A 70473-nucleotide genomic window follows, 5' to 3' on the forward strand; every position below is an offset into this window, starting at 1 on the left:
TATTAGTTTTAATTGTGGTATGTAAACAAAAATGACATTGCAGCTATATTGGTTGAAAAAAAATTCGAGTGTTCATTGACCAAATTACAATGGATTTAATTCAAAATTAAGAAAATATATGACAGAAACCATCTTTTAGTGCTTTAAGGCTTAATCTGTCATTGTATTTAGAAAATGACAATAAACAATTCGTATGCTTGTTTTTTCACAATCTTGTTAGTTTTGGTCTGAGGAATAATCTGTTTTACATGAACATCAATTAGTTAAGATGTTGTTTTGTCCAGAAAATTGTGGTGATTCTAACCAACACTCACATCACATGTAAATTATGAAATGGAATACAATTAAAATGAACTTTGTAGGAGTCTTTTGCACCCTCAAATGTAATTCCTCAAAAGCCTATATATGTCGTCCTCTACCATAGCATTAGATATATATTGGTAGGAGTTAGGACAGTCTTAAAAGGAGAGCTCAAACGCTTAAACATAATGAAGCCTTGAAACCTACAGCAATAAAATAAGCATATAATATAACATTTAATTCAAAAGCTTAAGCCAGCAATGAAAGTGAACATAATGGAAGGGGAAGAAGTTTTAGTTTACATTTATAAGTCCCACATCGTGTATTTCATAAAAGAAACTAGTCTTTATAATCTTATGACAAGGCTATCAGCTTGCCGAGTTGGATAACATCAACTTGTAACCCAAGTGGGGGCAACAATGTGGTGGAACATGGCTTAGGATTTGCCAGGTTGGGTTAGTGGCTGCACCATGCTGGCCTGCCCACTCCAAGTTGAGAGTTGGCCAATGGGACCTAGGCGAAGGCTTGAGTCTCCTTGGTCCTAGACTGGCGGGCACTGCGTGAGGCTGGCTTCACAGAGCAGCGAGTACTGCCGCCTCTTGACAGTGGAGGGATAACAGGCTGCTGCACTGCTAGCCCACAAAGCCTGGTGAGCCTAGCTACATGAACCACCACTTTTTGTTTCAAGCGTCACTAATATAGTGCATAGTTCTCTTATCCTGCAAGCTTCTGGTTTTTCAGTCAGGTCTTTTTTGTTGTTTGATAACACACGCGAGATAGAGAAGACTATCATCCATACAAGCTGCAAGCAGGGTATATAATAAGAGTTGCATCAATTAATATTTAGTCACTCCTTTTCACCTTCCCTCTATTTATATCCCTCCTTATTTTCATTTCTCTCCTTTATCTACTGATATTTTTGGTTTGATATTTGTGGATTGTGTAGGATAAACACATGCTGTGTAAGAATTAATTAGTAACCTGTAGGATATTTAGGATTAGAATTTTGTATGACCAAATTTAAATGTTAATCTTCCATTCATTCAGTCTTTTGTAGTTATACTCTTTGTACGACCAAACAATGAATTGTTTTAGTAATTATACTGAATGATTCAAATGTTTTAGTAGTTTTAACAGAGGGATTCATGATTGAAAAAACAATTGGAAATTTGTAAAGTGAGATTTAAGATGTTGAATTTACTACTAAAACCATGACACATATATCTTCTCTCTATTTTTCGAGTAACTAATATAGCTTTCTCTATGGAACTCCTCTAATTGTGTTACTACTCCCATTCTACATAGTGCACACTGCACATCCCTCATTCTGGTGTGTGTAGATCTTCAACAAATAGGACCACAAGATGTGGAGCCAAATATGTCTTTAACTACTCCATCAGTTTTATATCTTTGAATTTGATAGTTTAAGGGATCTGTACACGGATGATCACTTTGGTTATTGCGTGTGTTTGGTTATATGGTGAAAAAAATTGATTTTGGTTAAATTAATTCTATAAAATTGATTTTGATTAAAAATGAGTTGAATGAAAAATGATTTCTGTTTGGATAGCTTTGTGATAGAAGTGATTTGTATGAATGATATTGTTTGGATATTTTATGTCAAAATTGATTTTCGTTGTGTAAATGACCAAAATGGGTTTCTCATATGGTGCATTTAAAACCTATTTCATTTTTTTTAAAGAGATTTTATTTATTTACTTTTGCAAATTTCATATCCATTTTTATTTTTAGTTAGTTATTTTTTTGACACTTTTTTAGTTAGTTATTTAATTTTACGTTTTATTATTAAAATATACAACTGTATAGATTTTTTCTAAAAACTATTGGACCGATAAAAATGGCTTTTTGATGGGCTTCATGGAGCAAGAAAACAAAAGAGTCTGAAAACCATTGTTTCCTCCTACGTTAGCGTCTTCTTCAACCTTTTTCTTTGAGATCTCTGCAACATAAAAATTAAAACTTCACGGCCACAAAAAAATCACGCAGAGAAACTCAAGGGCAAAAGCGACAAATCGGTACCATGTACTTTCACGGCAGAGAAACTCGATTTCTAGAAGCTAGGAATAGCAGCTTCTCTAAAAATCAATTTTGAAAATGGAAACGTACGACGGCGGTGGAGTGTCGGCGGAGAACCAAACATGTTAAAACCACGTTTGATGGACAGAACGCGCTTTTGATTGTTTCCACCGGGTATCCAAACACAGACTATGTGTTTGTATCAAAATATCGTTAAATTTATTTTTACAAAGAGTAGTGATATATGTACATCTATTTCAAGACAACTTTTATGACAACCTTGTTTTTCTTTCTTCTTATTGGTAAAAAACAATAGAGAGAGAGAGAGAGAGAAAAAAAAAGGAAGAGAGATGAAAAGAACATCATATGAGTATGAGAGAGAAAGTTCTCTAAAAAAGTTGTCACAAATGGTTGTACAAATATCATTTCTCCTTTACAAATGATCACTTTTCAATAAATAGAGCATAAATACTTTAAAGGTATAGCTGCAAATAAAATTATTGATATATTATGATTGAGTTTAGGCGATTTTTAAACGATATCAATAATTTTTAAAACACTTATTATTTTTTAACAAAATTAAAATACCAAAACCTTTGAAGATTTGAAATAGATGGAGTGTTTTGTCAAAAAAATAAATTGGATGGAGTAGCCATATTAGAGGTAATTCATCAAAATGGTGATCTTCCTTATTTCCTTCTTGCGGTTGTATAGTCGAGACTCAAGATTAAGATTGTAAATGACTCGAGTTGAACTCATCTGAGCTCGACTCGAGTTCAATATGAACCTTTTCTTTAACTCGAGTTTGACTCGATAACATTTACTTCCAAAATTTACTACATTAATCTCACAGTCTATTTTCTCTAATCTCACAATCTCCAACAAACTACACCATAAAATCGGGTGTCAGAAGATCCCTTTGAAACACATTTTGTGATGAAATTTTGTTTTTGGATTTGACTCCATGCAAAGTATACTATTGATTTAAGGGAAATGTTGAATAGAGAGAAACCATCATAACTACTCCCTCAATCCCAAATTGTTTATCAGTTTGACAATTTCACATAAATTAATAAATATATTTAATTTTGTATTGCGAGGAGAAAATATGAGTGAATTTACAAAAATATCTTTCATTAATGGTATAGAAAACCTAAATCAAAGGAATTGAAAAAAATTAGTACTAAATAGCAAGACGTAACAAGAAAAGAAGCATTTTTTTAAGAGGGAAAAAGAAGCATTATTGTTTCATTAATATTTTAATATGATATATAATTCGTTAACATTTCTTTAAAAATGCTTAAATTAAACTAAATTGAAGGCAGAGATGTGATTAATAGGTCCTTGTCAAAAACCTAACTCAATGAGTCAACTTCCTTACAGAAACATAACTCGGTATAGTCATTGTCAAAAAATTAATTCAGCAGATCAACTTCCATAAAAATAAAAATAAAATAAAAAAACCGCATTGCATTATTCATAGTTAGTGGGTTAAAGGTATAATCAAACATTGAATACATATAATTTGCTAACTCTAACCATGGCTTAATGGTGAATTTGCTATCATGTTCTTGGAAAAAAAAAGGTCTTCTGTCATCTTCAGAATATGAAGCTATTATAAGTTTGGAACAAATTACATGGAAGAATACTTCTATTGGAGAATCGGTTAGGCACGCAGTCCCTTAGCACTTGGACTAACATGTTGGTGCTGATTTTGTAACTTTATCATTATGTTTTCTATCCAATTTTCCCCATAGAATTTTGGGTATTCAACTGATAACGTTTCTTCATAGGTCAATTATATATCCCATCTTCACTGATGCTTGCTATCATTCCTCCTACGCCTCAAGCATATAAAGAGTTACAATATACTATCAAAAGTTAGGACCCAAAAACTTATAAAAATGGATATAATTAACCATGTCATCATCAACTCTCAGGTTTAAACTTAATTTGTGATATCATGGAAAAAATACACACAAAAATAGTCAGGCTGCAATTGCAATTGTGATGCGACTGGAAAGAGATCAAAAACCTTTACATTGATACCGCCTTATTGAATTTGCAGACAGTTAATTACATGGTTTTAGCTTCAAAACAAACAAAAACGAGTAATAAGTGATTCAGTGTAGCATATGAAACCCACATAGGATACATTGAAATGCACTTATCTGGTGAATCCAATGCTGGACTGTTGCCTTTAAACAAAAGGAAGAAAATTATTTGAAATCAACAATCAGTCCGAAAAATTAACTCGAGACAGATAACCCTGGAACAGCTCATCTCAATAACTTGATTACATTAAACAAAAAATCCAGATGATTAGAGATTTACAATAGCAATCAGCCTTTCAGGCTAGAAAGAAAATGAAGATACAAAACGAGGTATGATTTACAATGACAAACTAAATAACCATAATATTCTCTTCTCTCCTCACCAGGTAACCACATCTCTTAATTATATATATTGTTTCACGTAACTTTTTGAACCTTTTTTAAGAAAAATAGGAAAAAGGCATTTTCTGTATGGTATATTGCATCTGTATCTATTTCAGCTTGAACTGATTGGATATAATGTATAAGTGAGGTGGAAGTTTTTGGTAGTTCATTACCTATGATCTCTTCTGCTGATGCTTATCTCGGTACTCTCTCATTAGAAGTTCAGCATAGAGAATTTCATTCCACGCATCAGGAACACCGGGAAGGCACCAATGACTGCAGTCTTGGAATCTCAACGGTGATTTTCTTTCTTCAGGTGATAGATTTTGCTTCCGGTATATCGAGGGGTGACCGTCCTTCCGAAAATCTGTCATCCTAGTGATATTCAGGTAGGATACAGGATTTTTCATATTCTTAAGCACCTTCTCCAGTACCCTCATCTTAGGCGGGTACTCTGTTAGGTACTTCTCGTTATCAATAGGCGCAGTTTCATGGTCACATTGTCCACCCGAATTCCATTGTCCACCACTGCATTAAAATAAAAACGATGATTATCAGTATTTGTATACAAGCCAGTCTAGCTTGATTTGAAACTAAACTTAACTCGACCAGTAAGAGTTGTCATGCATTTATTTCTGGACATGAATTGCAACAGAAATCTCAATTCATTTTGAGGAATTGCACAAATCACAGCATTCCCTTCAACTTGTAGCCAACCACTTTTATTTGTCATTTTGATTTATGACTTCAATCTGGAATTGTTTTGAAATTTGCATATGAGATATCATATCGGCTTATGTTTTTATACTATATCACTGGTTTTTACTTTAGAAATATCATATTTTTATTGATCATGTATCTTAAAGTTCATAAGATTTTGTCTCAAAAAAAAAAAAGTTCATAAGATTTTGTTCACAATTCGGAAGATAGGTCTTCAAATTCATGATTTGAATTTTGATTTGATAACCAAGATAGAAACAAAGAAGATCATACAATCAACGAGTCTTTCTAGTTACATGGTCTAAAAATGAACACTGAAGAAATGCTCCTCATCTTGCGAGTAATGAAAATGAAACCAATAACCAATAGTAATGAATGTGAAACCAAAAGAAGTACGAATTACTGATTCATTTGCACTTTACCTGAAATGGGAAGCAGAATAGCCTCTAAACAAGACTATGGACTTGGTTGGATTTACGTTAGCATCAACCCACCTGCCCCAAGTTGTTATAGCTCTTCGGAACGCCTCAAGAACATTCAATTCATCATAGACATGGCTACCTTCTTGGTAATAGTCCTTCCTGAAAATATTCACACCACAGACTTAATTAACATTCATAACAAGGTTTGCACTATCTTGGAACTTAGAAAAACAATTAGAATACAAAAGACAAGTTAATAACAATAAACAGAAAATAAACCTCAATTGCAAATTTGCAATCACTTGAATAATGCATTTACCCTTTAGAAGTTTTATCATGAGTCCACCAGTGGCCAGTATTGAAGACAATGATATCTGCATCTTTATACTGATCTGAAGATCTACCAACTAAATCAAGACGAAGTGTTTCCTTCTTTGTCCCATTTTTATCAGGCATTTCCCACTCTTGAACTAAGAATGGTGACACAAAAAGCTCCACAGAGAATTTATAATCCTACAAAACCATTGATACCAAACCAAATAACCAATATCATTAGGAAAAGAGTAATAAAACAAGACAAAAATAGAAACACATAAGAAATCAATATTGAATTACCTTAAATACAAATGAATAAGAGGCTTCCCCTCTAAAATGGACTCTTCCATTTGCTTCATAAACTTTCTTTTTATCTTTCACAGAATTCTTTAGTATACAAATAAGTGATTCCCACATATTCCTATTGAGAGAATCACCAACAAAAACCAATCTCTTGCCTCTCAACAAATCAAGCATTCTATGTCCATCCAATCTATTAGCAACACAACAAAGATAAATTAAACACACATATTAACAATTCAACCCAATTATAGTAAACTACAAAAAAAAAATTAAAAAAACTCCAAAATTAACCTATGAAAATTAAGAAAAACCAACACAAAAAAGACAAATCTCATTGAATTTAAACCAATCAAAAACATTCATCATCTAGAAAACAAACAAAACAAATCATTAAATAATCCAAAAAAAATAACCTTAAACAGAATTAGATACCTTGGAAGGCTGCAACCCTTAGGTTTCCATTTATATTTCTGATAATCTTTATCAGGTCTTCCATTTCTAATACAATTGAACTGTTCATCAATTATTGAACAAGAACCAGGTTTATAAAGTGGATAAGAATCATCTTTAATCCATTCACCATCAAAAAAATCACACTTCATCAATGACTCCATCAACTCTGCATATTTGTTGCTTCCATTGTTCTGTTTCCTAGCAAGTGAAGCAGTGTAATTATGCAAATCAACACCTTTCAATGAAGAATCAGAACTCAAATTCTTGTTAGGGACAATTGGAACTCCTTCAACAGTAGCATTTGTAGTTTGATTTGAGTTCTTCATAACTTTAGTTTCATCAGAATTTGATGTGTGATTTGTGACTAAAGATGGTTGCTTTTTCACAATCTGTGAAGTGGGTTTGGTGATTGAAGTATTGTTTTTGCTTGGAATCGGAGATTGAACAGGAACTGCATCATGTGATGAATTTTGTACAGTGGTTATGTTACTATTGATAGTTTTTTCACTTGTGTTTGGATTATGAGATTGAGAAGTTACATTGGTAGATCTAGTAATAGAAGTGTTATTTTGAAATGGATCAAAAGGATGAACAAGATCGGTGGTATTATTTAGTTGTGAAAAAGTGGTTGTATTAGGAAAAAAATATGAAAAAATGGAAGAAAATTGAGAGGTAGAAGAAGATGGTGTTGTTGTAGATATTGTTGGAGAAGGTGAAAAAGCTAAGAAAAGAGTGAAAGCAATGAAAACAAGCATAAAAGCATAAACAAAAGCAAGAGTAGTTTTAGTTTTGAGAATGGTGAAGATGTTTTTGAAGTCTAGTTTGTGTAAGTTGCCATTAGTAGTTCCACCACCTATAGGAACATACTTGGTTGTATCAGCCATGAAAGTAGTGTTTGTGTGAAATGAAATGATGAAGATGAGAGATAGGAGAGATCTAAAGACAAAGATAGAAAATGAAGTGGTTGTAGTAATGTATGACTATGAATATGATGCAGTTATTTTGGCACATGAGATGGGAGTGAAAGTGAAAAAGAAGAGAACAAAAAATGTGTTGGGTGGGGTGGGTATGTTTGGCTAGTCACAACATTAACTAACTAAATCTGAAGTAGTAGTGTGAAGTGTGATTTACAACAACACTAACTAAGACTTTGAGTCAAAAGTGTGGAAAGAGAAAATAAATAATGCAGTAAGTGATAGATTGAGAAATAAGAAGGAAGGAGAGAGGGAACATTTGTTTGCGGTGCCGACTATTTTCCTTGTCATCATGGTGGATTTTTATACTGTGGAATGTGGATGTGTCACACAACTTATACTAGTGTATAATCTAATAAAATTCAATTAATTTCTTTAAAAAGTAACTTAATTAATGGGAATATTATATTTTTTTTATAAAATATGGAATTGTTATTTGATAGAGGTGTTTTTAAAATCGAACTATACTCAATATTAGGGATGATAATAGGCCAGGCCGGCCTACAGAGGCCTATGGCCTAGCCGACGATAGGTTAGGTCAGACCAGACTTTTTTCTTAAATAGGGAAGTCTAGGCTTTTTAGAAGCTTATTTAGCTTAAAAGGTCAGGTCACGGGCTATTAGAAAAGCCTTTTAGACCTATTAGACTGGCCTACTTATGTAAATATGAATAATATTATTGATTATTATATTATATACTCTACTTTGAATTAAATTATAAATTTGTCAACCTTTAAAGTAATTCAAGCTTATTAGTTAACATTATTTTTTCACATATTTAAACGTATTATTATAAATTAGAATTGAGATATGATATAACATATAGTAAAGTTCTCTAAAACTTCATATTAAATATCGAAAGAGAATTTAATATCATGATCTATTAGCTCGTTAGTCTATTTAACCTTGGATCATATTACTTATTTAAAGATGTTCGTATGAAATAGGCTTTTAAACAGGTTAGCAGACTTAATCAGGCTTTCATAAGGCCAGATTCAGACATAAAAAATAAACTTATGACAGACCGCATGCCAGACTTAGGCCTTACAAAAATTTGACAGGCCAGACTTAGGCCTTGCAAAGCCTAGCCTATTCCCATCCCTACTCGATATATTCAGAACAATGAATCGTTAAGTAGTGGTTGGACCGAAAGATCGTTATGATCTTTGTTAAAAGCATCAAAGTTTTCATGATATATAAATTTCACCCTTTTGGAATTCAATAAAAATCATTAATTTTTATTTTTAACTAATTTATTATATGTGGTGTAAAGCATGTGATTTGTCTAAATCAGATACTCTTCATGCAATTTGAAAGCTAATAAAAAGAATAACAGTGGTGAATGGTGATATTTTCATTTGTTGCCCCCGGTTATTACTTTTGATGACAATAATACCTTGAGTTCTAAGAATTAGGTCATTTGAAAGCTACAAACAAGGTTAATAGTTCTTAAGGATACAACGAAGTTAAGTAAAATTGTTTTAAGTGTCACATTATCATTCAAAATTTGTTATTTAATTTTGTTTAACACTTCAAAAACTATAGTGTTAGAGTAGTTTTGATAATTGATTAGCAAATATTGTATAGCTACTCGATGATAAAGTGCAGCAATATTTACACCAAATTCTCATTTTGCATCGTTTGCTGCCACTTTATATTTTCTGTTTAATTTTGAAAGAAATACAACGAACAGAGGCCATACATAACATTGGTATGAACCATTAATTAATTTTTTTTTATCAAAGTCTAAAAGTATGACCCACCAGTATGACCCATGCTTTTGTGTGATGAATGTACAGCGGGAGATTGCACCAATCTTAGTGTGTCGGTGAAGGCGCGTTTAGAAATTGGAATATTTTCTTGAATTGGTTTGCAATTGGCATTTTTTTAAAAGAAAATTTTAAATTATTGTGATGGGAACTCTCCTAAATAAGATTTTTGGAAAATAATTAGTTATTTTAATAAGAAAAAAAAATAGTTTATTTTTAGGGAAATAAGAAAAGAAGAAAGTTATTTTTAAAATAAGAAAATAAAAATAGTTGTCATTTAAGGTTTGCAAAATGTTCATCGATTCATGCTTCTTATGAAATTTAACCTCTCGTGTTAACCAAATAATTGAGTTCGAGTGTTTAATGAGCTTCACTAAAGACTAATTCTTTGAGAGAACATGAATTTAATTTATAAGTGAATAATTTTTTATTAGACTATCTTTATTTCATGACCGAACACTAGATAATCAATGACTTTTTCCCTAAAGTTGTTTGGGAGAACTGAATTTAATTTATAGGTGAATAATTTTTTATTATACTACTCCCTCCGTCCCCATAATAACTGAGTCATTTGCACACAAAAAAAAAGTCCTAAAATAACTGAGCTATTTCACTTTTCAATACAATATTAATTATTTTTTTCTTTTATAACTCTAATTAATACTTTTTTCATCATTTTCAATTTAATATATTCTACTTTACATTTATGATAGTGGAAAAATGCACCAATACTTAAAATTATTTTTCTCTCTCCTTCATCTATACATTTTTCTTAATACGTGTGAAATTAATTTTTGGCTCAGTTAATCCAAAACAGATGATATCTTTATTTCATGACCTAACTCCAGAGCATCAATGACTTTTTTCCCCTAGAAAGTGAGGGGTTAGCACAAAAGAAAAATATTAGCTCTCACACTAAACAATAGTAAGCTTTATACGTGTTTGTTTTTTAAGAAAAAGGAGTTAAAGGCTCGCAACAACTTATAATTATAAACCTTCTTTCTTAAAAAAAAAAAAAAAAACTTATAATTATAAACCTTTGAAAAATGAAATACAAGTTGAATTTCCAAAATAAGAAGAGAATGGAAATAAAATAAAACAAAAACATAAAAATAGTTAAAGAAACAAATTGGTTAAGATCATGGCTTAGACTAGGGTGTATGACCTTATTAGGTCTCCTACCGTATGAGACTCGGATATTTTTTTTTTTTTTTTGTGTAAAATGGATGTAAACCATTGAGATCTATTTGAAAGGTATTGAATGGTTGTGATTTGGAGATATGTGATCCACTAATATATCATTATTTAAATATATATATATATATTATTTTTTAAAACGCAATTGAATTTAGAATAGCATTTAACAAAGAGTGTTTTCGCTATTGTCCTAAATTGGATTTTTTATAATTACCATTAAACCCTTAAAATTAAATTTCATTTTAATTAAATTCAACTGTACTCTCCTTTACTGTCAATGAATATTTTTATATAGTATTTTTTTTTTGTTTGAAATTTGTACTAATAGGTTTTCTGTGTTTGAATTCACAAAATAAAAATTGCTAAAGAAAATTTCATGTTTTTGTTCATAGAAATTCTTGTTAGGAATGCTTATTAATGAGCTTAGATAATTTTAAAAGTTCATGTGAACTTATCTCACTTGGTATTCGGGGTTCAAACCCCGGCCACAAAAAAAGAATATAATTTTAAAAAACGGGTTAAGTTTTGTATTATAATCAAGTTTCGGTGAATTGAACTATCCATAAAATAATATGAAATAATATTTATAATTTATTGATGGGAAATGTTAACGCGTGCCCCGGGCACTCTTTTGAACACTTTAAATAATAAATTTTTTATAAAAAATTATGTATTCACTGCATTGAAAATTGTAATAGTTGACTTTTTAAAATAATAATTACTAAATTTTGGATTCTTAAAAAGTGTCTCGGTGAACTTGTTAACAAGTCCCTTTATTAATTTATGATATATGAATTATACTTGTAGAATTTAACTCCAAGCTCAATTGCATTTTTTTATTTTTGTTTGACAGATTTCTAAAATTAATAATATTAAAATATAAAAATAATATTTTGGTAGGTCAAGATACCATTAGATCACAACCATCCATTACCTTCCAAATATATCTCATATCTGCAGACCAAAATAAAAAATAAAAAAAAAAAAATTGCTCTCGTACAGTGCAAGACCCATATGGGTCGCGTACGGGAAACGGCACCTAAGATCATACTATTTAATAAGGATATCAACCACTTGACTAGATTCATTTAAACACATTGCAAACAATTTCAGATAAGAAAGAACATAACACCTTGATTTTAGGCCAAAAATTATGAAAAGCATTTTAATCACTAGCATTAAAATTATCTTCAATTCAATCAATCTATTGGCTGAAACAAAATCATTCTCTGCAATAACATATCGACTAGGCATTAGAATATATTTTAAATTTCAATTCGTTATTGCGGAGAGTGATTATCTTCAACTTAGCATAATTGTTATAGAATATATATATATATATATATATATATATATATATATATATATGAAATTTACAATATGTTATTGTATGGTCCTTAAAAAAAAGCTCAATTTTGTTTTTTGAGTGAAACAATTTATTAAATATAAATTGTAAATTAATTGAAGATGAATAATAATAATTGGATTTAAAAATTAAAACTTAAATAATTTAAATAGTTCCAAAACAAAGAACTATCTGAAGATGAATAGGTTGACCACAATCCACAAACAGTATCTGAAGATGAACATATCTATCCCCATCTCGATTATCGACCCCATACTACACCGTACCACTAAGACCTCCGTACATGTGATTGCGTGCGCATTGCGATTATCGATCTAAATTCAACTCAACGGCTTCGATTCGATCTATGTTACATAAGGACTTCTGCCACTTTTAATAATCTCACGCTCCTTCATGTCTACGTAAACCACACGCTCTTTGCTTTGCTCTTCAATCACTGTCCCCTCTTTTTTTCTTTTGGGTACTAATTATTTTTCTCTTTTTAAAAGAGATACCGTGTGTAGACAATTTTTTTTTTTACTAAAAGACTTTGATCATTGTAAATAAATCTCGTTTTGATTTTAGTCTTGTAAAAAAAAATTGTTATTTTTGGTCCTTGTAAAATATTTTGTTTTTGAAAATAGTCATTTCAGGGATTATTTTCAAAAGTAAAATATTTTGCAGAAACCATTTTAAAAATCAAAAGATTTTGCAGGAACTATTTTTCTAATAAATGGGTTCAACCATCATATGACACGTGTGCAAATCATCACAAAAGTTGCGTCAGGGAACAAAACCAAAACGAAACATATTTGCAGAAACCAAAATCATATTTTAGTTTTTTTTTTTTTTTTAGAGAATACTGTGTGGAGACATGTCCATCTCCATTAAAATGTGTGGTCAATTACATATTCCTGATTATTATTTTATCTAAATTTAAATGTGGTGCATTTCAACTACACTTATGCCTAAACAAGTAGGAGTAATTGTCATTAGCACTATTATGTTATGACTATTTCTCTAGTTTTGGCACACTAGCACGATGCTGCATTGAATTTGTGTCACATTCTTAAACCAAACACTTCCCCACACTACCGACTTCAAACCTCTCAATTTTATATCATGTGAATGCCTAACAAAATGATTTATTCCAATTTGAACACCTTGTCGTCACTCTTTGTAATAATGTGCATAAAACTGTACTATTTTGACATTTTGTACTTTTTTCTCCTAGCTAGTATTTTTATTTGGAATACTATTTTTGTGTCATGTTGCTTCCTATTCAATTTAATTATCTGGCCTTTCCACCCTTTCAGCAATGAACACATGGCGCCTGCTGTCCATATTTCATCGTCCTAGATTATAACTTTCTAGACTAGAGTATGGATTTAATACGTGTCCCTTCGTTTTATATTTTTGGTGAGTGTCAATATCATATAATAGAGGAAGAGTATATAAAAAAATGAATGTTGTATTTAAGTCCTATAATCCATGTTGTATTTAAGTCATAATACTTTTTCACGTGGCAGATTAGTCTTTTATATTCAATTGTCCTCATATAAGCTTAAAGTTCTAATAACTTGTGCTCGTTGAGATAAATTTGACTTTTCTCTAAATTGAGGGGAAAATTTTGGGATTGTTCTTGTCTAGAACATAAAATCAATCTTGAGAGTGGTTGATGGTGGTAGAACTATGGCGACAATGATGGTTGTTGAGGTGGAGGTATCTGCAAAAAGCATTGATGTAGAAGTTAGTTTGGGCGCCCAATATAGAAGAGAGATACCATAGAGCAATTGCATGCTTTTTTATATAGGAAGTGAAGGGCCCTTTGTGGGTCATATGTATTTATGTGATATAACAATATTGGTCACATTCATTCTGTTCGACCAATCATGACAATAATCCTTCCTTACCCTAACCATTTTGCCAAGCACCAATCTAGTTGATCCCTTAATCTTTACTCGATTTGTTATCCTTGTGTAGCGTGACCGCACTCTTATAGAACGACATTCTTGGTATAGAACACAATCCCAGAACATCAAGCCCGCCAAGCACAAATCTAGTTGATCACTTAATCATTAGTATTTACTCGCTTTGTTATTCTTGTGTAGCGTGAGCCCAATCTTGTAGATCAACATTCTTGATATAGAACTCAATCCTAGAACATCAAGCCCATATGTAAAGGTTTACCTTAATGACAAAACGACACAAAATACTTAGTTCCAAACCCAACTCTTGAGTGTCGAGTCTAAAATGTAAAGGCGTTTGGAGTGAGATTTTGAGAGTCTAAAATGCTTGATACTGAACAAAGTTGAACTTCATATAATTTTGTTTTCTTTTTTTCTTTGGTTATCGCTAATTTTTTAACATTGCTTTCATCTTTTATTTTTTTAACATATATACAACCAAAAAAGTGTAACGACCCTAAAAAAAAAAAAAGCTCATCGATCAAAAAAAGGGAAAAAAGAGGGCTGGTCACATGATGATTTATGTAAAAAAAAAAAAAAAGTTTGAATTTTGTACGAATAAAAAAATAAAAAGAAAAGGAAAAAAGGGCATCGAATGGAATGAATGATCCACCGACCAAATTATATAATGTGAGTAACGTATGCTTTGCGGTCACTACCAACAAAACTACTATTATCCTGCTCTTCCTTCCTTTCTAAATAAGCTTCTAAATGAAGAAGCATATGCACCCTTATATTCAATATGCATGCATGCTACCTCTATCTATTTATGAAGCTGAAACACCTCTTGAAGTAAGATATACTTATATAGGACCATCACCAATTGCTTCACAAACATTTTACATAATGAGGGTACTTCATGTTTTGACATTCTCCCTGGTCCTATTGTATGTGACGATAATTAAATATATGTTTGTTTGGACTCTCACCAAAATTAATTTTATTAAAATTGACTTCAATGTAGATTATTTTGCTTAAATATATTTAGTAAAAATGAATCAAACAATAAATTTGATGTTAAAAATTGATTCTTGGAACAATTTTTAAATATCAGCTTCAAGTTAAAAGTATTTGTTAGTATGTAGATGAAAACCAATTTTCTCCAGCAGAGATGAAAACTAATTTACTCGAGCACTTCCCAAAAAAGCAATATCAATTCAATGTTTTCTAAAATCATCCTTGTCTCTTACAAAATAAAATTCAAACATGCAATGAGAGGGTAAAAAATGAGCCAAGTAGAATCTAAAAAACCTTACAAAATGAATAGTTTTTTTTTAAGAAGCTAAACTAATCCCCTCAAATTGGCACCAGAGAGAATCGAACTTGAGACCTTGAGAAGAAGCACACTCCCAAATCTCAAGTCTTTACCACTAGGCCAACCGAAGTGGATTTGCAAAATGAATAGTTAATAAATTTCATTTTAAAATTTATCATGACTTGCCTTAACCTAAATAAAACTGATGATAATTTTAAACTTTTAGTACAAGTTGATTAAATTTCTAGGATTTGAAGAATATACACCGTCAGAAGAAAACAGTTTTACACTAATATCCAATCAAAATCCACTATTTTGCAACATTACTCCACTCTTGTATGGGCAGTCAGAAGTTAATAATGCCATATAAAAATACAGCATTGCTATACATCGCGAGAATTTTTTCGCGAGTGTTATCCCGACAGCAAAAAGCCTTTGATAACAAAAAAAAAAAAAAAAGGCCCCACATAGCTTTCAGGCGGTTACCACAATACAGCACTGGTGAGGGACTGCACTTACATAACATTGTGGCGGGCTATGTCACATGACATAGCCAGTAAAATTGTGCCATGTATTGCTTCTTTTTAAAAAAAAAAAAAATCAAATGAAATAAAAGAAAAGAAACAAAGCAGAAGCAGAACACGTTCCCTTGGTAGCACACTCCTCTTCTTCTCAAAAACAAAACCCACCACCGTCAATCATTTGCTTTTCCTCCACCACCGGTTGTCACCTCCAATTGCCATCGCCTCCGCAGCCGTCGACCTACCATGAACCTGCCATCATAAGGTTTTTTTTCTTTATCTATTTTTTTTTTTAATGATTGAAATGCTCATATGAATGAGAACAAACCATAATAGAAATCAAAATTTCAATGAAAGGAAAGAATAGGAACACTTGATTAGGAACAAAACAAACCTTTTTGAACTAGTTTCAATTCATTGGGATTTGATTTTAGGAAATTTAGGGTTTTTATTGAAGGATGATACATAACCCATTGCAATGTGACATAAACTCTGTTTTAACTCTGTTTTTTTTTAATGGCTTGACTAATGCTATTGTTGTTGTGAAATAGAAAAAAGGATTGATTGATCCTTGAGAATCTGTCCTTATCATTCATTCTTTATTAATGTTTTGTATGCACTGTTTGATTGATCACCATGTCAAGCTAGACCCTTAGTTCAATTCATACTTCAAAATACCATGTCATGATAATTTTAGTGTTTCTTTTTCTTCTTGTTACATAAACTCTAATTCTTCTTTTTTTAATAGCTTGACTAATGTTGTTGTTTTTGTTGTTCCTTGATAGTTTGATCAAACATGGCATCTACAAATGTTGATTGGAAGCCAGAGGTTGGAATGAGATTTGATAATATGGAAGAGGCTAAACAATTTTGGCTTGCTTATGGTTTACGTGTGGGCTTCGGAATTAGAGTACGTTTTACAAACAAGAAGAAAGATGGTAGTGTAACATCATGTAGGTTGGTTTGTTGTAAGGAAGGGCTAAAGAATAAAGGGAACAAAAATGCATATGAAGGAAAATATGAGAGAGCCGATATTAGAACAAATTGCCTTGCAAGAATTACACTTTCACGCTGTAAGAACGGAAAGTTGGTCATACATGAGTTTAAAGATGAACATAACCATGACCTACAAAATCCGGAGACTACACACATGCTTCGATCACATAGAAAGATAACTGAAGTACAAGCATATGAAATTGATATGGCCAATGACTCTGGATTAAGACAGAAGTCCACATTTCAACTTATGAGCACACATGCAGGGCATAGAGCTAATGTAGGATTTACAGAGAAGGATGTAAGAAACTACATCATTGCAAAAAGAAAAAGAAGTATGGCGTATGGTGAGATTGGATGTCTTTCACAATATTTTCAACGACAATTGTTGGAGAATCCATCCTTCTTTCATGCATATCAGATGGATGCCAAAGAACAAATTACAAATGTGTTTTGGTGTGATGCACGTATGATTTTGGATTACGGGTATTTTGGTGATGTTGTTTCATTAGACACCACATATTGTACCAACCATGCCAATAGACCACTTGCTTTTTTTTTTCTTTCTGGTTTTAACCATTATAGAGGTTCAATCATTTTTGGTGCAGCACTAATGTATGATGAGACAATTGAGTCATTTAAATGGTTGTTTGATACCTTTTTACAAGCACACAACAACAAAATGCTTGTATTTTTCATAATGCTTGTATTTTTTTTTAGCTACATATAAGGGTTCGAAGCCCAGTAAATTTAAAAAACATGTAAAACAACTAAAGATGATATGTATTCAGAAGTCAATTAGAGATAATATGTATTTTGAAGTGAGGTCGTGATAAAATAGCTAGATTCTGCATAAACACGGGTTATTCCATTACCAGCCTTGTAAAACAATTAGAAATTATATGTATTTGAAAAGATTAACACATGCTTACCTTTACAGGCCGAGAGAATAAACGTACATGGTTGTTTGATAAGTATCTCAAAATTGTTCATATTTTTTTAAAAAATAAAAAATATTGGTTGAAAGTAATTACGACTCGATTAAAATTTACTCACAAGAACAACTAATTGGGAGTTACAATCCAATTGAAAGCAAAATTGAGAGGACTATTGAACAACTGTATAAGTTGGCTATGGAAAGTGGAAACCCACTTCTTTCACATGGGCTTGTCTTTGCTAACTTTCAGTGAGACTTTAAGCATATATTCAATTCTAGCTTTTGCTGCACAATCCTATCAAAATAATCGATGCTTTTCCTTAAATATGCAATAACTTTTCCTTGAAAGAAAACAAGTTCTTCAACACCAAATACTTTAAAACGATGTTATGAATAATATGGATGAATTTTTCATTAATAACTTCCAGAAAAAAAGTTGTAAAACTCTTTCAGATATTATTAGATTAACTGTTGGCATCAGGCTTATAGATCATGATTAGTATTTTGAGGATTTCAATTATAGATGATTAGTACATATGTGACTTATTAATTAAAAAAGAAAAAAGTACATACATAATTTGAATGCACTTTTGATCCTCTATATTTCTTGAATCAGAATTTAGTCTTTCCATTTAAAATTTGAGATTTTTGATTTGCATGTTTCACACATTGGTACAATTTTAGTCCAATCCATATATTAAGACCCAAACATGTTGTTTTAGCTCTCAAAAGTGGTAATTGTTTGCCACGACTTGGAATTCGAAGAGATAACATGAAGAATTATCAATTTTGGACCCAAAAATTACTTGTTTTTTAGCCCTAAAACTACCATTTTGGAGGTCCAAAATCTGAATTCGGATGAAAATTGCAATAGTGTGAAAGTTGCAAACAAAAACACATTTTAAAATAAGGCGGCTAAAGTCCTACTTCAAGTAAAATATGGTGACTAAAGTGGATTTAAATAAATCTTTTAATTCTTTTTGACTCATGAAACTTATTTTATTCTTTATTACTCAACTCAACTAAACTTTTATTTGCACAACGCATGAGCAAATGAACTAATTATAAATTATTAATACTTCACTAAGTAACACTTTCAACAATCTTTTTTCTATATGTTATTGTAAAAAAAATAAAATCTATATATAGTAAGTTTTTTTTAGAAGTTACTTGATAGATTTTTGGCAAGTGTACCAAATACTATCGAAGTAGTAAAAATATCGTTTCCATAAGGACTGGTTTTAATCACAATAATTCAATTACGTTGTAAATTAGGATGTATAAAGGTTCTTTTAATTTGCCACTAGGCAGTTGATTGGTTTGTTTGCATAAGCAATAACAGAAAATAAAGATTGGTTTAAAGAATAAGAGAGAGATGAATTTAGGTCTTTCGAATCATTTATGTTCCCCTAATTGGTATACTGCACCTATTCTTGTGAATGAGTCCCTAGTTTTACGATAGTTAACAAAGTAGTCCTAATCAATCCCTTGAGTTAGGACTCTCTTCTAGGGTTACAACCCCTAATTCCTTAGGTGGTCTAATAACCTTTGAATGTTTAAGCACGTTAACCTAATATCACTAATAAATGATTATCCATTCCTAGACTAACCATGTTTATTAGAACAATTCAATTAGGTCTAAGTCGAAAGCTATGGTCAGTAGTCGTTCGTTCTCACTAAATCATATTTATATTTGATCAAGATATAAAAAGCATTAAGAACAATTGAATTGAATAAAAACTAGATTGTCGTTCACAATAAATAGAGTTTCACAGCAACATGGCTCAATTAGGGTTACAAAGAATCATCTCAGACCTAACCTCTAATGGATTTAGCTACTCATAATGATGTTTACAAATATCATAATCATTAGAGGAATCAATACATACATGAATTGGTAAAAGAGTGAAGAAATCGCCCTTCTCGCCGTCTTGTAGTCTCAAAATCGCACTTTGCTCTCTCAAAATCGTAACCCTTGTCTTTGGAATAGACTTAAGCTTAAATAGGCACATAATTTCGTCTAAAATCGTGTCACGTTTTAAGTAAATCGTGCCACGATTCTCCTTGAATCGCAAATCACTGAATTAGGGTTTCCTTAGATCGTGCCACGATTATGCCATCGTGACACGATTTCTTCAATGTCGAAGCTTGATTTTGGTCTTCTAAAATCGTGTCACGTTTTTACCAAATCGTGACACGATTCTCTTCTTTGTATTTTCTTCAGTTTTCTACTCTTTTGCTGCATAAGTTGTCTTGTGAACTCCAATTTGTGATCAAAATACATATAAAAAGACTCTAAAAATAGCGAATGACTGACTGTCATCATTACTTAATTGAAAATTAGCTCTTCAATTTTGATGACAGACCATCATACATAAAAAATAAAAAATAAAATAAAAATAAAAGTCTATAGTAAAAAAAAATCATGATGAGGCGACATCACCTAGTACATCAAAATCTTCAAACTCTATACACTTATAATGAAAGTAACAACATGAATAATTTACCTCACTCTAAATAAACAAGTAACCAACATGAAACTGCAACATGTCATATACAAGCTTGTCATGCTCCAATAGGCCAATATATACTTTCATGAATCATAGTCCAATTCAGAATAATTTGCTTGTACCTTATTTTTGTATATTCACCCCCTACAAACGTCTGAAAATTCAAACTTTACCTTTTATCATTTAATTTTGTACATCTTAATTTTTCACCATCAATTTCACCCTTTATGAATCCGGCATGAATGAACCCCTACATTATGATCTAGATATGTATTTTCCGAAAATCTAGATTTAAGATTTTCGGTTTACAATTTACTTTCAGAAACAATAAAAAAAATGTTTTTGGTTTCGTCAAATTTCAAGGGAAACTCATATTAAACGTTTTCCAAATCAATATCGGAAAATTGTTAAAAACATCTGTGGAAATCTAAAATAACGAATTTCCAATATTAACAATTATCTTAAACACTTTCAATTTGTCTTTGTGAGCTTAACTCAGTTGGTAGAGACAACGTTGTTGGTTTGAAAGTGTGAGTCATATGTTACACATGACCACATCAGATAAAATAGTAAATGTTGAACAGAGTAAGAGGATCCATAAATCCATTGACTTAAAGTTTTGGGTAAGAGTGTGGTGTCTCTCTTGCTTGTGCGGTTGTTCTAGCCTCGATGTGGACGGTCCTCCGCGCTCCCCCCAGTGACCCATGTATAATATATCTAAGGTCCGGGGTTGGAACCACGACCAACACAAAAAATAATAATTCCGGTTTAGTAAAAAATTAACCATGTTGCAAAATATATATATATAAAAAAAATACCCGGAAAACATTGCTGCAAATTTCCAAAAACAAACTAAAAATATATTTAAAAAAAAAAAAAAAAAAAAAAGGAAAATCATTGCAGTAAATTTCCGGTATCAATTTCAAACCGGAAATTTAAACTTTCCAGATTCATGGAATACACTAGAAAAGTGAAATCTAGTTATTTGGTAAACCCTATCAAACCGGAGCTGATATACAATATTTTTCGATAAAACGAATCAAACCGAAAAAATTGAAAAAACATTTTCCAGTATTGTATTGGAATTTACTCTCTCAATTTCTCCCTCTATAAAAAGTATAAAAATACATTGCAATTATGTTGGATAAATAATTTATACAAACAAATAGCATGTTATACCACTCACAATTTTTTTTACTCAAAAAATAGTGTAGGCACACACCCACACAGTGGGCTACATAGATCCGTCCCTAGTTACTAGTTAAAATTTTCTCTTATTCAAATCCAAGATTTTAAATTCAATAAAAGAGCCTTTTTATGTTGGGAGTGTAGGTTGAATTTATTGAGTATAAAAAGGAGATTGAAATTCATTCTCATATGTTATTTACTTGTGAATATGATAATGTTGTGTGAAATTTTTTTTTTTTTGCCCTTATTTAATTCCAAAAATACAAAAATGCCCTAGTTTTGAAAAAAATTGCATAAATGCCCTACTTTTCAGAAATTTCTGGTACCTTGCAACCCCCACTTGCGGGGTACCTTAAAAAAATTTTAAAAATTAACTACCCCGCAAGTGGGACTTGCGGCCTACATTTTTTTTTTTTTTTTTAAATTAAATAACTACCACTTGCGGCCTATATGTTTTTTTTTTTTTTTTAAAATTAAATAACTTGCTACCCCAACTTGCGGGGTATTTAATTTTTTATAAAAATTTTTTAATACCCCGCAAGCCCCACTTGCGGGTTTGTTTTTTGTTTTTTTTTTTAATTTTTAAAATAAAAAAAATAATAAAAAAAAGAAGGAAAAAAAATAATAAACATATTAAATATCATGATATCTACAATTATTATAAATGCCCGGCTGTCCCACACCCTCGTCTTCGACGATTTCTTCCGCGATTTACTTGAGGGTCATGTTGGTCTTCGTCGTTGTTATCTGCAGCTGATTGTATTTGACTACCATAACCCAATGACAATGACACATCGTGTTCCCTTGTTGGCCATCCCATATCCAGAAATTGATCACTAGAGTTCAACGAAGCCGGAGAAAAGTGAGATAATAGGTTTGTTGGTGTTGGTGGGTGGTTGTAGTTTTGGTTGGTGTACATTGGGTATTGTGGGTTGCTGTAGGGGGGGTAATTGGTGTTGGACGGTCCAGCTTGGTTTGGGTCATTATAGGAGAAGTAGTTGTTGTTGGATGCGCCAGCTTGGTTTGGGTCATTGTAACCATAAGTTGACTGATAATGGGGCTCATATGCATTTCTCGGGGAGGTATATGGTGGTGGTTGGATGATGTTTTGTTGGGGGGTGTCGAGAAATTCATACATTACAGAACCATGAATGTTTTGGGTTGTATGTGGTTGGGATTGATGATCTTGTAGTTGAGAAAAAATGTCTTGATCCCAAAAATCATCATGAATTGGTGTTTGGTTGTTGCGAATTTCAGGTTCATGTTCCGGCTCTTCTTCTTCGGCTTCGTCTGGATCTGAATTTGATGGGTTTGTTTCAATTGAAATCCTTAGACGTGGGTTGCATGTGGTTGTCAACCACTCAATATACGCATGAGTGTGGGTGAGTGATCTTGGCCGCATGCGTGGTAAAGTATGACTCCGTCGGTTATCCCAATGTTCGCTCTCTTGTGGAAAGCGAAAACCATTTGATTTGTACCACGTCTTGAACCGTTTGTCTATTACATGGTACTGTGTCATGTCTCGTGGGGGCCCTGGTATTTCTTGTGGCAGACCAAATTGGAGCTTGACCCTATCAGTTGGATGCCATTCAACTTTGTCAAAACATATAAGGTAAGATGTTGCAGTCCACTCCCAATATTCTTCAGGCAAGTTGTGTGGAACATTCTTGTATGGTCTCCATTTAAACTAGCACAAGAGATAAGATGTAGTGTAAGGTTAACAATTTTGATATATATATATAAAGTCATAATTAAAAAATCAATTATAATATTACATCATGGGGTAGTATGTCATCAAACTTTTTTCGGTAAGAAATAGTGTCATGGCTTGGATTTTCATAGTATCTTGAACCTGCACCTGTCCATCTAACAAATGATATAAACAATTTAGTAACTAATTTATCAAATAATAATATTAATAAGAAGTGAGAAAATGTGACGAAATAAATATTAAAAAAAAAAATTGATCACGATTACTTTAATCCAAGCGGCCACTGGAGTGGGTTATCATTTTTCGGAGCGATATAACTCAACCGACAATATCCCCAAACTTGTAACAGGAAATGACATCCTGTTAGTGCTTTTATATTTGGGTGTGATGCCTCACACAAGCCACGATAAAGGTAAGTCAACACTGCCGATCCCCAACTATAGTTTCTTGTTAGATTAAAATCCATTAACAAATACAACCAGGAGTTGTGCACAAATAATCCAGTTGTATTAGGAAACAAGAACCCTCCAAAGAGGTATAGTAGGTACCTCCTAGTGTGTTGTATTTTTACCTCCGGAGGAGATTGTTCACTGAAGTTATTATCGACCAGATTATCCTTTAACCACGACAATGAGAGGGTAAAACCATCAGTTTTATTTGCTGGAGGAGTTATTCCCAACAATTGAGCACAAATGTTCCACGCAAGATTTGGAGGAGCCGTAACAAATGGTCCGCAAAAAGGTAATCCGAGTAACATATATACGTCTTCCAACGTGATTGTGCATTCACCCGTTCGAAAATGAAAAGTATGTGTTTCAGACCGCCACCTTTCTACAAGAGCGGTTACGATGTGTCTACCGAAAGGCTTTAGCATGGGTCGACAATATTCCCAAACAAAAGTGGACTCAATCACATGATGATGGTCGACGATGGGGCCATATGACAAGTAACTTGGTAGAGTCACAAAACAACGTGTATAAGGGTATTCGAGGACTTCCGATCACAGCTATCGTGAAAGCATCATATTACAGGTTGGCGGCCTTGTTTGCTAAAAGAGGACATGAGGCAGCGGCAAGGGTAAATTCTGGTGAGCCATTCTCCGAAAACAGCATGAAATATCTCAGGAATGAGGTGATTAAATCCAACATTCATCATGTCACTCAGTTTGACCGAGATCGATATACCTTTTCCGTCCGTGAAACCATCGATCATAAAGAAGGATTGCCAAAGGGAGAATACAAAGTGGACCTGCAAAATAAATGGTGTGACTGTGGACGGTTTAGAGCGTTACACCTACCATACTCACATGTCATTGCCGCATGTTCTAGCTTTTGTCACGACTACAAGACTTTTGTCGATAACAAATTCACGAATGAGTGTGTATACGCCGTATACAACATCCACTTCGACGTGGTTCACCACCAGACATATTGGCCTAATTATGAAGGACCGAAGGTGGTTCCCAACAAGTCAATGCGTAGGGCAAAGAAAGGTCGTCCACCAATTACTCGCATTAGGACCGAGATGGACGATGTGGAAACTGAGAGAAGATGCGGTGTTTGTAGGATGCCTGGTCATTCCCGCAAAGATTGCATTAATATTAGACATCAGTAGAAATTTAGTCTTTATTTTGTTTATAGGATGTCTAGTGATTAATATTATTATTAATAATAATTACGAGAAAAAATTAAAAAAAAAATCACATAAACTAACCCGCAAGTGGGGCTTGCGGGGTGTATTAAAAACATTTTAAAAAAATTAAGCATACCCCGCAAGTGGGGGTAGCAATCTATTTATTTTTTTTTAAAAAAAAAAAAAAAAAAAAAATTCATACCCCGCAAGTGGGGGTAGCAATGTACTTAATTTTTAAATTTTTTTTAAGGTACCCCGCAAGTGGGGGTTGCAAGGTACCAGAAAATTCTGAAAAGTAGGGCATTTATGCAATTTTTTTCAAAAGTGGGGCATTTTTGTATTTTTGGAATTAAATAAGGGCAGAAAAAAAAAAATTTCATGTTGTGTGGTCAGGTGCTATGCAATGGATGAATATATATATCAATACTAGCAATTGCCCGTCTATTTTGCAATATGTGCATTGTAAGAGGAACATTGATATACATCAAACTCACATAATGGTGTTGAGTGTGACCTTGTATATTATTTGGAAGGAGAAAAATTGTAAAAGATTTCAGAATTGTTACGAGTCTGTTTATCAACTCCTTAACCAAATTAAATCAATTTTTTACATTAGAGGATTGCGATTCAAGAAGGTGTAGAATCTGATGATCAATAAAAAGTTTGTGGATTGGATTTTTTGTGCATAGCGAAACTCACTTAATTATTATAAAGTCAATAAATTTATAACAATGTAAAGAGGGGATATAAAATTTTGGGCTGAATTTTTTATTCTTCAAATTATGTCCTTAAAAAAATTTGATTATAAAAATGTTATATTGTTTTTGAGAGAAAAATGTTATATTGTTGGTGACATTTGAAAACTATATAAATTTATATCATATTTATTATATCATTGATATTACATGAACAATTCTATCCAAACACCATTAAGAAATAAATAATTTGAACCTTAGGTATTGGAGTTTTTTCCTCAAAAAAGGTATTGGAGTTATTTGCAATTTTGCGCTGTGCGTGGACCCAAAATAACTTTTTTTCCATTCTTCTCTTTCGGATAAGCCCTGGTTCAACTTGCGCCATGTTTTTAAGAGCAATATATTTCTACATCTATTTTAGTGACAATTTTGTTTTTCTCTCTTTTTATTGATCAAAAACAATGTAGAAAGAAAAATGAAGAAAGATGATAAAACCATCATATAAGTATGAGAGAGAAATACAAAAGTTATCACAAATTGGTTGTACAAATATCATTTCTTTATTTTTAAATACATCCAATTTAAATAACATTCTTTTCTTTTCCTTTTCCCTTCTATTTTCTTCTTCCATGCTTCACACCGTCTTAACACCAAAGAAAATTTATCACCATTCTCTTTCCTTTTCTTAGCATCCAACTTCATGCCTTGTCCACTAAAACACTTAGAATTAATCATTTCATTTTTAGTCCTTAATTAGTCATCAAAAGCCATCATCATCATCATCATTATCTTGCAGTCCAAAAGGTTATGTCTATTATAGGAACATATTCACATTTTCTATACAAAGAAGTTTATCATAGAGATGAACAGTGTATTCCTCAGTGCTTTGCAAGTGGCAGGGATTCTCTGTTATGTCGCAAGAGTTGTTTTGGGAACATAATAAGGATTGAAAAACAAAAGAAGATTAGAAGGAAGAATTTACGTGTGGAAGCTATGTGGCCAGATTTGTCAAGACCAAGTTCAGTAGAAATGGAAGCAATTCATGATTCTGAACAGCTTGATCAAATTCTTGTTCATGCTCAACAAAATTCTGAGCCTATTCTTATTGACTGGTATTTCTATTTCTCTTTATCTATCTTGCTAAATTATCTTTCATAAAAAATTTCTTATATGATTAAATCACACATATCGTTTTATATCTACCAAAGCATATCATCCTAATTAGCCTTTAAATTTTATTATATGGCCATATTTTCTCTAACTTTGTTATATGTTTAAACTTTAATATCCTCAAAATATATTATGAGGCATCATATTGGAGTTACATTTTTCTTCTATCTTATCCTTGGATAAGTTGGATTGGATCTAAAGTTCTTATTAAAATATGAGGTGCAGTCGTGCAGTGGGGTACAGTGAGAGTGACTGTAGTTAGATATTTTGAGGATATTTTTTTGGAGTTGGGCTTCTGGGAACTCAAATGTACTTCAAAATTTGGTAGATATTCATATTACCCACACCCTCACAATCTATACTACACCCCCACAGACATTTGAATGGACTGAAATACTTTCTTTACCATCGAAAACTTACAAGATATATTTTTAAAAAATATCTACCGTTAACTTCAAGTTGAAGTTTATGGTACATATTTTAAAATACATATATCGTGTAGACGGTAAAGTTTATAGTATATTCTCCATGGTGAATCAAAGTTTGAATTTCAGTTAAGATAAGTATTGATATTTAGTGTTCGACAATGTCTCGAATATAATTATGTCTGATGGAGTGAACTTGTAAAACAAAATTAAATTAAATTCTGTATTATAAACTTAGAAAAACTTAAAAACAAATATCGGAATACTTTGAAAAATTAAGATTGCATATCTTTTATCTTTACACCATCGAATAACATGTCCATATTGTTGAAAATATATGTAATTAAGTTCCTTATTTCTGTTACATTAAGTCAGTTAGCAGTTAGGGTGAGATGGTTAGCTGTTAGTGTGAGTTTGTTAGCTTTTTTTCTTTCTCCAATACATCTACCTGCATATTAAGCTTATTGTGCTTGTTTTATTGTATTTATTGTCTAATATTCATTTTAATTTAAATTATTAATAGAAAATAAAATATTATATGCTTACAAATGTTAATGGTTTTAAAAGCAAGAAATTGTAATTTTGCAATTTTAATAAAATTGATACCTTAACCAATGAACTATGCATAGATTTCCAACTGCTTACTTCATTTCCTTTTCATTTGTAATTTATAACTCCATGTAAGAATAAAATTAGAAGACAAAATGTCACTTCAAAATTTTATATATAGGTATACATGTGTGATTCCAATTTTGCAGGTGAACTTGTTAATTTCATAACTTGCTTTGCTTTGTCAATATAGGATGGCTGCTTGGTGCCGGAAATGCATCTATTTGAAACCAAAGTTGGAAAAATTAGCTGCTGAATTTGACACCAAGTAAACTAGTCACATTTCTCTTGAGTTAACTTTATTAACTTGATCAACCATTCTTCCAAAACAAAATCATTATTTGAAGAAGCTGATTTTCAAATAATAATTAACCAATGGGAATTCAATTATGCAAAGCAATTTAATTGTTTTCTTATTTTGTACTGTTTCAGAGCCAAATTTTATTATGTGGATGTCAATAAAGTACCTCAGACATTAGTCAAGCGTGGCAAAATCTCTGTAAGTAGATGCTTCATATTTTCTGGTAACATTTTTTTACATTCTTCTTTATACTCTCTGTGACATTGTTTTTATTGTTTGTTTTGCTTCCCAGAAAATGCCAACAATTCAGGTGCGTCCTCAATTAAAGAAAAATAAAATAAAACATTATAATGGAAAATAAATAGAATGCTTGAATTGTTTGCAGCTTTGGAAAGATGGAGAGATGAAAGAAGAAGTGATTGGAGGCCATAAGGGCTGGCTAGTCATTGAAGAAGTCAGAGAAATGATCCAAAATTATATATGATGTCTTCTAATTTATTTCTTTCATTACTCCCTCCCTCTCTCTCCAAAATACCTAAAAATGTATGTTAAGAAAGTAATCTTCTAATATTTTTATTGTAATTGCGTATCATATATATATATAAAACAAAGAGGTTTACTTTCACCACCTACATTGTTAATCATTATAAAACACAATGAATATTTTCTCTCTATCTTCAATTCAAGTTTCAACTTTAAAAATGCAATTGAAACCGAATAAAGTAAAGTATATATATTATTATATTCAAAATTAAATCAATAAGTCGCTTTGGCCGAGTGGTTAAGGCGTGTGCCTGCTAAGTACATGGGGTTTCCCCGCGAGAGTTCGAATCTCTCAGGCGACGAATTTTTAATTTTTGTTGCATTTTACTATTTTTAGTATAACCCACCAGATATTAACACTGCTATGCTTACCATTCAAAATAAACTTGAATGGAAAAGTATTTGTTTAATCCATCTGATATTGACAGTGCTATTTTAACCAATACAAGGTTAGTTCATATGTTAGTTTTTGCTTGAACAGACAAAACATTGGTTCCGTTATGCAGAAACCTTCCTTTATCCACAAATTTTAAATAGACTAACAGAAGATTAAGAGAAAATGGGACCTGCACCGACAGTGTAAACAAGATTTACACTGACATTCAGTTGTTGTTTTTAAAAAACGGTTATAAATCCAACTTAGATGGTGATACAATGTGTTCTTATTGGATGTCGATGTAAAATAAGTTTACCCTAACGGTTTTTCCCTTACTAAACTCAGATTTATTTTGATGCATAGTCGGTGTAAAACTTTTTACCCTGTCAACTAATCAAAATTAAAAAATCACTATTTATATGACTTTGAAGATTAACATGATGATGATAATTAGTCATCTTCCCCATTCTTCCCTTTTGAAACATTTAAATTATCACTCATTTTCTCCCCCAACAAACAAAGCAGCGCCAAAGCCATGCTAATAGTGGTCACAGTGTTTTGATGACATTGTGCAGAGAAGTTTAATGCTGTATGACTGAACATGTGTGAGAGCTCTATATGTTGCAAGCAGGAATTCATCAACCATCATCCCATTTACTTGTATATTTTGTTGATAGTTTGGGTAATTTTTTTTTTGTTTCCACTAAAAATTAGGTGATGTCTTCATAAAAATATATTAAATCATTTTATTTTGTGAAGAATCAAATACACCTATACAAATAGATGTTTTGTTGTTTTATTTTTTTATTTTTTCTGGTATAAAGGTATAGTTTTGCAATATCTAACTTTTTGTCCAGCAATAACTTTTTGAAGGAGCTATGAAATAATTTTATCACATATGCATTGATTATTTTTCATATGGACATTTCATATCATATATGATAGTGCCTCCGCTAATTAACTTTTTTAGATCTGTTACTAGTTGATAGTCGAACTCCTCTGTTGTAAATGAACGTTAGTAAAAGGGGTGGCCTATTAGTTGTTTACACATATGAGAGATGTTTGTTTGTGTTCTATACAACAAATAGAGGGGGTATTAGATACGTATCAAGAGACTTCAAGGTCAATATAATTTTCCAAATAAAATAACTGTCATTAACTTTGTGACATTTTCTTCTAAAAAAAAGAAAACTTTGTGATATTTTGTATCAAAGCTATATACTACGTTTGTTTTTCATGTTTTTATTGTCTTTTTCTTTTTTTAGTTTCAAGCCTCTATTGCTCTTAAATTTGTTTAAAAAAATGAATAACAAACAAAAAGAACAATTGCTTCTTCGAATCACTCACTCTTTTGATTTTAGATGATCAACACTCGCCATGAGTTTGCTTTAATGTGTGAAAATAGTAAGAGTTTAAAATTTTATAAAAGCTTCCTGAAATAATTGTGGTAAAAACATATTTTGTATGAGTAATAGTTAAATAATAAGTTAATTTATTCCTTCAAAAAAAAATTAAGTTAATTTATATTTAAGCAATGTTTTTAATTAATTCAACACAATTTGAGTAGCAGCAAACAACAGGTTAAAAATACATTGTTTTCACTTATAAAAAATAAAAACACACACAATACAACAACTAACCCAAAGGAGTTTGTAGAACAGTAGTAGATTGACGATGGTGCAAGTATGATGCCGAAACAAACATGACTATAATACAGTGATAACCGGTCGATGCGCCCTCTGACTTGGTTGGGTAGTTCTTACCAGAGTATGACACTGACACTATATGATGACTTCAAATATCTCCAATTATAAGAAGAGTCATTAGGCAATAGCATTCGTGATACATTATTCTAATCATAATTCTACAATTTCACTAATTGTGCATCACAACGACAGTATAAAGTAAGTTCTGCCAAATCTTAGCATTGAATATGCTTTAAGCATTTTAGGGACCAAAAATGTTAATGAATTTTTTTTACAGGAACTAACATACCTTAATGTCACCCAATAAGAGTATGTGGCAAAATTCATTAGCAAATAAGACTCTTAAATGCCGTGAGAAAATGTTTGCTAATAAGAAATCAGAACCACCGCTAATGAACCATGAAAGACATCATCTGATCTCTTTCGGCCTAATTCAAGTTATACTTCAAAAAAACTAGTATGCAGTCAATTATGCATAATTTCCTAGTTCAAGTTCATCTTTGCAGAAAATGATTGTTAAAAGAAGAATTAACATCACAAAACTCATATTCAAACTAGACAAAGTAAGAAACATGTTATATTGCACAGTCAAAGATGCCTACAGTAATAAAGATAATGTAACAGTAACCATTGCAATTTTCAGCATCCAATGTGAATCCATTAATCTTTCCTTATAAAAATCAAAATCTGCAAATCAGCAAGACACACTACATGAAAAAACAATCAGATTCCAAAGCCAAAAACAGCACGTATCCTTTGGAAAATAAGTTCCCTCCATCCCCTTTCAGTGTTCTCCACCACAGTAGCATTCCCATACCTATATAAGAAAACCAACCATATCAGCAAATCACCCAGAAAGATAATAAAATAAACATTCCAATCATTCCCAATATTTAAAATACTAACCTATCTTCCTCAGGTACATCGGTATGTGTCAGGTTTACAACAGTAACTCCTGGTTCAGGCTCCTCGAAAACAAGTCTCACCTGCAAAAATAAACCATTAATAATTCGACACCATTCAATGACAATTTAACACACAATGACAATTTTGAAAAAAGCCGTCAATAATTCGACACCATTCAACACAACAACATTTGACACACAATGAAGATTTTGAAAAAGGTCATCAATGGTGATCGAAACCATGACATCATATATATTTTGTAGGTCTAAACTGTAAACAACTGTGATTCAACCACGATTAATGCGACATCAGCTGATTCTTCACGGTATCAATAATAATCGCAACGAGGGGGTGACTTATAACGAATAGTATTCACTTCGGTCTATGAAATTATAGGACAGTTTAAAGTTTCAACTTAATCCTTTAAAATTGTAAAAAATTAATCAATGAGTAAATATCAAAGTTGGTCCTTGAAATTGTGGGGAAATGTGTTAATTATGTTCATCCCTATGTCTAAATTCTCTAGGAAATGCATCCCTAGCATTATTCAATTAGATTCAAATCCATTCATGATATATCAACTTTAATGTCATTCTAGTCCTTGCAAATACCAAGGGAGGGACGAATTTGACTAAATTTTAAAAATTTCAAAGACATTTTATAGTACCACCATACAATTTCAAGTACCAATCCTTGCATATACCAAGGAAAGGAAAAATTTGATTAAAATTTAAAAGTTTTGAAGACATTTTATAATATAAAATCTCGATAATCTGAGGGTCTAGATTGATACTGCCTTACAATTTCAAGTACTCCCTCCATTCCTTTTCTTTTGATGTTTTAGCTCTTGACACAAGTTTTAAGGAGTAATGAAAGTATATAGACATTTGTGTGTTTTTTTACTTAAATGTCCTTGTTTATCATTAAATTCACATGTGATAAACCAAAGGTCACAACTACTTTAATAGTTTATTGTGTTTTCCAACAAGGGTAAACTTAGAAAACAATAATAAATTCACTAAAACATCAAAAGTTTTGGAATATAGTTGAAGTTCTAAAACATCAAAAGAAAAGGAATGGAGGGAGTACCAATTTGAGTATTTACTCATTAATCAGGTTCATCCCTATGTCTGAATCTGTTATCAAATGTATCCTAACATTGTTTATTTACTTATATTCAAATGCATCCACATCATTACCAACTTAATGCCATTATAGTCCATTAGAATACCAATGCAGCAGAACCAATCTAACTAACATTCTAGAACACCGTCAGTGTATAAGACCAAATTGGGCAGTCCTACAAAATTTCCCTACTCAACTTATAAACTAACACACGATTAAAATAAAAATCAATACCACATTTCCAATCCAACGTCATTATAGTCATAGTAGTCAATAGCGGCGACAAACCGCTATGCTAATTGTTGTAGCGGTGCGGTATGAGATAGCGGCCGCTTCAGCTGCTATTTGATTTTAGTTGAAAATTTTCAAATTGACACTATTTTAAAAACATGTTGTATGATTTCCAAATTTCTAAATTTATTTTAGGGCATTTTGGGGATTTTTAAAACCAAATTGACTCTGTTCTACGGTTTCTCTGTTCTTTTTTCTTCCTCTGTTTTATGGTTTCTCTTGTTTTATTATTTTTTTATCTTTAATGAATGTCTCATGAGATTTGAGTGTTATAATTAATTTTATATTAAATATGTAAGTTTGTTTATATTTTATAACATTTTTTTTTTGAGAGAATTTATATTTAATAACATTATTCATGTAATTTGTTCAAAAAATAATCAAATATCGGTGACCACTATTTGTCATACCACAATACGCTAACCCGATATCCCACTTTTGAGGTTGGCCTCTACGCACCGCTATCAGAGATTGACTACTATGTTGAATTTTGATTAAGACTTTCGATACTATGTTGAAGACTTTAAAGCTTTCATAAGATTTGGGTGTTTTGTATGATTTATGAATGATTCATGAGTAAAAGCTTTCATAAGATTTGGGTGTTTTGTATGATTTATGAAATTTGTCAAAGAAGTTATCAAATAGCGGTGCTATGCGCTTTTGGGGGTCGGCCGCTACGCGCCGCAATCCGCAATTGACTACTATGATTATAGTCTATAATATTATAATACCAATGTACCGGGACAAATCTAACTAACATCTTACTAAATTATTGTGAATGTATGAGACAAAATTGGTATCTACTAAACTTACGAACTAACACACACAATCAAAATCAAAACCACATACCTGAGATTGAGCACCATCAATCCAGCTCCCGAATCTCCACCTCTGCACAATCAACTTCCCTTCTTGCAACTCCACATTACTCCCAGTAACAGAACCATCAAAAATACTAAACTCACCACCAACCTCTTTACTAATCCTCGCATTACTCTGCGTAAAACCCTTCCACCTATTCTCATCCATCAATATCTCAAACAAATCCTTCGCCCTACAATTAAACTTCTCCGTCATCACAATATTCTTCCTTCCCTTCTTAATCTCCTTCTTCTTCTCTTCTTTCTTAACAGAAGCATTTGTCGCAGCTGTTGCTGTCACCGTCGCCGGAACATTAACATTATTCTGCTTCACCGCCTGCGCCGCCGGCTTCTTAACCTCCAAATCCTCCTTAACAGGACCACCTCTCGACATACTCTCAACCCAAACCCTAACCTTCTCCAAAATCACCCCCTTCCCTTTCTGAAACATCGCATCCTTAATCCTCCTCCCAATTGGACTTTCATCTTCAACTATAACCCTAACATCAGGATCCTCATCAGCATTCTCATCAGAAATATACGGAATCTCAACAGAACCATTAACCTTCAACAAAGAATTCCCTTCATTATCCTTCGCTTCACCTTCCCAGGAAACAGTGAGATTGACTTCATACCCAGGGATGATCTTCCCCTTACGGATGTTGATGTAGGCTTCACCGGTGAGGCTACGTAGAGTGGTAGTTTTGATGAAGAGGTTACCTTCGCCGTTGAGGATTGTGAGATTGGAGAGAAGGTTGGTGAAGAAGTTTCTAGACCATTCTAGACAGTTTGTTTCGGACCAGTGCCAGTTGTGGACGTTTGTCCCGTCGGGGCGTTCTTCAACGATCCATCGTTTATCGCCTTCGCCGTATTTCGCCATCGTACGGTGAGAATTGGTGTTCGGTTTTGGATGTGGTTTTGTCGACGGAGTGAAGACAAGGGTTTGGTTTAAGAAAGAAGGATTGGAAAGGTCTAGAAAGAAGGATGGAGTGATTTGATTTGTGTTTAGGGGTTTGATTGGAGATTTGAGAGGAAGGGTCTAGACCTTTTTTCTATTGGGCTGGCTTTTAGTTGGGCTAACTACTTTGTTTCACCAATACTAGGCATGACAATAGGGCGGGGTGGGGACGGATTTTACTTTCCCGTCCCCATATCCGATTCTCATATATTTATCTGTTACCCTACTCATATCAATGGATATGAGAAATTGAATATAATTCCCGTCTCCGACAGGTTTCGGTATCCCCGCCTCATCCCCATCCCCGCATCGAATAAATTTTTTTTAATAAAAAATAGAAGTTTTTTTTGTATCCCCAAGAGCAACGTTGTAATACATTATCCAACAATATGTTCACTTTAACATTTGTTAGACACAATGATTTAGTTGATCCTTTAAATATCAATGGTAGTTTTTATTAACATGACAATTATCAAACAAAATAACATGACATATCAACATAAGATAATTTTTTACATTTGGGACGGGTATGGGTATGGGTTCGGATGAGTACCTATATACCCGCTACCCGTCCCATACCCGTGTTTTGAATTCGGAGAAAACCCATACTCATACCCAAACCCAGTCAAAACGGGGAAAACCCGTCAAATTGAGTTTGATTCGGGCGGGTAACCGCGGATATGGGTTTTGTTGCCACGCCTAACCAATACTAGGAATATTGCTCTTCTCCCATGAAAAATTGCTTGCTCCCAACCAAACTCTTGAAAATACTTTTGCATGACATGTCACATAAGTCACGCAACATGACTTGATTCACATTTTCACTACCATTTTCCTTCTCTTCTTCTTCTTCTTCTTCTTTCTTTACGTCTTCTTCTTCTATTGTTAAGAAATTTAATTTTTTAGTTAATTGTATTCGATAAACGGTGGTTATTGAATGGATTGAATAGTTCAAATAATATATATATATATTTTTTTTTTTAACAAAATGTAGAATAAGTCCTTGTGTGTTTTAAATTATGCATATTTATCGCTATTTATTTCTCAATTTCTTTTGAGTGAAAAGAAAGGTTAGGTTTTTCTAGTCACACCCTTAAAACATTTAGATATATCCAAAATTTCATTAAAAAAATTCATAATACCAAAATAGCCCTTAATCTCATATTAACTTGATAATTCAAATTACATTCTTCCTTTCAACTATTTATTTATTTTTTGATAATTTAGGTTATTAAAGGTTTCATACTTTAGAAAGGTTTTTCAAAAATCTGTTAAAGAAAATTAAGGAAGTAGCATGTAGCAAAAAAGAGCGGATTTCCGCTAGTGTAACAAAAAAAAAAAGATATGAAATAGGAAATAGCTTGCGTTTTAAGCAACCGTCCACTATATATAAAGGTGAAGAGAAGCCATCATTCATTATAACCCAACCCTTATAGCAAAATCTCGTTACAGTTTCCTTAAAACCCTATCTCTCATCATAATCATCATCATGGCAGCCACAAATGTATCCAAGGATACGATTTCGCCTTACAAACAGAAACTAAGATGAAATTCTTTGAGAAAGAGCTTTAATGGCATCATCAACAAGGTCATGACCATGGAATATATCACAGACATTGTTCCCGAATTGTTTTCTCAAAACTTGATCCGCGGGAGAGGGCTCTTCTGCAGATCCCTTATGATCACAGATGGCCTATCCGGAGTATACCATTGAGTTTGCCGCGCTTGTTGCGGTCGTAAATTCCAAGTTTCCTGAAGTCGGTAATCTTTTACTCAGAAGAATTGTTTTGCAATTCAAATGGGCTTATCATAGGAATGACAAGCCTCATCAGTTACATGCTACTGTTAAGTTTATAGCACATTTGGTGAAACAGCTAGTTGCACATGAGATTATTGCTTTGGAAATACTCACGGTTTTGCTTGATAACCCTATTGATGATAGTCTTGAAGTAGCTGTTAGTTTTCTTATAGAATGCGGTTCAACTTTGCAGAATCTTTCACCTAAAGCCCTTCATGCTGTATTTGAGCGTTTTCGTTGGATTTTATATGGTGAAGTTGATAAGCGTGTTCAGTTTCTAATTCAAGACTTATTTGCTGTAAGAAAAACTAGGTTTCAGAGTTATCCAGCTGTTCCACCTGAATTAGACCTCGTGGACGAGGAGGATCAGTTGACGCATGAAGTGTCGTTGAATGAGAGTATAGATCCAGAGTTTTCGCTTGATGTATTTAGACTGGATCCAGATTATGTAGAGAACGAAAAACATTATGAGCAGTTGAAGAAAACTATCTTGGGAGACGAAGAAGAAATCGAGGGTGATCAGGAAGGCGACTCAGTCGTTGAATCAGATGAAGAAGATGGCGAGAAGCATATGCAGATAAGGGATGAAGCCGATACCAATCTTGTGAATCTTCGAAGGGCTATATATCTGACCATTATGTCGTGTTTAGATTTTGAGGAAGCTGGTCATAAGCTTCTCAGAATTATTCATCGCCAGAAAGGTCAAGAGATCCAATTATGCAATATGATTCTACAATGCTGCAGGTATGAAAAAGTTTATCGTCCATACTATGGTCTTCTGGGGGAGCGTTTTTGTATGATCAACAAAGTTTATCAACAAAACTTTGAAAAGTGTTTTGCTCAACAGTTGTCAACAATTCACAGGCTTCAAACAAATCAACTCCGAAATGTGGCACAGTTTTTTGCTCATTTGCTTGCCACATCGACTCTCCCTTGGAACGTGTTATCATATATCCGGTTGACTGAAGAGGACACAACTTCTTCTTCGCGGATATTTATTAAGATTCTGTTCCAAGAGTTATCTGAGCATCTTGGCATCCAGGTGCTGAATGATCGGTTGAATGATCCAGTAATGCAGGATTGTTTTGAATCATTATTTCCCAAAGATAGCACAAAAAACACACGGTTTTCCATTAACTTCTTCACGTCGATTGGACTTGGCGAGCTTACTAAGAATCTAGGCGTCTATTTGAAAAATCTGACCTTGCGGAGCTCCCATTCATTGGATGAAAGTGGCAGAAAACGTAGAAGAAAATAAAGCAAATGCATTTTAAGGCCCTTGCAAACCTTTTGATTTAGAATCAATGGTTTTACAATATGTTAAGTTAGTTTACTTTCCTTTTTCATAACTGTTGATAGTTAGAATTGGATTCTGCTGATGTAGAGGGATGTTGAGTTTGTTCTGCTCGGATTTTATCTATCTGGTTTATTTTGATTTCATTCTTGAGAGACTATTTTTATATTCATTTAATATCTTGTTGGAAAAGAATAAATCACTTGTCTCTGGTAAATGATGCTTTTTGGAGCTATTATTATAATGGATGTTTTTTTGATTAATCTCAAGTCTTAACTGAAATTTATAAACCATACAAGTTCAACTAAATTATAGCCATTTTTTAACGAAATTGGAAATATAATCTTCAATGGGGGAAAACCGTACATATATGATCGGAACATAAAAAACATATATGATCGGAACATAAAGCATATCATTAATAAAAAGAATGGGGGAATTAGGAACAAAAATTGAAGAGTTTTATTGGGGAAATGGTTGTGAGGGCCAATTAACCTCTGCATATTCTAAGTTGCATCTGCCAATTAACCGGAAAAACTTATGCAGTAAAGAAATCAATATTGTGCATGTATGAGAGCGTGATAAGGCGCTCACATCAATTTTTAATTTGCAGGATGTGTCAACACTCAGCAGTATTCCTTAGGAATTAGCTGTGGTTATGAATTATTGAAAGTACATGGACTTCCGCTGATGCAAATCCTTAGAGTGGAAAAATGTTGGACTTTATTGAAGGTCTAATATGTGGCTTGTAACTTAAGCTTGTTAGCACACTTGGTTGTACAATGCTAGTACTAAATGTTACGGCAGTGGAAATCGTTGGTTCGCTGTAGCCGACCCACTTAGTGGGATAAGGCTTGATTGGTATTGATATGTATAAGACTAAAATTTACATGCACAGAAGTACTTTGCATGAACAAACTTGACATGAAGTACTTCTGACTAAAACTTGCGGTGCTTGCGATTAATCAACATTTATCTTTCAATTGTGGTGAAATTCACCAACCAATTTGTTCACAACACTAATATACTTTGTGCTTTGCAAATACTTGTTCTCTTGCTAAAGCCTAAAGGCAACAAGTTAGTAATTTCTTCCAACCTGAACAGTTGTTTAGTTTCCTGCAAGCATTAAAAATATGGCATAAATATATTCTTGTGTGTAAGTGTAACAGAAACCGTGTGTAGTCTCATGAAATTAAGAAACTTAATTATAATAGTCCCTTGACTTGGTGATGTTTTTACCTTTTGGTAAATAATTCCTAAGACTAAGAGTCTGATAAAGATATATATAAAGAAAATTTCCATTTTATACAGCTGAACAAATGTCCGGCATCATTTTTTGTCTTTAGCTCGAAGAATAATAGAGTGAAGTGATTCTACCTCTATCCAGGAACACATATGTTCTGTGAAGCACAAGAGAAAAAGAAAAAAAAAGCCTAAATATGTTTTTAGTTTTATAAAAAAGCCTAAATATGTTTAGTATTTTGTTTTGATATGATTCAAAAATCAAAATTATGACAACCGACTCTTGGATTAGAGCACGTGACTATGAATCACGATGTATGTCAGGAGTTCGAATCCCTCCAGCAAATAGGGAAAGATTTGGGGGTAAGAAAACAATTATGAATTATGATCAGGTTAATGGAAGCAAAGCTATGGAACATCCATAGGTTCTTTCAAGCTATCGCTAAAAAAACTATGGAAACTAAGATTGTAACTAAGAATAACATTTCTTCATTAATAAGTTAATGCAAACACATTTGTAAATATAACAACATCAACCAGACAAAAACAATGTTACCAAATAAATTATAATAGAATATGTTTAAAAAAATCCCCTTCTAAAACAAACTTGATGAATCATTATTTTCTTTTCTTAGTCTCCACAAACTTAAGTATCAACACGGTCAAGGATAAATATTGGTCAAAATGCTCCCATGAACCACATCACAACGTTTGAATTTTTGTGATGCAGCTAGGTTACAGTCAAAATACAAACCGCCTTAATTTTATAATGCTATCTGTATCCAACCTCATGACATAGAATTGTAAAAAAGGTTTTCTCACACGGGAAAGTGAGGTACTAGAATAAAGAAAGGTTTTATCATCTTTAGTTGGTCAAAGTGAAAAAACATTTTCAAGTTTAGTGGTTATATTATATGTCGTCCCTTATGCATGGAAAAAACTCAATTGGACACACGATTTTTGTGTGGTTAGTAAAATCTTCGGTGGACTAGTCTAGAATCTAGATGGTTATGGATGCTTTTTGAATGGCAAATCATATATAAAATGTATTTTATCAAGTTATAATTAAAAAGTTGGTAATTATATCTTGAAGTGCGGGTTGTTAAAAACTCCTTCATAAAAATTAAATCGTGTTTTCTAACAACTCATATAGGTATCTGTTAAAAGACATCTATTAATTTTTATAAAGGTGTTTTTAACAAGTTATAATTAAAAAGTAGATAAAAAAGACCATGAAAAATCATCCAAATTATCGTAAATTTTTATTGTAAAAATATAATTTCTCTTAAAATAAAGATCATATTAACAAGTTTCTTATAAACGTTTAAAGAAATCTATAAAAGAAATATTTTTTTAAAAATACAAGTTAAACATAGAATAAGATATCTTTGCTTTGAATTTTCATGTCGTACTTGTATGTGCACTATCATCTAATATGTTTTTACTTTTTAGTCTTTTCCTCACTTAACATATCTTTCTTTATTTTATCTTCTTTTACTAAAAATGTAAGATCTTTCACCTCATATCAAACCCATGAAATCGTAAACAATCAAACATATGTAAATATAATAAATATATAACTTTTTATATTAACTTTTGATTATTTAAACAGTTTTATAAGAACATCTGTCAACATTATTCTCTAAATAATAAGGTAAGAGTTGATCAACTTCCGTAAATTTAATTTAATTAGTAAGTGTATTACATATTATTTGGAGAGGTTGGAGTGGGGATAGAGTTCGAACCTTTAAATATTTTAGCTCTATCCAGTAGCTACTAAAAAAAAAGATAAGAGTTGATCAAAGGCGGTGAATGTTTTGCACATTAATTGTATGGCTGGCTATTGGGTATACAGCATTTCATGCACAACCGCGTGTGATGATATCATTTGGGTGGGCATCCACCTATACCAAATCCAACCATGCCTTTACTTTACCCACTCCTCATTCCTCACCAACTTTCAACACCCCATACTATATCTTCAATTGAACCTTCTTGTAACTTTCCTTTCTTTTTGCACCCTAAACCCTATAAATACCTTGCCATTCTTCCAAAATATCACAATCCATCAACATTCAACTTTCTCACTATATATATAAAAATCCATTAGCTTTCTATGGCATTTTCAAGAGTTACATTCCTAGTCATTTTAATCTCTACGGTTGCAATTGCCTCTGCTGGCAATTTTTATCAAGACTTTGATATAACATGGGGGGATGGACGTGCTAAAATACTCAACAATGGCCAACTTCTTACTTTGTCTCTTGACAAATCCTCTGGCTCTGGTTTTCAATCCAAAAATGAATACCTTTTTGGCAAAATTGATATGCAGCTTAAACTTGTTCCTGGCAACTCTGCTGGCACCGTCACTGCCTATTATGTAAGCACATATTCAAATATTCATCCTTTTACTTTATAATATTTTTAACTAATTGGAATCTTTATGCTCAATTAATTCAGCTATCATCAAAAGGTGGTGCATGGGATGAAATTGACTTTGAATTCTTGGGAAACTTGAGTGGTGACCCATACATTCTTCACACCAATGTGTTTAGCCAAGGAAAAGGTAACAGAGAGCAACAATTCTACCTATGGTTTGACCCAACTGCAGATTTTCACACTTATTCCATCCTCTGGAACCCACAACGAATTGTGTAAGTACTAAACTAATTCCTTAAAATAATTAAATAAACAAAAATTGTTTTTTTTTGCAATTACTTGTGTTGGAAGTAACTAAATAAGTCTAATAAATTCTGTTTATTTTTTCAGTTTCTCTGTGGATGGAAGTCCAATTAGGGAATTCAAAAACATGGAATCAAATGGTGTTCCATTCCCCAAAAGCCAACCAATGAGAATCTATTCTAGTCTTTGGAATGCTGATGATTGGGCTACAAGAGGTGGACTTGTTAAGACAGATTGGTCCAATGCTCCTTTTACTGCTTCTTATAGAAACTTCAATGCTAATGCATGTACTGTGTCTTCTGGAACATCATCTTGTAGTTCAACACAATCCAATAAGAATTCTTGGTTCTCTGAGGAGTTGGATTCTACAAGTCATGAGAGGCTCAAGTGGGTGCAGAAGAATTATATGATCTACAACTACTGCACTGATACCAAAAGATTTCCTCAGGGTCTTCCTCAAGAATGCATGATGGTTTGAATTTGAAATTCAGTTTATCTCAACCTTTTGTATTGTATTGTATTGTATTGTATTATTATCTTTTCTTTTGTAATTTTAATTTATATGATATATTCTTTAATTCATTGTATAAGTCACTATAAAGAATCCAATTTCTATGATACATTATTTCTTTTTTTTTTTTTAGTTTCTTCAAAGACCATGGCTACGAAAAAATAAAAAGTGCGAAAGTATTATGTTTGATTAATCATATTTTGGCAGACTAAACATAAACACGAGGGTGGTTATTATTTGTATACTTGTTTTCACACACGAAGAGTGTTATAACAGTTTCAAACATTATCTACCTTATTGAATTTAATTGAAAATGGATTCAACATAAAGGGGTGATATTCACATAAATTTCATCCAATAAAAGAATGAGTGTTAGAAATAATATTTATAACATTTTTCTTTCACACATGTTATCTTTAGAGAAGTGTTGTTTGATGCGACATACATACGAAGAAAATACTTATTTAAGTTGTATTGGATGGTCAAATTGAAATTTTCACTTTTGGTGGAATTTCATGGGGAGATGGTTGAAAATATTTACACTTTGTTATTTGTATGTGGAATACTACCAATTCGCAACATAAATCGTTTTCCTTATGCTCATATCTTTTTGTAAGAGTCATTCGCAACAATAAACAATTTTTTTTTAAAGATTTTGTTTGATTTTTTCTGAAGTTTGATTTTAAAATCACTCAATACTAACAAGATTTGGATGCATGTTATCATCTAAGATTCAAATCTAACTTTGAAAACATAATGGTGTTAAATTTTTTGATTAAAAGTTTTGTTATTTATTGTATTTTTACTTTTTATTCGATTTTAACGGTTAATCTATACAGTTTCACGCTGATGATATTCGATTTCAAACAAAAAATCATAATTTTTTTTGTTATTAAGATAATAAAAGGAACAAACAGGAAGAGAAAAAAAGGAAAAAAGGAAAAAGTGCCACCAGCATCGTTTCTAAGATCAACATGGGGCGACTTATGAATAATAAGGCTAACATAGAAAAGCTCCGAGCTTTGCAAGAAAATCCATATATTACTTCCGTTCTCTGAGAGTGTGACAAACTGTAACAGTACTTTAAAGAAGCAAATTTTTATGTCTTGGATAAGGATCGATTAAACATAGTATTTCTCCACGAGACCGATCATTAATAAAATTTATGCAAACAAGAGAGTCAGAATAAGACTAATTTCACATAACACAAATCCTTAGCCATAAGCTCATTTGAGTTTGGAATAAAACCTGAAAAACTCGATACAACAACTCTACATAGTTACGCAGAATTCCACCAGAAAGGGAATACCATGTCAGGGACCATCCACATTTAGGATTATACAAAAGAGACGTTGTTGTTGTTCCATTTTATGTATCGATCAACGTTAACGGCAGAAGCAATAGAAGAAAAGCTACATATGAAGCATGTCTTTCCCTCGTTCCATCCCGACCACGTCATCAACTCCCGAATCTTCTTCACTTGATTCATTCCGTTACCACAGCAACACCGTCGTAATGACCCCAAAACCACAACGCTTCAAGCGAGTAGCCAAACCCCCAACCACCCCGCCACGTAAAACGCGGCGTTCCATATTACCCAACCCATCATCTTCATCAGAACCGCACATTTCATTCGAAAATACAAAACCTTTGCCTCGCGAGTTCTTTCAAATCGACGCACTAGACCTTGCCCCTCGTTTGCTTGGGAAGTTTCTCCGTAGAGACGACGTTGTTCTTCAGATTACCGAGGTAAGGCCCTTTTCGATAAGTCAATTTAATCCTTAATATCAGACATGTTTTGATTAACTTATTTTAACTTGAGCTTTGTGAGACTGATTGGGACTTGAGAATTGCGACAACTTTTGAAAACAACTTATCACATTGATCAGCTTGTAAAAACAGTTTATATCTTTGTAACTTCTAATTCAAGATAACCGCAATCATTTTCTCTTAACAGTTCCTTAGTTTTAGGTACAATTTTTTTTCTTCCTTTTTTGGGTTTTTTAGGGGCTAAAGTTTTGTTTGTGTTTGTGTACGATTTAACAAGGAATTAATGTTGGATAGGTTGAAGCATATAGATCAAATGACTCAGCTAGTCATGGTCGGTTTGGTATTACTCCAAGAACTGCTCCCGTTGTAAGATGCTTATTTTTTTGTCACCTTTTTTATCATTTACATAAGCTTGTTCATGTTGGGTATTTGAATTCTCTACCTTATATTGAAGATGCTAAGTTAAGTTATGTAGAGTGATGTTGTCATGTTGCTATGTATCTGGTCTTGTTTTGCAGTTTGGACCGGGTGGGCATGCATATGTTTATCTTTGCTACGGTCTCCACACAATGCTGAATGTTGTTGCTGATAAGGAAGGAGTTGGAGCTGGTGTTTTGATACGTTCTTGTGCCCCCATTTGCGGTAGTACTCAATAATATAGCTCATTCGTAGTTTACTAATAATACCAAGGTTTTAAATAGTGATAGAGAAGATATCAAAAACCTCGATGTCTCCGCTAAGATCACAGACCTTATTTTAAAACACTTACTAATGATGCAAGTAACATCCTTTTACTTTGCCCTTGCCTACTTTTTTTTTTATTTAAAGAGCCGCTACCCTGCTAAATTATGTGTCCTCATATGCTTATGATTTTTGTCACTTATTCAGTTTATGGGTGAGTGAAAGAAATTAATGATATGCAAGTGAATCATTAAAATGAATAGTCGAATACCTTATTCTCTAAAAAGGAAAAGAAAAATCAATAAGAGATGAGTGTTTAAGAAAATAGATTCTCGACATTCTGCATTTTGGAAAAGCTTACCCCAAAATTTTATAGTGCATTAAAACTAAATATGTTAACAAATAAAAGCGATTCCTAAACAAATGAGTTCTAAATCATCACTGGCTAGTAGTTTTATCTTATTTTGGATGTGTATAACCTGGACTATTTGAAAAGTTGCACTTGAACTCAGATTGTATGTACAACTATAACTATTTACTATTGTGATTATGGGTAAGCCAAAGTTGGAAGCTGGCTGACTAATTGGAAAGTTGAGCCTTTCGGTACAAGTTCAGCATTGCTGTGGAAATAACATTATAGTTGCTGGTGTTCAATATAAGTAAACTTTGTAGAAACGACAATAATTCTTTGCTAGCAATCTAGCATTCATTATAAGTTCAGTATTGTTTTTTCCCTCTTGAAGCAAGAGTTAAATCAACTCTAGCAGAAGACTACAATACTCTGCTAGCATTTATTATAAGGTAACCTTGAATACTTTATTTCTAGGTTTATTTTGTAATATTCAACAATGTCACAGGATTGGATGTTATTCAGCAGCGCCGAGGTCAAAAAACTGACAAACCTATACTTCTTACAGGCCCTGGGAAGGTTAGTTCCCTCTTTACACCTGTCTGAAATGTTTTCCAGGAAAATAATTCAGTTAGTTTTTTGCGCTACCATTGACTTCTGATTATCAGCTCAAAGTTATCCACATTTTAGTGCTTTACTATCAACTTGTTACTAGTAAAATATAGCAAGATGTTTTGCTCATAAAACTCAGTAGCTGTTATCACAGTCTTGCTTTAATTTCTTATCATTTTCCAAAATTTATTGTCTCAGTGTTGTATTGTACCCGTGTCGTATTTCGTATCCGGGCTTCATAAGTCTTATCCCTTTCTTGGCAAAATTTTGGACAGATTGAAAAAAAGAAAAGAATGGAAACTGTATCTTAATTAATAATGATCACTACATGGTTAAGTTTGATATATTAGATCTGTAAAATGTTCTTTGCATGACCCCACGTTTTATGATTTTATATGCTTTGTGATTTGTGAAATAATTTGCTGTCATGTTTATTTATGTTTTATGCTTCAACTATTCTGGAAAAGATCCACTCTCCGTGATAAACTTTTCCCATGTAGAGCTTATCTTGATTTAAGTTTATAGAAATCTTGTCCATAAAGATTCAGAACTTAGAAGCACTAAAGTCAAACATTGCGCTTGATGGTTTCTAAAGTTTTGCATCATTTTTAAAATATTGACACATTCTGACATAACAAAGTTGATCACAATTATTACACTGGTTCTTGCTAGAGTGGAAAAAATTCCATAGAAAGGTTTTATCATTTAGTTTACTTCCTCTTTTTTTTACCATTTTTCATGTTATTTATTAAATCTTAAGAACATAGTGGTGACAACTTTTTGTTTTCACACAAATGTCCATGCATATTTAAAGTATCTTCGTAGTTTCCTAAACTGATTAACCTGAATGTCTTCGTAAATCTTAGGTTGGTCAGGCACTAGGCCTTTCAACAGAATGGTCCAATCATCCACTATATACCCCTGGTAAGTTCTCTATAATTTGAGTGTTCCAAATGTGAAATTGAAAAATAGATATCAATGTTTTCTCAATAGGGAAAAAAATGTACAATGCAGGTGGTGTAGAACTCTTAGACGGTCCAGAGCCAGAAAACATATTGGTAGGTCCACGTGTTGGAATCCAATTCGCTCTGCCAGAGCATGTTGATGCACTGTGGAGATTTGCCATTGCAGATTCTGCTTGGATTAGTGCTCCAAGAAACACTCTCAGGCCACCCTTATAGAGTAGAGTGGTAGTAGCTTGAGAGAGAGAAAGTAGTGGTTTGATAATAATTAACAAGTTAATGTGTGTGTGTATACACCTTAGAAAAAGATTATATATGTGTCTTATCACCTTTGAATTTTGTAAGGATGCGTCATATATAATATATATACCTCGTGATCTGATTAGACCGAGAAAGTTTGTCGGAAAGGAAAGCAGCGTCCCGCAGCGAATGTGATTGGGGGGTAGTACCTGCATGCACTCTGACGCTTAAGTCAGTAAGAGCGCAATGAGAGTGAGAGGTCCTAGGATTAGAGATTGTATACCCTGATGTTGAGGGCGATGAGGACATATATACATTAGGATGAGCTGATGAGGAGTTAAGAGCAGCCATTACGAACGGCATTATTCCACGAGTATTAGTCAGGTAGCTGTTGTGGGCATTAAAGGCGTAGGACGTTACGAGTTTAAGGAGATCCGGTATGATGAGACCTACTCCGTATTTGGACTTGTTTGAATGCGATGAAAGTCATGAGATTCTTGGGCATCTAGGTCTAATCCGGAACACATCATATGTCTTTTGCAAATGTTAGAATTACCGCAAATAGAATTACCAAAGAAATTACACATTGAAGTTTGCATTTCTAATATTTTTCTAAGGTAAACTCGCATGTCTTCTCTTAAGTTATTTATGAGGTGTCATTGGCCATTAAATGCAGGTGTTTTTCACAGTTGAAATGCGATTCATTTTGTTGTGATAAAATAAAACTAACTCTTTCTGTGGTGCCAAATTAAAAAAACTAACTCCTAAACTCAACTGCTGTTGTATCGATGTGGCTTTATATTGGTTTTTGGTGTGAATTCTAAGTGAAATATAAATCTTAATGAAAATATTATAGATACATTGTAATTGTGTTTCGTGAGAAACTGTGGATAATATATACGACTATTTTGTGTAAGGAATAATATACTAAGCCTTGTTATTGCTTAATTTATTTTAAATAAACTGTAATTTTTAAACTCGTTAAATAAATTCCAGATAGTGATAAAAAATTTATAATCTCGACTATAAATTGTAATTTTTGCACTCGTTAATATAGAAGATGTCATTTGTGAGAAGCATTCAAATTGTGTCGATACAATTTCGATCTTGTGACTATAATTCTCATCTCTCAAATTACAATTTGATGTATCAAGTGATTGAATATCAGTTAAAATCAAATCATTTGATATAAATTGAGTATAAATCTTTAGTAAAACAATTTTTGATCGAACTTTTTTTATCTCTATGTTGATACCAGGTTGTCAAGACCCCCCTTCCTTGAAAACTGAGGGTTACAAACAAAACAAAAGTTCCAATTCGATGTTAACTTAGTTAACGAATATGTTTGACAAATTTTCATTATCTTATATTTAAATATTTTTTCAAACTATAATTTGAGTACAACAAAAAATGTTACTCTTTTGGTGTATCTTACCAGAACTACCGAAACACTCTGTTAATACTTAAAAGATTATTTTGATGGGAATACTACTTGGAAATTGATTAAAATATATACAGCTTAAAATAATTACGAGGACTTTCTTATTCAGTTATCGTATACTTTGTGTCCAATGGATTTGTTTTACGGTTAAACTAATGAAAATTAAGAATTATAAAAGAGTAAGCAAGTACGTAAATACTTCGTTTGTACGTTACGATTTGTTCCCAATTATGGCTCCACCTATCTAGATACTTTCATTGTTCGAACCTAGATATGAGATTACACAGCATGTCATGGTGTTTATGTATCTAGCTATTGCCAGCACTTGAGGTTAATAGAGACATTTTAATCACGTAGACAAATACAAATTTATTTACACAGCCAATTGTTATATAATATTGTGTTCCAATCTCTCGGATCCTGATGTAGAGCCTCACAAGGATTTTGCAATGCTGGCAGCTTTCCCACAACAAAACTCCCCTCCAAATTTCCCTTTCTCTCTAGAATAATTAACTGGTATAGGAAGAACTATGTGAAGTAGGAAGTGGAGTGGATTTGGCCCCTCTCAATCAACTTATGCATTGGCATGACAACAAAATCCATACCCGTGGTTATCCGCCCAAACCAAACTCAATTTGACGGATTTTCCCTGTTTTGATTAGGTTTGGGTATGGGTATGGATTTTCCCCGATTTCAAAACACAGGTAATGGGTATATAGCTACCCACCCCGAATCCATACCCAAACCCGTCATAAATGTAAAAAATTACTTTATGTTGATATGTTATGTTATTTTGTTTGATAACTGTCATGTTAATAAAAACTACCATTGATATATAAAAGATCAACTAAATCATTCCGTCTAACAAATGTTAAAGTGAGCGTATTATTGGATAATGTATTACAATTGTTCTTAGGGATGCAAAAAACTTCTATTTTTTTATTAAAAAAAAAAAAAATCAATACAGGGACGGGGATACCCGAACCCGTCGAGGACGGAGATGAGATTCAATTTCTCATCCCCGTTGGGTATGGGTAGGGTAACGGGTAAGTATACGAGAATCAGGTATGAGGACGGGAAAGGTAAAACCCGTCCCCACCCCGCCCCATTATGCCTACTTATGCATACACCTCTCTCCACCATCCCTATTCTCTTAATCCCTTTTGATTTCATATCCTCTTCACCTGCAGCACTATATTGTGGTTGTAGAGAATTCATGTTCGTAACTCTACTAGAGAGGATTGAGATAGACGTAGAGAAGAGTGAGAGAGGATCCAAATTGGAGTACAGCTTGTAATCGACTTCAATTTTGTCCAAAGCTTAAAATGATATCAAAGTCTATTCAAGAACCATTCATTATGCCACCTTTATTTATATGTTCAGTCTTGGATGTAATGAGGATACGTTTGAGATCCTATATTGACTAGCTATATGATGGCTAAAGTAATGATTATTATAAAGTGAGAGACATTACTCATCCCATGAGCCAATTTTTAGGATTGAGTTTAAAAGGATGGTGTGCAAGTTGATGCATTTATGAATGAAACTTTATAGAGTAACAATTTATTTTGATCTTTAAAAGTGTAAGACTCAGAATGAATGAAATTACAAATCCATTCTTGAGGTTGTCTTCTATTAGTACTTTTATGGACCAAACTGACCAACATAATACACATTTAAAGACCAAACTAACTAACGAAAGACACTTAGATTCGTGAATGGTATTGTAATTTTGATAGTTTTAAATTATAGTGACAATGTCTCACATTCAAAGACAAATGATAGTTTACTCAATTTTTTGTTATTACAGTGTAGTTTATAATTATATAGCAATGCACTCCTTTTATAAAATGGATTACTATGAAAGTAATTGAATAACTTCGAATTGACAAAAGGGCGTGTTGCCAATCCTTATAAGAAGGTGGTGATTGATAGTGCATATGCAACACAAGCCAATCATTGCAAGTCATGCAGACTCTAGATACCATTCCCACCGATCTAAAACAGGACTCGAATCATAATCAAATATTCCAAAATACAAATTACATAAACTATATTGAACCTCAGCTAATAATTCAAACTATATCAAATTCACCGCATAAGTAAAATGATGAAAACTTCCCAACAGTAATGGACTGTGGTGCAAAAACATCAACACATTCATAATGTGACGTGTGTCTGGTATTTCAATCAAATTTTCTAAAAAAAGCCTTGTGCAGTCATACATGTCATCTAACTAAAAATAGAATTCCCACTTGAATATTTCATACCTTGATCATCTTAGAGTCTTCAATTCACTGTATACCTATACACTTCAATCCCGCTATGGCAGGAGCTCTATAGCACTAGGTTGAGGTTCCCCTTTTGCATAGTGAGAAGATACAGTAAACCAAAAAAAGAAATACAAAAGGATACAGAAACTAGATTTTTGGACACCCATTTCCATTCAAACAATACAAAATCTGACACAAACGAACAATCTAAAGCACAACTAACAAAAGTTGTCAAAGACACTAACTAAATCATCGTATATTCAAATACTTACAAGGGTTTGCTCACATCACCAATCCAATCAGAATATGAAAAGCTTCAAATCTGTCACAAACTACCTGGCAAAACCACAAAAATTGATTACCTAGAGAAAATGAGAACGTCACAAAATCTTCTAAGAAAACATTTGGTGGGAAAATGAAGTGGTTGAGATATCCACCATACCTTTAGTTAATTAAGACTCGTTGAATCGTTGGTCTGCAGGAAGTTAGAACCGCAATTGTTCAACTCAAAACACACAATGGAAGTTAGCTAAGTGCAAAGCTTTGTTGATGTCTTATCTTGTTGAAGTAAACAATGCATCGATCTGATCCTCGATCATATTCACAAACTTCCTATATGCTACGACACAACCCGCCTATAAAATTCATTGAAGTCAAGACGGAAAAAGAGAAACTTTAGATCAACATGCTGCTGCACAGGCAACTGAGAAATGAAATCCTCTTGCAATGATGAATACTCCTTAGATATTGCATCCAGATCTTGTTCCATTTTTTGGAGAAAAACACCAGCGTGTTTTGTTATGGCTTTTCTCCCATCAGCAATCCAGGATTCTTCTTCCGATGACTTATCAGTCGATCGCTTCCGTGTTTTCTTCTGGTCTCGAGAGGACAGTGAGGACTCTGTGATTCTGAAACAAACAGATGATCAAATGTTAAACATGGCAATATGGGGAGAAGAAATTGAGGAAGCAGTAAAGAAGAAAAGTGTGATCAATACCTTGCTTGCAACTCGTGAATGCCTTCGTATAAAATATCCGCATGGCTCCGAAAACGTAATATAAGATCAAATATTACTATTAGTGACTTGTAAAGGGACTGAGAGAGTTCTCCAAGGAGAGATTTCTCTACAATCGAATTCATATATTTCTCATGAGCTGCAAGTAGATCATCAAGATCCTTGGCTACTTCCATCTCACTTAAAAAGTTAGACCATGATATTTCCAAGACTTCAAACATTATATAATATTGCAAGTTTGAAATGAAGTGGTTAATTTCAACCCAAAGAACTTGGCAACGTCTCAATGCTGAAACTAGCTGCATCTTAACAGCATGTTGCAATCTATTAAAGGTATTAGAAGTTATGCAGTTTGGTTTCATGGTCTTCCAGGCACCAATAAGTGCATGTTCCACTCTCTTAAGCTTCCATAGAAAATTAAAAATTCTTAAATACCTCGCCATCACAGACTCTGTGAACACAGTATCTAGTGGAACTCTTGCATCATATTCCAGAGAGAATACATCCCAGCCCCTATCACCGCTTTCATGTGGCATCATTTTGACCCTGAGCCTATCCAAAATATCAGGGTCATCATACTGAGCATTTGACGCCCGAATTGCAGTTTCCAGCAAACCTGCAAGTTTGAAAGAGCTTATTGTGTTCGCAGGCACAGAAAGTTCAGGCCCAACAATATCCATTAGATATTGCACAAAATCACCTTGGCCAAGCAACAAATACCGCTTAATCGCAAGACAGTGCTCTTTGAATTTATACCTCTCATAAATTACATCCAATAGATGCTTATCAATTCTTTTTGAAGCTTCATCAACCAATGACTCAAGGGTATCAGTTTCCCCGTAACCAAAACCACCACGTCTTGCCATTGCCCCTGTATCTTCAGTCGCGGCACGAGCCCAGCCACGGTCCTCACAGCAAACACGGAGAAAATTTATGGACTTTCCAGTCCTCAAAATCCTCTGAGCAAGAGAAGCCGAAATAAAAGAAGGAAGCATAGCATCATAGAGCCGATATCCCTCTCTCCAAAGCGATTCAGCTTTCACAGGCTGCCCAACAATGAAAAACTCAACAAAAATATCTTCCAACTCCCCTTCCAAAACCCACCTCTTCACCATTTCAAAAAGCGGAGAACACACACGCCGAAGCAACCTCTTCATAAACTCATGAACCATCGGATCCCCATGTCTAGCGTGTAAATGAATCGCACCTGCCATCGCCCCACCTCTCAAAACCCTACACTTCTCAACCAAATCCGCCATCAACTTCATCTTCACCATCGGCTCAGCAAGCCAAACCGCCAATCTCCTCAAAGATAAATAATTCCCGGAACTCACACCCTCAGACAACAACGGAATCGGATTCGAACTCTGAGCCTCAAGCACAGCCAACAACTTATAATAATCACTCAACTCATCCTGCAATGCAGCACAAAAAGCCTGCCCAACCGTCCCCACATCCTCCGCGGGAAACCTACCCAAACTCATCTCAATAAACCCAACAACCCTCTTAAACAAAACCCCTAATTCACAAAGCTTAAAAACCATACTAGAACTAGCCCTAGAAACCCTAATTGAATCCAACAAAACATAACCATCACTCTCTTCATCAAATTTCACATACTTCCCATCCACACCTTGACAAGCATAAATCACATCAGTCACCATAGCTTCCTCAGTCACATCATTCTCTTCCTTTATCAATTTCACATATTCATTAAACGCTATTTCGCGACGATTCTTGGGATCCCTCGCAAGAATGACAACACCATCATTAAATCCATTATTTTCACCGCGCGGTTGAACGTTATTCTCCGAAATCGTTAAATTGGGAAGAAGAACGGAAGGGTCATTCGATTTAGCAGCGGATTTACGATCTTGAGAGATAATATTGAAGAGATGAAGTAGGGACCACTTATTATCGATATGAGTGGCTTTGGTGGAGAATTTGGTGTAAAGGTCAGCGAAGGAGAGGGCTTCGGAGGAACGACCATCGGTGGCGAGACGGCGTTTGATGGAATCGGCGACGGCGGCGGAGTCGGGGGTGATGGAGGGGGTTAAGTGGGAAGAGAGAATGCGGTGAGCGTAACGGAGGGAGTTTTGGAATTGAGGGGAGTTAGGGTTTATGGGTTGGGAATTTGGGGGGAGATTTTGGGAGAGGAGGTGGTGGACTAGGGCTTTCACTAGATCTGGGAGTTTTTGTTGTTCTTCTTCGTCGTCCATTGTTGCCGCCGGAGAGTCAGATGAAACGGTGTCGTTTTGAGTGTGGTTCAGAGTGAAAGAGAGAGAGAGAAAGGTTTTTTTTGATTTTTGGGTGGGCGCGGAAATGATTTTCTTTTTTGGGTTAATGGCGGAAAGTGAATGTTTTATTGCAGGTAAGTGTGATCATGGAATTGAAAGTACAGGTAGTATAAGGGATAGGTGATTATTGTCATTCAAATTGCAAATATATTTTAAGTTTCAATTTCTTTTTTGTTATTTTGGGGATTAAATTGAAATATACATTTGATAATCAACATGACATATACGAGGATCTCGTAAAAAAAAAATATATGAGAATTATTTTTTATGTTAATCCTCCAATTTTTATGCAGAAGTATTTTAATCATCGTTGTTCTATCCAAAAATTAAATTTAGGTTCTTCTAGATGTAGTAAAGCGGTTTGGTTTTGTTCTTGCGAGAAAATAAATTTGAATGAATAAAAATTAATTGGTTTGTTTTTACAACCTTCTCGTGAAATTTGAATCAAACTAAATTGATGAAGATCATATTAGATTTGATTTGCTTCGATTGGGTTGATATTTTTATTTTAAAAAAGATAAGATTATAACTTATTTTAAAAATCTATGATAAAATAACTTTTATAAGAAATTTAAAATTCATTTAAAAAACATGACATCACTTTTATTAGTAACAAAACAAATAATGTCTAATTTTTTTTTTTTGGCATTACATTAATCCAAAAGGAGTCGTATTAAGCCTTAAGTGTCGCACTTTAGAGTCTTTGGATGTATTGATCATGTACATGTGTCTGATACCAAAACGAAGAAGCTGGAAAATAGGAGCATAAGTTAACGTGTTTTGTTGGAAGTCAGTGAGGATTCTATAGCTTATATGATCATAACACAAAGTTTGGTGTAGAAACTACATAAAACAATTGTTAAGGGCTTGACTAATAAGACGAGACTAAAAGTTTGGTGGAGACAGGAACAATGAGAAAGATGACACTAATGATAATGAAGGAACTTTTATAAGACCGATGAGGTGAGGCTGGAAAAACCAATGAGAACATCAGTGTGAGACTCAAGTAAAAGCCAGGTTGGCTAGAAGAATATGTTAAGAGACATTGAAACAACAAATGAAGAATAACACACCTACCTTAGTCACTTTTACTCAATTTGAAGATCATGTGCACTTTGAATATGCAGTGAAGAATCTCAATTGGAGGAGAGCCATGGATGTTGAGATGAAAGCTTTATAGAGAGAAATGAAACTTGGCATGACTACACTTTCCGGTGGAGCTAAAAAAATGGATTTAAATGGGTATTTAATACCAAATATAATGAGAAAGGAGATGTTGAAAAGTACAAGGCACGGCTAGTGGCAAAACAATACTCCCAAATACGTTTAACGAGGTGTTTGCATTAGTGACAAGATGGAATATCATAAGAACAACCATTGTTGTGCAAACTATTAGAGGTTGGAGCGTATACTAGTTAGAGATGAAAAGTGTTTTCCTACATGGAGAGATCACAAATACATTTTATGTTGGGAACCATAAGGGTTATGTGAAGAAGGATAGTAAGGATAAGTCTACAAGTTGAAGAAAGCTTTGTATGGTTTAAGGCAAGATCCCAAAGCTTGGTATAGCAAGATTGAAAGCTATTTTCAAAAGGAGGGATTTGAGAAGCGTACCTCCAAGCACGCGGGGGCGTAGCCTTTCCTTGCCAAGGGGTAGCCTTGGCTACCCAAAAAATATATTATTCTTCAATTGGTTGGTATATATTTATATCCTGCTGCCCCAAATAATAAATATTAAGCCATCTCAAACAAATTTAGTTGTCGAAAATTAACATAAGTAAGAAAGTAAAATTATTAATACATGATGGATAAATTTATTTATATTGGTTTGATACTTCTGCTCTCAATAATAATTATGGTGAAAATTTTTTCAACATTAAAAGTTATTAAGACAATAGTCATAAACAAATTAAATGGACATTCAGTTTCTTGCAAATAATCTATTTGTTTACATCAGAAAAAACATTATTAATCTATTTAGTAAACGGCCAACTATGGGACTAAAAACATTTTTATCCTTAGATTTAACATATTCATTTTAAAAATATTTTACTATTTCTTTATAATTGGCCCCTGCGTAAATTTTTTGCTAGCTTCGCCGCTGCAAGCACGCTTCTTTTTTCTTCATGAAAACGGATTTGAACGATGACTTGTTGATTGTTAGTATTTGTGTGGATTATTTAATCCTCATGTGAAACAATGCGACCATGTTCATGGATTTCAAAGAATTTATGAAAAGTATATTCGACATTACTACTCTAGGCAAAATGAGTTATTTCTAAGGGGTGGAGGTGATTCAGAAGAATGAAGGAATTTTCATTTATCAGATCACGTATGTTGAGAAAATATTGAGAGGTTTCAAGTGAAAAATGCGAATTCACAAAAAAAAAAAAAAAAAACTCCATTGTGCCTGGATGCAAACTGTCAAAAGAATAAGGAGACAATATATATAGTTCATGTTACCAACTACAAACAAATAGCTGGAATCTAATGTATTTGACTCCAACCATACATGACTTAACGTTTTCAGTATGCTTGATCAACAAGTACATGGAAAAGCCAATTACGAAACACTTGCAAGTTATCAAGAAGATCATGAGATACTTGAGTGTACTGTGAAAGTTGGTATTTGGTACAAAAAGAGTGAAGCTGATGAATTAATAACATACACTGATAGTGATTATAACGATGATGTTGATGATAAAAAGAACACATCAAATAATGTGTCAGCTGTCATTTCCTGGTCAACTTAGAAGCAACATATAGTTACACTTTCTACCACTGAAGCAGAATTTACAGTTGCTGCATCGTGTGTTTGCCAAGTAGCGTGGTTGAGAAGAATAATCGAGATATTAAATTGCCGTAAAATTTGTAATACGATGATGTGTGACAATAATACCTGCTCTAACAACTACCACATCCTCTATTAAGGGTGTCCATATTTTGAAGGCCTTCTCGACCGACGAACATTCATCCTCCTATTGTGCCTAGGATTAAAGAAGTTTTATGGCGGCCTCCTTTAAATGATTGGATTAAATGCAACATTTATGGTGCTACAAATAGATGATGTCCTAGTTCTTATGCATGTGGTGCCATTTTCAGAGACAACCAGGCTAATGCCTGGGGTGCTTCTCTGTTAATATAGATATCTCCATTCCTCTCAATGCTGAGATTACTTGTGTCATGAATGCTATTGAATTGGTTTTTCAGAAAGATTGGATGGATGCATTTATGGATTGAGTCTAATTCACAACTCATTGTTCAAGCATACAAGAATTATAGCCGTTGGGTTAATGCATCCAACTTAGATATATGAACTTTATTTTTTTTACTCTTTAAAGAGGGCGATCATTTGTGCTAACTTAATGGCTCTGCTCTAAAAGTGCATTTTAATGGTCTGCATTGGTGGAATCAAGTCACTGCTAGTATCTCTGGTGACTATCATAAAAATAAATTGGGTCTCACAAGATATTAATTTGTACCTAGTTTGGTACCACCTACATCTCTAAATACAGGATGCCATCGAGTATATTGCTGGAATTAATAAAGTTGTTTATAATATTAACTTTGTTGAAAGTTGATATAATTTTTACAAATTTATATCATTCAAGAAAAAAAAAGTTGATTAATGTTTTTATTAAAGTATGACTTAAATATGTTTTTAGTTCCCTAAATATACCAATTTTCATTTTTAGTCCATTTTTTTTATCAAATACCTTCTCTGGTCTTTTAACTTAGAATTTTTTAACAAGTTAGTCATTTTATTTTTTTGTAATAAATTGGTCATTTAAGTCATAAAATATTTTCACCATTACCCTCCCTTCAACAAACTCAGATAAAAAATGTTTATGTGGAAGTTTAATGTTAAATTGGTGAGTTCTAATTTACTGCTTTTAAAACTAAGATACATAAGCATGGTTCTCAAATTCGTGAGTAGACTCGTACGAGTGTACGAGTCTAGAAGGCAAAAATGAGTGGAATCACTCATAGAATTGTTTTTCTGCTAGACTCGTACAAACTCGCATAGAATCACGAGTCTATGACGAGTTTATGATTGAGTTTTTTTAAAAAGATAAGTTTTTTTAAATAAAACCCAAAAAAGCTCAACTTGAAAGGGAAAAAAAACATAAAATCTTCTTTTCTTTTTCTACCTCACTCTCAATTTTGAAACAAAACTCTCACTCTCACCAAAGATGGAAGAATTCAAGTCACGCTCACATTCTTCGACGACATTTTCTCCTTCCTTCATTGACGACGTTCTCTTGTTATGTGTCAAAATATTGTGAAAACTAATGTTGTTAATAACGATGTGCAAAGTGGCTGTGGAGGTTTAAATAATCCAAGTCAGGTTACGGTTAATGATGAATAAGGTGTTTTATGTGCGGTTGAGTTTGATGGTGATGGTCAAGATGTTTGTGAAGATGATCGGCGGCGAAGCTGATAATATTTTCACGAGGTGGCCACATATAAAGAAAAATATTTTTTTAAATAAATTAATAGTAAATTTAACAAATAAGCAAAAAAAATTGTAATAACTATTATGTATATAAAATATACTTCATAAAATACACTTAAAGCAACAAAAACGACTTATAAATGGTTGATAAAAGGTTATAATTTACTAAAGCGTTAATAAAAAGTCTGTTTTTACAATAATAAAGGGTTAATAAAGTGCCGTTAAATCTCTTTGAGCCAATGGTGATAAAAAAAATCTTGGGAGGAAGTGATAGATTATTGTTGTTGTCATATTTTCATTGTCAACCAAGGAATATATATATATATATGTACTTTTTTGTTCATCCTCCAGTTCCTAAAAGACAGGATTTCCAAAGTTTAAAAAGTAAATAAAATTAGATAGAAAAGTATTCCATCTAAAATCAAACTTGGGTAGCCAAATATATATTATAAGGGATAGCTTAATATAAAAATAAACCTACTCATTTAAATTTTTCATATACTCATATATTTTAAATTGACTTTATTATGGAGTTTGAAATAAACCTACTCATTTCTACCACCTACATATATTTTAAAGTCAATTTTGTTTTTTCATATACTCATATGAGTTTACGAGTTGAGTCTACAGACCATTTTCGAGTATGTGTAGACTCGTGAGTCTGACAACTTTGTTTATAGGTGCATTATTCAATGTTGTACGGGAATTTTTAGAAAATCTCAATATCCCACCAAGCATAAGGGAATGGGCCTGTAATTTACCTTGCGAAACAAAAGTGATACCTAGCCATCCATAAGTTAAATACCAAAGTTGACCGAAAAAATAAGTGATCTCGATCTTCCACTATATCACAACCAACCGAACAGAAAACATCCATATTTGCCAAGATATGATGTATAAACAAGTTGTCTTTAGTTGCATAGTCTATTTAGAAACAACCTCCACGCAAAAATACTGACTTTGAGCGGGACCACTTTAAGCCACACAACATGATTAAGACCACCATTATCAACAACTTCAACAACAGTCAAATAATTGCACGCACTTCTAACATGTACCGTTGGGAGGAATGAAGCTTCCAAACCCTCAACGCAAAACATACATCTTTGCAACAGTGACTAGTTTATTTTTCGTCATTTCAAATAGTCTGCTAAACCGAATATCTAGAAAGGATCCAACAAGCCACGGATCCCTGCAAAACAACATATACATCCCGTCTCCCACCACTCTTTGAATACTGTCTAACAACCACTGCTCCTCAACCACACCTTTCCCTGTTCAAATATGATTCAAGTTCTGCCACCAAGCCGATCCCCCACTTTCTCCTAAACACAACCTTCCACCTTCCTCTCCATGCCTCACACTCAACACTTTATACCACAAATTCTCCCTCTCCTCCAACACCAAATCTTCAATCTCTCTCTATATTTTTTTTTTCAAAAATTATTTGTTTTAGACAAGGAGGTAACACATAAACAAAAAAAAATAGCTTTAATTTTTCTTGTTTGTTAAATCTCTATTTTTTTAAGTTGAAATAATCACACCTTTAGAGTATGTTTGGATCCATGGAAAGATAAGGGAAAGAAAGGATAGGGAAAGAAAGTGAGTGCATACAGTAGTTTCCCACCCTTTAGCAGGACTAAGAAAGGATAGGGAAAGAAAGTTTTGAGGTGGGATCCATGCTCAAAAACTTTCCGCAGGTCCAAAGACGAAAACAAGAAAAATGCACCAACTTCATGAAAAATGTCCAAAATAGCCTTGATGTAACATATTATTTGCATTGTGCCATTATTTTAGGCATTAATGTGGTGCTGGTGCATAGTACATGCTAGGCAAGTTATGATTTTGACACATACTCTACAAATTTATTCTCCCACCGTAAAAATATAATTAAATTGTTTTTTTTGGAGAGAATTGTTATATCTAAATTAAAATATATTTTAATGTGTAGATAAAATATTTAATTTAAAATGACATATGTAGCCAAAACTTTTTAAGGATGTAATTGTCCTTTTACAAATATACACATCACTCTTTTCTTTCACTTTCTATTCACTTTCTCTTATACCAAACAACTAAAAAGATCGTCTCACTTTCTACTATCATTCTTTCTTTATACTTTCATTCCTTTCACTTTTTTTCCTTAAACCTTCTTCTCCAAACCAAACATACCCTTAATGTTGCTTTGTCCTTTTTTTTTTCTTCCTTTTTCTATTTTTTCTTTCGAGTTTTCTTTAGAACGTGTTTAACGGGGCAGCGTACTACCCACTTTTCTTTGAATCATGCCAACTGCCAAACTTAGTTGAAAAAAAAAAAACAATTATAGTTAAATAAACTACACTTAGCAACATTTGTAACAAAAAACACTTATCACTTTCCTTACAAATCAGTTTTAATTAAAATTAATTTTAAGTAATCAATGCATTAAAAATCAATTCTTATCAAAGAAGAATCAAACATACACTTATAATTAAGCTGAACTATCCAAACGATTTATACACTCTAATTAGGACAAATAATTTGATTTTTATTTTTGGTAGATAACCAATAATTTGATTAAACATGGTATTATTTTATTTTTTCCCGATTTCTGAATAAAAAAACTCTATTCTCATTAGAATCACACGGTTAAAAAGAAGGAATTTGTTTTTTAAAAAAGTTACCCTTTCATTAACGGAAAACAAATGTAAGAAAAATTGATGTGAAAGGACAAGAAAAAGGTTGTAAAAAGAAAAACCTAAAAAGAATAAAAAAAAAAGAAAAGAAAAGAAAAAGACAATTAATTGTGTTTTAATTTTTAACTTTTTGTAATTTTAAACGTCGCGTGCGGGAAGAGTCACAGGACCACCCTTGTTATCTTGGCAACGTATCGTTGAAAAGAAAAATAGCAGAAACAAAAAAATTACCAAAAATTACTTTTTTGTTTCCAAAATTTCAGATTAAATTAAATAAAAAAGAAGAAGAAGAGAGAGAAAGATAAATAACTCAACGAAAGAAACATAGCAGAAAACAAGAAACAAAAATCTTAACGATTTCGAAACAGAAGAAACAACAACGTTGTTGTGTTGGTCAACTCAACAACATCATCCATAATCGATACCAACAAAGACACACTTTTTTTCAATATAAGGTGCTAATTTCCGTAACTTCAGGAGCTCTTTTTTCTAAATGTTCCATTTTTGCATTTATGTTTTTATTAATCTCAAGTTTTAATTTTTATTGTTTTTGACACGCATGGATATAAATAAGACTTGGAATTCTCAATTGGGTGTTTGTTTTTATTTGATATTTTGTTTTTCATGGTGTTTATATGTTGTGGTTTTTTTGTTTTTTCCTTTGATTGGTATAGTTTTGGATTCTTTTGTTTTCAGATTTGTCTTCACTTGCTGACTTTTTATTGGTTTGTCAAATTGTGATTCTATTTATGGCTTGCTTTGGATACTTGTTTGTCATGAATTGTTAAATTGTAGTTTTTGAGATTTTGCATTTCATTTTTTATCTTTCTTGTTTTGGTCCAGTTTTTGATTGGTTGGATTGATGGTTCCAAGGTAGTGTTCTTTCAAAGCCAACTATACTTTTGATGCTTGGTTGAATTTCTGAGTTTTTATTTGTTTCTATAATTTTGGTCTGTTTTTTTGTTAATTTAAATGTAGAAGAGATATGGAATGTTAATCTCTTTCGTAACTCTGTGTCTTGTGAAATTGAAGGCAAAATACATCAGATTGCTACTATGAAGCAATTTTTTTTTGCTTCCATGTTGTTGCAATAGCGGTATAATGCACTAAGATGAGGGGATCTGGGACAAGATTATTGCTTACTCTTATGATTGTATGTTTTGGCTATGTTGTTTATTCTATTGTTACTCCTCAAGTTGAAGTACTTTGCAACTATAAGATAAACTTACCAATAGTATAGCAGTTGGAATGACATATTGTTTGTTAATCAATATATGTTCCACTTGTCTTCTGAGATATGTAGCGATTAGTGAGGCACATGGATTGGAATTTGGAATATCATTTGCTAGATATATGCAAAATCAAATTATATTTGTACTATGCTTTAATTATGACTTCAGTTTTAATATCTATAACATGCAAAAAGTGTTAAAATTTATACATCTCAGCGTTGTTTTGAGTTTGAGAGGTTCTGTTTACACATTTCACTTTTGTGTAACTAATGTTGCTTGATGTTGTTGTCTTTCAGGCATGCTTTTTTTTCTTGATTCGCTGGATCTTGGTGAGCACTGCCAAAAATAGTTATTTCTTACATGTTAAGTGTTGGCCAGAGACTTTTGTGCTTGAATGTAGCTTACTCGTGCTAGATTATCTTAGGGAAACTCTATAAGGTATTATTCTGACTGAAAAAGCGCATCATAATTGTCCTCGTATTGTGTGTGTATTCAAATTTCATATTTTGAACTAAAGAATATCAAAAGTTGACTATAGTAGCTTTTACTCTGCAAAGTTCTTATGCACTAACCATTTTGCTACTTAACAGTTGTAGCATGCCACAAATATAAACTCAAAGCTAAAGAAATTGGAAAGAAAACCTTTAGATCGGATCAGAAATGGCTCCTGGAGGAGGTATTTTCAAAGAAGTTCTCGAGTCTCACCTCTTGACTTCAGATTATGAAACAGGCAAGGCTAAATCTGAGGCCAAGATTAACAGTACACTTACAAAATCCACTAGTGTTGGATTGAATGGAAAGCACGGAACTAGTTCAAAGAATGGTGTGCATGATTTACTCGGGTGCCCTGTCTGCAAGAATTTGATGTATCCTCCAATTTACCAGGTGCACTGCTTGCAATTTCTTTCTTTTCTTCAAGCGTCTATTCATGTTTCGGGAAAACCTTTTTTCAAATGCGCTATTGCACACATGAAAGTTGTGAAGTTATCATAGATATCTATTCAATTTATTTGTTAAGCAAGTTACATGATAGCTTTTTGAGTTTAATATAGTAAAGTGAATATTTTAGAGTCATACCAAGCAATAATAAACAGATAAAAACCTTTAGTTTATAGGTATTTCACTGTCACTTTCTATTGTGAGTTTAGTTCCAATTCCAATAATAGTTACCAATATTGTAATATCCTGCTAAATTTTAAATTTCTAATATTTCTGTTTTGTATGCATTGTGTGTTTCAGTGTCCAAATGGCCATACATTATGTTCAAATTGTAAGATTGAAGTCCATAATCTCTGTCCCACCTGTCACCATGATCTTGGGAATATAAGGTGTTTGGCTCTGGAGAAAGTGGCGGAATCTTTGGAGCTTCCTTGCAGATATCAGAGTCTAGGGTGTAATGATATTTTCCCTTACTATGCTAAGCTTAAGCATGAGCAAAATTGTGGATTTCGTCCATACAATTGTCCGTACGCTGGATCTGAGTGCTCTGTGATGGGTGACATTCCAAATCTTGTTGATCATCTCAAGGATGAACACAAGGTTGACATGCATGATGGATTCACCTTCAATCATCGATATGTCAAAACAAACCCACATGAAGTTGAAAATGCCACATGGATGCTCACTGTAAGTGACTCAATGGCCTGTTTGTTGATTTGATTGACTATATCTTCTAGATTAGCATTTTTGCATTATGCTTATTGTTTAATTTTTAAAAATCTCAGACATATCTTATAACTTATAACATGTGACATTTAATTTTACGTTCACATATGGCATACTTGTTTTGTTCTATTGACACACACAAAAAACTTCTGTGGTATTTTTTAACATTCTCCCTTTTATTAGCTACAAGTGGTGTTGGCAGTTTCTTAATTAGTCATATTTTCTGAGAAGCACCTCACTAATTATTGAATATGGATCACATGACATACACTTAGGCATGTGCTCTTTTGACTTTTGATGAATAATTTTAAGTTTTAACTCATCCAATTTAGTTGCATGGTTGAATTTGTTTTTCCTTTTTCTGTTTGATCTTCATCTAAATATTACCTTAGTCTAAAGCTATGGTATATAGGTTCTGCTTTGGTCTTCAGTATTGTGACCTCATTTTTAACTTCTAGTCTAAGATTTACAAATGTAACAAATCAGAGTGGGGAAATGCAAAGTAGCTACAGCACGATGGTTTGAAGACGAGAAATTGCATTGGAAAGATAACAAACGTGATACACAAAATCACTATTTCTAGGGAGCTTATCACATTGATGAACCAACTAATAAATATTTAAAGTAACTTGAACTAACTTTTATTCTAACATAAAACCCCTCTTGCATTTCAAATTCTTTGGCTTTCAGGTTTTCAATTGCTATGGAAAGCATTTCTGTTTGCACTTTGAGGCTTTCCAGCTTGGTACAGCTCCAGTTTTTATGGCCTTCTTACGGTTTATGGGCGATGACAACGAATCAAAAAAATTCAGTTACAGCTTAGAAGTCGGTGCATATGGGCGCAAACTTATATGGCAAGGAATTCCTAGGAGCATACGCGACAGTCATGGTAAAGTTAGAGATAGTCAAGATGGACTAATAATTCAGAGGAATCAAGCCCTTTATTTTTCGGGTGGGGATAAAAAGGAGTTGAAATTGAGAATCACTGGTCGTATATGGAAAGAAGATTGACAGATGTAAATATAATAATAATGTATTAAGCGTGAAGAATGTTCGAGTGATCATTGTATAGAGCTTATTACCGGTTGTTGTAAGATTTTGCTCTCTGGCAAAGTGTATCACTTATGATCTATTTATATCTCCATATATAGATTCTCTTTCAGTTCCACACATCTTAGACTTCAGGGTTACTTGTGATTTGTTCTTCAGCTTTCTTTCACTTTTATCTTTTAATTACACTTTTTGAGGTGTCAAATTATTTATTATATGAAAGGATATTTTGGTAGTATGAGTATATATAAAAACGAAGTCACGGTTCAAAGGATTAAAATACTTTCAAATGTTAACTTTCAGAAAACATTTTCTATACGTTTAAAGTTATGCTTTCTGTCTTGACCAAAGAAAAATAAAATAAAGTTATGCTTTCTGAAGCGTTCAAGTTAAAAAAGTAAACTTGCAAATTGGTGTATTTTGGGGAAATGATTTTGCAGCCGAGAGATGAGTGGATGAGAAATACGGGGAGATCAGAAAGCACCGGCTGGAGTGTAAAACAGTTTGATCAAGCCTGAAATTATTTTTAATCGAGCCACTTGAAAAAAGAAAGTTGACCCAATAAAATATGTTTTGCTATTTTTTTTTACGCACGAGCGTTTAGATGAGTTGACACAAGTTTCTTCTAACTTAACCGAGATCATGAGTTTGAATCCAGCCTTAGGCATTCAACATCGTTAAAACCTTTTAGGGAGAGTTTGCTTTGAATCCAACTTTAACATGCAACAACGTTAGAACTCATAGGAAGAGTTTGCCGTTCATTTGTGTTCCACGGGGCTTGAGTGATTAGTCTCTACAGTTGCGCTAATTTTTTTCTTTTTATAAAAATAATAATAATATTCGACCAACCCTGTTAGTTTTTACATATGGCATATGATTTTACATATGATGTTGTATGTCTTTTGTTATCTGTATGGTGATTGCTTGCGCCCAGTGGATTGCTCAACATCTAAAATAAGTTTGATTAGGAGTTATTATTAGATGTAAAAAATGCAGATTGTATCTCTTAATAAGTTTTGTGCGATCCGGAGTTACAATCCAAAATATATCGAAAGGACTTATGAGCAGAAGGATTTGTATAGCAATTTGCTTATTGTAATATTTATTTATGTCATTACTTTTTGTCATTTTAGAATACAAATGGAGTATTAGTTACTTTTACACCAATTTCCCTATTTATTCTCAACCTACCTAATTATTCCATTAATTATCATACTAAGAGCATCTCTAGTAAAGATATCTAATTGAGTTTCATAAAATAACAAGCCTTTCTTTATTTTTTTTCTCCTCATTAGAGGAAACATAATGTGACATAGATGATATAAAGATATATCCATAGATTTCATTTATAATAATAGCCAATATTAAAATGAATTTTTTTTCTTTTTTTCAAAGGATTTTTTTTAGGCATATTAAAATGAAACATTGTTTTTATGACGAACGAAACATGTAAATGACTTTAGATGATCACATATTTTGTGGAGTTAATTATAGCTCATATTATCTACCGTGCTATATGGTTTTATACCACCTCTCCAAACAAAGTAGTATAATTTTATTATTATGTAGTTATGAGCATATTTGAATTTGAGTTGTGTTTTGCTGTGTGTGAATGAGAATGAGAATAACAAAGCATGAGCCATGAAGAGAGCACTAAAATAGAATGTAACGAGCGAATAACATGCATCTATGGTCACATTTTTTTCATCACCAACCGATATTCCGCAAAACACAACAAAACATGCCCCGTTCTTCCAAAACGGACCTTCATTATACTACACCAAATTAAACTCTCTCTCCTCTTCCTCCTTCTGCATGCATGCATTTCTTTTCCAGAAATCTTATTGTAATGTAATTATTATTGTACATAATATAATTTTTTTTTCTTTCTTTCTGCCAAATAGTCCTATTGAGCTTCCGGTTGGATCCGGTAACGCGTTACAGGTAATCTTCATTTGTATGCTGCTAGCTGATTTTGTTATGTAATGATGCCACAAAACACAGTTATAACCCTGCATTTTATTTTTGTTAATTTGCAGACAAGGTTTCTTATTAGGGACTTGGATTGTGTCCATAAACAATAAATTTAATTTTTATTCAATGTTAAATAAAATTGTGCCTATTATTTTTTTTTTAAAACTCAGTATCTGACACCGACTAATTCAAGGGATCAATCTCGTTGTCCACTAGCGAGAATTGTGCCTATTGTTACATAATGTGTATCCGTGCTATATATGTTTGTGCCTTGATCATAAAGCGATATATATGGTTAACTTCCAATAGTATATAGAATCTGAGAAAATTTATTGAGATTTCATAATTGAAATGCAAAGCTATGAACATCATTCCCTCCCCAGTTGCACAATGTGATTTGTCTTTATTTTCAGGTGATTCATTATTAAAGCCAATGGGTTATTGAGAGTGGATACAGGAGTATTTGAAGTATGTTGTGTTGCGGAGGTTCAGAAGAAGATACCAGCGGGCCACCTGCAAACCAATACACTGCACCATCAAGAGGGGGTAACTCATATGGCGCCGGCGGTGGAGGTAATTAATAATCTCTTCATTTTTATCTATTCATCTTTACTTCTTTTTCTTTGTATCTAGAAGGCTAGCTTCAACATTAGTGTTTTTGCATTTATTGCCAAAATAAGTTCTGCTTGCTTTTGGACAGTCACAAACTAAAACAATTTTGAGCCAAAGTATAAGAATTTCATTTTGCATGTGATATTTATAGTGATTGAACGTGATCCTATATAATGTTATGAAATGATTTGAATGTGATAATTTAGAGTAGCCTTGTATGAATGAATATAGGCAATGATAGAGGAGAGCCAAGGAGCAACATTACCAAGAGTGGTGGTCCACAGAAAGTATTACCAATTGAGATACCCTCGATATCATTGGCTGAGTTAAATAGATTAACAGGAAACTTTGGTTCAAAGGCCTTCATTGGTGAAGGTTCGTATGGAAGGGTTTACTATGCAAAAATGAATGATGGTACTGAAGCTGCAATCAAAAGGCTGGATACAAGTTCTTCACCTGATTCCGACTCCAACGATTTCGCGGCTCAGGTAAGAAAAAATTATTTAAAGCAATGATTTGGCTCTTGGTGTTGTCACTCATATTTTATCATGTTACTATATGGATTTTGCAGTTATCAGTTGTTTCAAGACTCAAGCATGACAATTTTGTAGAGTTGACGGGATATTGTCTAGAAGCAGACAACAGAATTTTGGTTTATCAATATGCAAGTTTGGGTTCTTTGCATGATGTATTACACGGTAGGCCTATAACCATATAAATTTAATTTAGAAATGCTCTTCCCAACACACACTCTTGTACTAGTTAAAATTCATATAGGTTATATCAAATTTATGTGAGATCCACATGATTTGAGTAAGACGCATTTGAATTTCAAATAATAGAAATAGAATATGTTTCTAGAACCTTATTTTGTTAAGGATATAGTTCATGTTCCTTGATTAAAACCAAGGCTTTCGCTTTTGCAGGAAGGAAGGGCGTACAAGGTGCTGAACCTGGTCCAGTTTTAAGCTGGAACCAAAGAGCAAAAATTGCATTTGGTGCAGCAAAAGGATTAGAGTTTCTTCATGAAAAGGTTCAGCCTTCTATAGTTCACCGTGACGTTCGATCCAGCAATGTCTTATTATTCAATGACTATGAGGCCAAGATTGCTGATTTCAGCTTGACAAATCAGTCTTCTGATACGGCAGCTCGGCTACATTCAACAAGAGTCTTGGGAACATTTGGCTATCATGCTCCAGAGTATACCTTTTACTTTTACATTTCTCATAGTTTATTTTGAGATCAAGTTATGGTGAATAATGTTAATATATTTTTTCTATTTTGATAGTGATAAATTTCATCATCTTCAGGTATGCAATGACAGGGCAGATAACACAAAAAAGTGATGTTTATAGTTTTGGAGTTGTGCTTTTAGAACTCTTGACTGGAAGAAAGCCAGTAGACCACACAATGCCTAAAGGGCAACAAAGTCTTGTGACTTGGGTATGTACCTATCCCCTCAAATTTTGATTTTTCTTCTCAAGTTAATTAACTTAATTGGTTTATTTTCTGTTGTATATTCTACTCTTTTGCCAATGTGTTTTTTTAATAACTATTTCAGGCAACTCCAAGGTTGAGTGAGGACAAAGTGAAACAATGTGTGGATCCTAAACTAAACAATGACTACCCCCCAAAGGCAATTGCTAAGGTTTGCTCCTTCATTATTTTTTATTGGTCTGTCTGGATTTAGAAAACGTTTTCTGTTTTTACTTTTGATTGCAAAAATGTTACTGTTTTCCATTATGTTTTCAAAGATTTGTAAAGGGAAGAGTTCAAGTAATTTGTACAAACCAGCAAATAGGCAAATTGATCCTCAAAATTGTAAGGATAAGACTGTTATTGGTTTTTGCAAATTGACAAATACTTTCACCGTGCAAAGATTGAATGTTGATCGCACGTTAATGTCACCAGACCAAAGACTATTATGACATATAGGGACTAATTTGTCGAGTAATCGAGTCGCTACACAATTTTAATTACCGACAAATTTGTTCCTAAGATAACCTAAATATCATATGCAAATTAGTCCCTAATGATGAATTGACATTGATGTAGGATCAATATGCAATGTCACATGTTCAATTAATGTGTCATATCATAGTCTCTAATGACAAAAGTTAACAATTCCAGGGATGTATTTTTTAAGTCGCAAAAAATGAGAGACTGTTTTAAATGATGCTTACAATTTCAAATTGAGGACTAATTTGCCTATTCACTCTTTTACAATTCTTCGGAAACATGAAACAAAGTGATAACAAAGAACAAATTTGCATTAAAAGTGAGAGAATAGAGAACAGAGAATAATATTTTCAGCCCAACATGCCTTAAATTGAACTAAGATAAGATAGTTCCAAGATACTTTGATACTGTGACTGATCATTTGATGTGGATATGTAGTTGGCAGCTGTTGCAGCACTGTGTGTGCAATATGAAGCTGATTTCCGGCCAAACATGACAATTGTTGTCAAAGCTCTCCAGCCACTTCTCAATGCAAAACCGGCTGGTCCTGACCCTAATGCTTGACATGTCATTAAATTATCAAGAGTCATAACAAAATTTGTGCATAAAGTTGAACTTAGATTGCTTGGTCACCTACTCAATAGGAAATATATAATGTATGATAGAGATCATGGAAAAAGAAATTTCAAAGACCTTGCCTTAGTTCAAACTGTCATTCACCTTTTGATT

The 70473-nt window shown here is 33.0% G+C and overlaps 9 protein-coding genes and 1 non-coding gene across 15 annotated transcripts in view; 7 read left to right on the plus strand and 3 right to left on the minus strand.

The window, feature by feature from the left end:
- Positions 1-3792: 3792 nt before the first annotated feature.
- On the minus strand, positions 3793-8162 carry LOC11421666 (protein trichome birefringence). 3 transcript variants are annotated; one of them, XM_024770492.2, is made up of 6 exons: positions 6968-8162; positions 6533-6725; positions 6237-6430; positions 5918-6076; positions 4949-5303; positions 3793-4175 (listed from the first exon to the last, which is right to left on the minus strand). In XM_024770492.2, exons 1-5 carry the CDS (start codon positions 7870-7872, stop codon positions 4949-4951), a joined length of 1806 nt encoding a protein of 601 aa, XP_024626260.1. In that variant the 5' UTR covers positions 7873-8162; the 3' UTR covers positions 3793-4175. The 3 variants fall into 3 exon arrangements, with proteins under 3 accessions (XP_024626260.1, XP_024626261.1, XP_039683623.1); XM_024770493.2 differs by having other exon boundaries at positions 3793-4181; XM_039827689.1 differs by lacking the exon at positions 3793-4175 and adding an exon at positions 4361-4535.
- Positions 8163-26301: 18139 nt separating this feature from the next.
- On the plus strand, positions 26302-28870 carry LOC11437940 (thioredoxin-like 3-1, chloroplastic). The gene is made up of 5 exons (NM_001417825.1): positions 26302-26796; positions 28082-28156; positions 28321-28387; positions 28482-28499; positions 28575-28870. Exons 1-5 carry the CDS (start codon positions 26492-26494, stop codon positions 28671-28673), a joined length of 564 nt encoding a protein of 187 aa, NP_001404754.1. The 5' UTR covers positions 26302-26491; the 3' UTR covers positions 28674-28870.
- An 82-nt stretch (positions 28871-28952) lies between these two features.
- Positions 28953-29034, plus strand: TRNAS-GCU (transfer RNA serine (anticodon GCU)). Its single transcript has one exon. It is a non-coding gene; the product is annotated as a tRNA-Ser (tRNA).
- A 2335-nt stretch (positions 29035-31369) lies between these two features.
- LOC11427291 (activator of 90 kDa heat shock protein ATPase homolog) lies at positions 31370-35045 on the minus strand. The gene is made up of 3 exons (XM_003625238.4): positions 33986-35045; positions 31721-31800; positions 31370-31631 (listed from the first exon to the last, which is right to left on the minus strand). Exons 1-3 carry the CDS (start codon positions 34874-34876, stop codon positions 31538-31540), a joined length of 1065 nt encoding a protein of 354 aa, XP_003625286.1. The 5' UTR covers positions 34877-35045; the 3' UTR covers positions 31370-31537.
- Positions 35046-36443: 1398 nt separating this feature from the next.
- Positions 36444-38168, plus strand: LOC11443480 (pre-mRNA-splicing factor cwf22). Its single transcript, XM_003625239.3, is given in 2 exon segments — positions 36444-36634; positions 36636-38168. Coding segments are annotated over 2 exon segments (1566 nt in total). The 3' UTR covers positions 38011-38168.
- Positions 38169-41334: 3166 nt separating this feature from the next.
- LOC11446464 (probable xyloglucan endotransglucosylase/hydrolase protein 23) lies at positions 41335-42613 on the plus strand. The gene is made up of 3 exons (XM_003625241.4): positions 41335-41668; positions 41749-41942; positions 42058-42613. The coding sequence occupies exons 1-3, from the start codon at positions 41405-41407 to the stop codon at positions 42446-42448; spliced, it is 849 nt and encodes a 282-aa protein (XP_003625289.1). The 5' UTR covers positions 41335-41404; the 3' UTR covers positions 42449-42613.
- Positions 42614-43676: 1063 nt separating this feature from the next.
- On the plus strand, positions 43677-47736 carry LOC11446465 (DNA-3-methyladenine glycosylase). The gene is made up of 6 exons (XM_003625242.4): positions 43677-44230; positions 44546-44617; positions 44770-44893; positions 45790-45860; positions 46760-46817; positions 46908-47736. Exons 1-6 carry the CDS (start codon positions 43907-43909, stop codon positions 47072-47074), a joined length of 816 nt encoding a protein of 271 aa, XP_003625290.1. The 5' UTR covers positions 43677-43906; the 3' UTR covers positions 47075-47736.
- A 2799-nt stretch (positions 47737-50535) lies between these two features.
- Positions 50536-54199, minus strand: LOC11437941 (gamma-tubulin complex component 3). The gene is made up of 3 exons (XM_003625244.4): positions 51807-54199; positions 51252-51717; positions 50536-51145 (listed from the first exon to the last, which is right to left on the minus strand). Exons 1-2 carry the CDS (start codon positions 54041-54043, stop codon positions 51429-51431), a joined length of 2526 nt encoding a protein of 841 aa, XP_003625292.1. The 5' UTR covers positions 54044-54199; the 3' UTR covers positions 50536-51145; positions 51252-51428.
- Positions 54200-61508: 7309 nt separating this feature from the next.
- Positions 61509-65319, plus strand: LOC11418493 (E3 ubiquitin-protein ligase SINAT2). 2 transcript variants are annotated; one of them, XM_003625247.4, is made up of 5 exons: positions 61509-61707; positions 62781-62922; positions 63075-63369; positions 63724-64110; positions 64840-65319. In XM_003625247.4, the coding sequence occupies exons 3-5, from the start codon at positions 63145-63147 to the stop codon at positions 65158-65160; spliced, it is 933 nt and encodes a 310-aa protein (XP_003625295.1). In that variant the 5' UTR covers positions 61509-61707; positions 62781-62922; positions 63075-63144; the 3' UTR covers positions 65161-65319. The 2 variants fall into 2 exon arrangements, with proteins under 2 accessions (XP_003625295.1, XP_024626913.1); XM_024771145.2 differs by lacking the exon at positions 61509-61707 and adding an exon at positions 62003-62125.
- A 2324-nt stretch (positions 65320-67643) lies between these two features.
- LOC11440445 (probable protein kinase At2g41970) overlaps positions 67644-70473 on the plus strand; it is a 2915-nt gene continuing 85 nt past the window's right edge. The window contains exons 1-7 of one of the 3 annotated variants that reach the window (XM_024769698.2): positions 67644-67746; positions 68017-68273; positions 68357-68483; positions 68712-68985; positions 69096-69228; positions 69347-69433; positions 70183-70473. The exon at positions 70183-70473 is cut by the window's right edge and continues 85 nt beyond it. In XM_024769698.2, the coding sequence (XP_024625466.1) occupies positions 67644-67746; positions 68017-68273; positions 68357-68483; positions 68712-68985; positions 69096-69228; positions 69347-69433; positions 70183-70308 (1107 nt within the window). In that variant the 3' untranslated portion in view covers positions 70309-70473. The remainder of the gene's footprint in view (positions 67747-68016; positions 68274-68356; positions 68484-68711; positions 68986-69095; positions 69229-69346; positions 69434-70182) is intronic. The other 2 variants (XM_024769700.2, XM_024769699.2) reach the window with 2 other exon arrangements.

Source organism: Medicago truncatula, chromosome 7 (genome assembly GCF_003473485.1).
Source record: "Medicago truncatula cultivar Jemalong A17 chromosome 7, MtrunA17r5.0-ANR, whole genome shotgun sequence".
NCBI classification, from domain to species: Eukaryota; Viridiplantae; Streptophyta; class Magnoliopsida; order Fabales; family Fabaceae; genus Medicago; species Medicago truncatula.

Coding starts and splice junctions, on each gene's coding strand:
- LOC11421666 (XM_024770492.2), bottom strand. CDS start 7,872: ATGGCTGATACAACCAAGTATGTTCCTATAGGTGGTGGAACTACTAAT. Junction 6,726..6,967: donor AAGGGTTGCAGCCTTCCAAG/GTATCTAATTCT, acceptor TGTTGCTAATAG/ATTGGATGGACATAGAATGC. Junction 6,077..6,236: donor CATGATAAAACTTCTAAAGG/GTAAATGCATTA, acceptor GAATATTTTCAG/GAAGGACTATTACCAAGAAG.
- LOC11437940 (NM_001417825.1), top strand. CDS start 26,492: ATGTCTATTATAGGAACATATTCACATTTTCTATACAAAGAAGTTTAT. Junction 26,797..28,081: donor GAGCCTATTCTTATTGACTG/GTATTTCTATTT, acceptor TTGTCAATATAG/GATGGCTGCTTGGTGCCGGA. Junction 28,157..28,320: donor GCTGCTGAATTTGACACCAA/GTAAACTAGTCA, acceptor GTACTGTTTCAG/AGCCAAATTTTATTATGTGG.
- LOC11427291 (XM_003625238.4), bottom strand. CDS start 34,876: ATGGCGAAATACGGCGAAGGCGATAAACGATGGATCGTTGAAGAACGC. Junction 31,801..33,985: donor TTGATGGTGCTCAATCTCAG/GTATGTGGTTTT, acceptor TTATTTTTGCAG/GTGAGACTTGTTTTCGAGGA. Junction 31,632..31,720: donor GATGTACCTGAGGAAGATAG/GTTAGTATTTTA, acceptor TTTCTTATATAG/GTATGGGAATGCTACTGTGG.
- LOC11446464 (XM_003625241.4), top strand. CDS start 41,405: ATGGCATTTTCAAGAGTTACATTCCTAGTCATTTTAATCTCTACGGTT. Junction 41,669..41,748: donor GCACCGTCACTGCCTATTAT/GTAAGCACATAT, acceptor CAATTAATTCAG/CTATCATCAAAAGGTGGTGC. Junction 41,943..42,057: donor TGGAACCCACAACGAATTGT/GTAAGTACTAAA, acceptor TTATTTTTTCAG/TTTCTCTGTGGATGGAAGTC.
- LOC11446465 (XM_003625242.4), top strand. CDS start 43,907: ATGTCTTTCCCTCGTTCCATCCCGACCACGTCATCAACTCCCGAATCT. Junction 44,894..45,789: donor TTCTTGTGCCCCCATTTGCG/GTAGTACTCAAT, acceptor ACAATGTCACAG/GATTGGATGTTATTCAGCAG. Junction 45,861..46,759: donor TTCTTACAGGCCCTGGGAAG/GTTAGTTCCCTC, acceptor CGTAAATCTTAG/GTTGGTCAGGCACTAGGCCT.
- LOC11437941 (XM_003625244.4), bottom strand. CDS start 54,043: ATGGACGACGAAGAAGAACAACAAAAACTCCCAGATCTAGTGAAAGCC. Junction 51,718..51,806: donor ATTCACGAGTTGCAAGCAAG/GTATTGATCACA, acceptor TGTTTGTTTCAG/AATCACAGAGTCCTCACTGT.
- LOC11418493 (XM_003625247.4), top strand. CDS start 63,145: ATGGCTCCTGGAGGAGGTATTTTCAAAGAAGTTCTCGAGTCTCACCTC. Junction 63,370..63,723: donor TGTATCCTCCAATTTACCAG/GTGCACTGCTTG, acceptor TGTGTGTTTCAG/TGTCCAAATGGCCATACATT. Junction 64,111..64,839: donor ATGCCACATGGATGCTCACT/GTAAGTGACTCA, acceptor TTTGGCTTTCAG/GTTTTCAATTGCTATGGAAA.